The 61,509-nt window shown below is 33.7% G+C and overlaps 8 protein-coding genes and 2 pseudogenes across 8 annotated transcripts; 6 read left to right on the top strand and 4 right to left on the bottom strand.

Annotated features, from left to right (window-relative positions):
* Positions 1-15,647: 15,647 nt before the first annotated feature.
* Positions 15,648-19,217, top strand: RAB7A (RAB GTPase homolog 7A). The gene is made up of 7 exons (XM_007048082.3): positions 15,648-16,065; positions 16,222-16,248; positions 17,323-17,422; positions 17,521-17,667; positions 18,355-18,435; positions 18,513-18,658; positions 18,965-19,217. Exons 1-7 carry the CDS (start codon positions 16,007-16,009, stop codon positions 19,026-19,028), a joined length of 624 nt encoding a protein of 207 aa, XP_007048144.3. The 5' UTR covers positions 15,648-16,006; the 3' UTR covers positions 19,029-19,217.
* Positions 19,218-19,786: 569 nt separating this feature from the next.
* CPISCA (chloroplast-localized ISCA-like protein) lies at positions 19,787-24,319 on the top strand. Its single transcript, XM_007048083.3, has 2 exons — positions 19,787-20,655; positions 24,112-24,319. The coding sequence occupies exons 1-2, from the start codon at positions 20,274-20,276 to the stop codon at positions 24,252-24,254; spliced, it is 525 nt and encodes a 174-aa protein (XP_007048145.1). The 5' UTR covers positions 19,787-20,273; the 3' UTR covers positions 24,255-24,319.
* A 953-nt stretch (positions 24,320-25,272) lies between these two features.
* On the top strand, positions 25,273-27,568 carry LOC18611695 (large ribosomal subunit protein uL4-like). Its single transcript, XM_007048084.3, has 2 exons — positions 25,273-26,436; positions 27,229-27,568. Exons 1-2 carry the CDS (start codon positions 25,330-25,332, stop codon positions 27,340-27,342), a joined length of 1,221 nt encoding a protein of 406 aa, XP_007048146.3. The 5' UTR covers positions 25,273-25,329; the 3' UTR covers positions 27,343-27,568.
* A 388-nt stretch (positions 27,569-27,956) lies between these two features.
* LOC18611696 (UDP-glycosyltransferase 75C1-like) lies at positions 27,957-28,978 on the bottom strand (annotated as a pseudogene).
* Positions 28,979-29,298: 320 nt separating this feature from the next.
* On the top strand, positions 29,299-33,814 carry MGP1 (MALE GAMETOPHYTE DEFECTIVE 1). The gene is made up of 7 exons (XM_007048087.3): positions 29,299-29,478; positions 30,017-30,110; positions 30,495-30,639; positions 31,690-31,800; positions 32,321-32,467; positions 32,777-32,899; positions 33,395-33,814. The coding sequence occupies exons 1-7, from the start codon at positions 29,440-29,442 to the stop codon at positions 33,456-33,458; spliced, it is 723 nt and encodes a 240-aa protein (XP_007048149.2). The 5' UTR covers positions 29,299-29,439; the 3' UTR covers positions 33,459-33,814.
* Positions 33,815-34,262: 448 nt separating this feature from the next.
* LOC18611698 (GNAT acetyltransferase (DUF699)) lies at positions 34,263-43,322 on the bottom strand. Its single transcript, XM_007048088.3, has 26 exons — positions 43,093-43,322; positions 42,844-42,935; positions 42,433-42,604; positions 42,216-42,338; positions 41,386-41,559; positions 41,027-41,137; positions 40,791-40,924; positions 40,587-40,680; positions 39,827-39,925; positions 39,553-39,689; positions 39,328-39,422; positions 39,017-39,140; positions 38,831-38,918; positions 38,649-38,748; positions 38,515-38,567; positions 37,878-38,054; positions 37,751-37,788; positions 37,136-37,235; positions 36,418-36,597; positions 36,187-36,295; positions 36,026-36,095; positions 35,801-35,948; positions 35,457-35,585; positions 35,248-35,376; positions 35,042-35,107; positions 34,263-34,948 (listed from the first exon to the last, which is right to left on the bottom strand). Exons 1-26 carry the CDS (start codon positions 43,195-43,197, stop codon positions 34,694-34,696), a joined length of 3,102 nt encoding a protein of 1,033 aa, XP_007048150.3. The 5' UTR covers positions 43,198-43,322; the 3' UTR covers positions 34,263-34,693.
* An 877-nt stretch (positions 43,323-44,199) lies between these two features.
* Positions 44,200-47,595, top strand: LOC18611699 (Tetratricopeptide repeat (TPR)-like superfamily protein). The gene is made up of 4 exons (XM_007048092.3): positions 44,200-44,988; positions 46,226-46,372; positions 46,657-46,737; positions 46,984-47,595. The coding sequence occupies exons 1-4, from the start codon at positions 44,332-44,334 to the stop codon at positions 47,188-47,190; spliced, it is 1,092 nt and encodes a 363-aa protein (XP_007048154.3). The 5' UTR covers positions 44,200-44,331; the 3' UTR covers positions 47,191-47,595.
* A 300-nt stretch (positions 47,596-47,895) lies between these two features.
* Positions 47,896-50,526, top strand: LOC18611700 (violaxanthin de-epoxidase-like protein). The gene is made up of 2 exons (XM_007048095.3): positions 47,896-48,293; positions 48,965-50,526. The coding sequence occupies exons 1-2, from the start codon at positions 47,988-47,990 to the stop codon at positions 50,255-50,257; spliced, it is 1,599 nt and encodes a 532-aa protein (XP_007048157.2). The 5' UTR covers positions 47,896-47,987; the 3' UTR covers positions 50,258-50,526.
* Positions 50,527-51,675: 1,149 nt separating this feature from the next.
* On the bottom strand, positions 51,676-53,312 carry LOC18611701 (glucan endo-1,3-beta-glucosidase 8-like). Its single transcript, XM_007048096.3, has 2 exons — positions 52,975-53,312; positions 51,676-52,774 (listed from the first exon to the last, which is right to left on the bottom strand). Exons 1-2 carry the CDS (start codon positions 53,310-53,312, stop codon positions 51,676-51,678), a joined length of 1,437 nt encoding a protein of 478 aa, XP_007048158.3.
* Positions 53,313-54,671: 1,359 nt separating this feature from the next.
* Positions 54,672-60,447, bottom strand: LOC18611702 (glucan endo-1,3-beta-glucosidase 8-like; annotated as a pseudogene).
* Positions 60,448-61,509: the final 1,062 nt, after the last annotated feature.

Consider the following 61,509-nt stretch of genomic DNA (forward strand, 5'->3'; position numbering starts at 1 on the left):
CATTCGAATATGGGACCACCTGTAATAATACTCAATCTGTTGTTTTTGGTAGGCGGGAGCCATTGCCTGTTGGGGGAAAGTGTTGTGTATAACATACTTAGACCACAAAATTTGGTCCACCAATATGACTTGTTTACGTGGCGTTTCTTGATTGGATTATTCTCATCGAGATCACGCATCCATTTTATCCTGACATTTTGTCTTCGTCAGTATAACTAAGAGCTACACCAACATTTATGAGTTCCACGTTAATTTATATGAGCGCCCCCAAAATTGTAGAAATGTTATTAATAAAGTCCTAATTGTTTTATAACTTTTATTAATTTTCTCATTTTTTAAGAAAAAACTAGTTACGTTACCGCACATGAGTAGATGGGTTATTTGACCACTTGACCAAGTAGGTTGCGAATAAGTCTAAGTCTTGGATTAAAATATTGGCAATTTTTTTAGGTGTAAAAGTAATAAAATATTGTCAAGTGATGAAAAATAATTGTAAAATTGTAAGATATATACCATGTTATTATGACTTTTTCTTAAGAATTGAGTTCTAGAATATATGTTATATGTCAATAACTAAGTCACTGTTGACAAAAAAGGAAAAATAGAAACTGAGTCAAATAAATCTTATATTCAGTAAGCGTTTGCATTTGATGGAAAAACGTTTGTCTTAAAAGTATTAATTTAGTTTATGATTATATAATAATTCTAATTAAAATAATTTATATAATTATCATTATCTTAACAATTTTAATATATTCATTCCACCTTTACTAAAAATAAATTAAAGGGAAATTATCAAAAAATTTAGTTTTACAATAAATCATGGATTGGAAATAAATATGTTAGTGGAATTTTATGCTTTTAGAAGTATATATATATAAATTACTAAGTAGAAATTTATTTATGCATTAATTAAATTATTCACCTATTTTTCATGCATAAATTAAGGTTTTCTAAAACTTAATTTCCCCTAATCGAAACGTCATTTTGTGGACGTGAACATACGCTTCATTACACAAGATAATTACATAAGACAAGATTTGGCTCAGTTAATGGTAGTAAGAAGTTGATATATATTTTGAAATGATTTCCTTTGGTATTTGTTTTTGATCTTCTTTTATACCTTTTTGGTTCAGACCAAATGGAGCATCTGAAAACGAAAAAGAAGATGAAGACAAGATCTTTTCTTAACTGTACCATATCATGTGTTTATGTTCCTCTTTAAGCTAGACAAATTATTTGGGCAGAATTAACCTTTTTCTACCGTCTTACTTTTTTCGAATAGAAAAAGTTTAATTACCCTCCATTTATTCCTTTTAATTTTTAATGTCTCAAATTTACATTTTCTTTTACTGGCAAGGAAACAATCCTGAAACCTTTAGTTCTCGAATTAAAGTTTCACCGTATACGAGTTTTTATATTCGTTTTGTTCAGTTAATGTACTTGCTTGGTTTATTTATTAATTCTTTTTTTAGATATTCTATTTGATATTTACATAAAGTTAATTGATTATGAATGTAATTTCTACTTGTAATATATAATCTCATAAGAAAAAAAAAAAGCATGCTATCCATTTGGTGGCTTTATTTTTTGAAATGATCAATGTTTATAACAATTAATATTTCAATCATTTAATTAGAAGTTAATAATTGTCGAACATGACTTTTCACTTCAACTGATTTTACTTATGTAAACAATTTTAGATGGTAGATGAATTGACGTGCACATGCCATGTGACTAATATTAGCTAATGGGAAAAAATAATATTATATAGCTGTTAACTTTTAATAATTGAATAATCAAAATAATAATTTTTATAAATATTAATGATCAAAATGTGATTGTTCATAGCCAAGTAACCAAAAAAAAAATCTCAGAAATTAAATGACAAAATGAGTAATTTGCTTAAAAAAATCTTGACATTTTAATAGTTTACACTAATTTCTCATATTTTTATTACTTTTCAATATTAAAAATCATTAATATGATACTAAAAAAGTTTAAATATATATAAACTACATTTAAGTTAAATATTTATCTCGATGGTCGTGATGAATCAAATGTGAACAAAGGTAAATATATACAAACAGGAGAGTATTAAATACATGTTCATAGTTTTGGGTGCCTTTTGGAAACGACTTCTCATAGTGGTCTGACGAAAGTACCCAAGATAAAGACGGTAACAATGTCCAGGAGCAGCATTCAGCGTACTGCTTTTGAGAATGACTTGGATAATAAGTTATTTTTAAATTTCTCTGATTATCTCCCTTCTTTTTCCTCTTTGGATTTATTATTCATTTATTTTGTGTGGCTTTCCTTCCTTCAGGCCTACGTGGTGCATTTATGTTCTGTGGCCGCAGTCAATTGTGAACCCGACCACGAGAATATAAAAAAAAACGATTTCAAGAAATTATTAATAAAATAGGAAAGTAGGTTGGATTTCATGTATACTAATATGCACGTGCAAGCTTCAATTTATCTAATTACAAGAAATAGATGATGAGTTGTACAAAATGATTGAAAATTCAAATAGAGACAACGAATTTTACTTTTCAAATGAAACTTTAGAGACTAAAGAAGACTTATTTATATTTTAAAAAATGGAAATATTAATATATATAAAAAATTATACAAATATAATAACAAAATATTTATATTCAAATATTATTATATTATTTATCTTTAACTTGGTTTCTAGTTTGGATTGGTTTCAAAATTTTATGAAATCAAAGTAAAACCAAAATATTAATTCGACTTGATTTTGAAACCAAACTAAAAGTTTCACTCTTCAAACCAAATCAATCGGTTTGATTTGATTTTTTGATGCTTTACCCCAATATTTGATGTATTATCATGATATAAATTTCAAAAATTAACTCATGCTAGAAATTTGATAACTAAAAACCAAGATTAATGCTGATATTGGACATGTATACAGTTCCCATAAATGATAGTATATATCTAAAATTAATCTTTGTACTCTGAAATTTTTTAGGGGAAAAAAAAGTACAACGAAGATATAATCCTATTATTTCTCTCAACAATTGATGTAAATAATTATAACCACTTTCATTTAATTTTCACATAATTAATTATATGATAATTAATGTGGGGAATAATGGGCTTGAATTTGAAATCTCTCTTTTGAGAGGTTTCACTAGGCTATGAATTTGACAACCACAGTGACAAATTATATTATTATTTTTTGTATCCACAAGTGCAAGAGTTAAGAAACGAAACATTTTCTTCTTTTTAAATGGATTCAAAGAGAGTCTACCGTATCTATAAGCAAGTATACTCTCGGCTACTTTTATATATTTTGGCATGACATGGGGTAAAATATTGTTCCATTGCTTGAATTATTATTTTAACTTTTCCACCTAAGTTTAATTTGATTAAATTTCACCATAAATGTATGTATTTTATTATTGAAAACATTGAGATTTGATCCTACTTATTTTTTTTTAAAGAAAAGTTATACTATAAGTATATTTTTACTTTTATGGATTATCGTTTTATATATGGACTGTGAAGTTTTCAAAATTTACAAATTAAAAGCAGGGTTCGATGGTTACCATTAAAAGTCTTCACAAACTAAACTTGGATATAGGTATTTAAGCTTAAGTTTGGCCTGACTTGATTTATTTATTTAATTAATAAATGTTATAGTTATATTAAATTTTAATTTTAAAATAATAATATATTGATATAAAATAGTATTTTATTATATTAGTAATAAAAATAATAATTAAATGGACAAGTCCAATCTAACTCTAACTTAGTTTAAAAAAAGAAAGATCTGATAAGCCAGCCTGCTTGTCCAAAGACCCAGCCCTCTCATTGCTATATGTTAATAATTCATTTATTAATTAATTTTTATAAATATACTCTAGTAAAATAGATGTGAACCCTTTGAAATGATTTATGAAATTTAAAAACTTCAACGAATATATGGAATAATTTTCCTTACTTTCGTTGTTTAATATCAATTTGACACCACCTGGAGCACGTCAATTTATAGTCAAAAGCAGATTCAAAGGTCAATGGCACGAGTATCCAATGGGTCACCAACTAATGACATGAAGAGGCAGTAACATGGAAAGCCTTCGAAATTGGCCATTTTCAATATTTTTATTTATATTATTTGTTTATTGCTCTATATGCCTTCCATGTTTCTCTTTGAATGGTTTTTGGTAGTAATAGCGATGTAAGAAAGTGCAAGGAAATGTCTTAACGATAAGATATTGACTTAATCAGAAACTTTCTAATTGTGTCATAGATTCTTTCTTTAATAATTAATTTTTTTTTGGGTATTTGAATCGATGAGGAATTGGAATTGGCAACAAGTGAGGAAGCTTCATTTGACAGCACTACCCACTATTTGCTAGACCATTTTTCAAAAATTTTACCACTTTGTCGGTTCATGATATTTTGACCCACTACAACTTAGATTAATTGGCTATTCAGTTTGGTAAAGCCTTTCTCTTGTTCATATGTAGCTGCCAAGCAACTTCCCATTTACATTTTGGCGGGTCTTGTTTGATTTTGATTACTTGTTCCATAATTAAACTTTTATCTTTTATCTTCATCCATTTCATCTACATATAGATATATATACTTAATTATTATTACAGTCTCCATAGGGCGAATGAAGATTAGATCTCATTATTATTATATATATGATGATCAAGATAAATAGATATTCCTTGAACCTCAAAAGAATAAGTTGTACAATCACATTCTGCTTTCTTGATTATTCATGAATCACGCAACCACTTTATTGTTTCGTTTAGTTGGAAGGATAGGTTTATCGAAAGGAGTGTGAAAAGCACTGTTGCTGGTAATATATGGTCCTGGCTTCATAACCATCATGAACACTGCTAATACTATATATGTTTCCCTTATCCTCTCAATCTTATCACGGTCAATCCTTAATTAGACAAAACATATTACAGTAATCCACTCTGAGAGTGAAGTGGTACACTTTCTTCTAGAGATGCTAATTAAAAGTATGTTATATTGTATGACTGGCTAGGAAGACTTGCTTGGAACTTCACGAGAAAGGAACAAATCAGAGAAAAGTCGGTCAGTAAGTGATATTAAATCACCAATCAAGTAACATTTTCTGTTTAGTGGGTATCCAATGATTGTTGGACTCCCCCACACAACACTCTCCAAGAAAGCACTTTCCTGGAATTGGTGTTTGCTCACCCACCTCCACATATATACATATATCTACCTTTGGATTCAGGATTTTTATTAGCCACACTGCAAGTGTATAGTGCATGTATGTCTCTACTTGATTTAGTTCAGCATATTTTGATAGCACTATCAACATCATCCAGGGGTTCATGGTAGTTTCTTGATGTGGGCTATGGCGGCTAATAAAACAATGGGACATGAAATGAATATTGACTTGTCCCAAAAATTTCTAGTCTTGGTTAATTTGCCTTTTTGAAGTGAAGGAAAACTGGGAATAATTAAAGGTATAAAGTTCCAATTGGTGTCAATTTCAGCAGAAGAAAGCTAGAGGAAACTCAGCTGCAAAACCCAATAAAAAGTATAATTGTAAACCTGAAATCACTTAGAATGAAGCTCACAAAGGACACTAGCATGCTTAAAGTGGATAATAAAGTCTTCATGATAGTCAATGTTCCTGCAACATAGAAGGATTGAATGGAAAAAATATAAAAGAGTTGTAATCACATATTTGGCAATAAATTGGCAGTATTTCCTTTCTTGAGAAAGAAATGATCCTAAAAAAAGAAGAAGCATAATGCTTAAATAAACCCTTAAACTATTTAAGAATATTCAAATAAACTCTTATTCTTTTATTGCGTTCAACCAAGTATTTGTATTTTTATTTTGGGTCAAATAATATTTTATGATTACTGATTCACTCATTTCTAATCGTGAAAATGTCACTCATCATTTTATATTCATATGGCACTGACAAGATATTAATGTGAAAGGTGAAAAATGTCACATGATTAAATTATTATATCAAATTAGCATGATATGTCATCATCAATTATAATATGTCAATATGCCACATTATAATCAATTATAATATTTTAACAAATCACGTTTGCGTCACGAAATATAAAATAATAAATGACATTTCGATTAAATCAACTGTTAGTAATAAGGTTTATTTGACTTAAAATAGAAAGTACAAGAATTTTTTTAACTTAAAATAAAAGTATAAAGGCTTAATTGAACGTAATAAAAGTATAAGACTTATTTGAATTTTTTTTAAATAGTTTAGGGGCTTTTTTGTATATTATGCTTAAAAAAATTAAATATTAGTATGAATGAGTAAAAGTGTAAAAAATGAGTGAATTCTCCCATTGCATGGGATCCGATTCTAAGTTTGAATTTAGATATCAATATAGATTAGTAGAAAATACGAATAAGTCAATTTTTATTGTATTTCTTTGGTCAATATATAAATTAAAAATGAAAAGAGGAACCCTCATATATACTCGTAAAATCCCTTCATGATGATAAGTAGTTGCATGCTTAATGGTTTAATGACAAAGAAAAGTGCCTGGCTAACAACTCCATTAGTATTCTTTACTTCATTTTGGTCCTTCCATTTATTTGATGCTTAAAGTTATCATCTCTCCCTTCTGTTTTCCATTATGTAAAGTGCTTTTCCCTCTTTATACCTACTTTCCCTTTAATCCCCCCGATTTGCTTGATGCTGTGCTGATATAGTTAACACACCCAAGACTTGCCTTGTCAACCGCCAGAGAATGGTTTGCTTAATTTGCCTTTGTGCCTCCAGGCAGAATGATTGAATTGTTACTTGTTTAATTACATGTTCTCCAAGTTTGCGAACTTATATATATGATTATTTCAGTAAAGGCCACAAATCAAATTTCCCATGTAAATTGCAAAATATATAAGCCAGCTGTTGATCTGTACTTGACTTTGATACATTGTTGACACATTCAGCTCATCAGTGTGAACATTTGGAAAAGAAAGCGATATGATGCTACTAAAAAGGAGACATGTAGGAATTTGAAAGACACTTAATCACATTTTATTAGTTGATTCAAATACATGCTAAATCAGTCATGATCCAATACAAAAAAAAAAAAAAGGAAAAAAGCCAGAAAATTCAAAGCTAGGAAAATCACCAACAATTTCGAACGACAATTTATGGTTTTGATTCCCCTCTGTAAAGCTTCCCAGATACATGCACAGAGACTAGTTAAGTCACCAAGTTCATTGCCTTTTTCCTGTCTCTGTGTGGGAACAGCTTTTACCACACATGTCCTGCCAAATATCTGTGTTCCCACGGTACTGTCAGTAGATGAGAAGTGGGAATTGTACTCAAGACAGATGGGTATGAATAGGACCTTTGTCCTTGAAAAGTTCCCTGAAACAGTGTCGACGTTACCTGCCTGTTCCCCAAACCCTCTCTCATTGAACGTTCAAACTTTGTAATACACTGCACAGCCTTGTTTTCAGGGTTGTCCTTCATGGAAATGGTAAACTGAGCGATCGAGGTTTAATAATATAACAGCTAGTGGACAAGAGACTGATGGCTGAGACTTGAGAGACGTGTCCAAAAAGCAGCAATTGTGTTTTACCATGGAATCAAATAATCATGTGTGAAATGAATTCCTCTCTGGGTTGTAAGGATTAAGGAGTAAAGCCAAAGTTGAGAAACCAATAGGATCGTAAACCCAACGTTGGAACATGGAACATGCCGTTCCATTTAGCAAAAGAAGTGGCACTGATTTTTGACTGCGGATTGTTTATGGAAAGTGGCACCTAGACCAACCTCCTTTCTCGTTAGATGAAGAGGAGGTCCTCCAGCCCCAGATTTGAATATATACAGATTAGATATATAAGTGCGGAAGTTAAAGTAATGGAGCCTATGAAATAATTAGATAATAAAGTTGAATTTTTTTTATCATAATTAGATAATTTGATTACACTCACAAAGGATATAAAAGATAATAAATTTATAAGTATTTATTTTTTATGAATAATATGATAATTTAATTATCGAACATTTTACATTTATGATGTAAACAAAATAACATTTTTTTGGTTGCACTTTTCTCTTTTTTATTGAGTTAGTTGTTTCTTTTTTGCAATCTTATCTATTTATATATTTATACATTATACATTTTTTATATATAATAAAATTAGAGAAAATTGTGAAAAATAACCCTGACGATTTTACAAATAACTATCAAAATAAGTTTAATTGTTTTTAGCCAAAGTTAGTCATAAGATGACAAAAATGCTTTTAAAACTATTTCAAACAAATTAAATGCTCTCAATTTTTCTCACTCGCCATCCGTCTGCTATACTCCCCATTTTGTTGTTCTCTCTATTTTTCTATCTCGTTATCCAGCTCTTTTTAATTTTACTACAGTCACTATCTCTCTCTATCCTCATCATCTTGTTAATTCATCGTTAATTTACAAATAAAAGAGTATAACATGAAAGTAATAACATATTATTGGATTTTTAAATTTACATTCAAAAAACTCTCTATTGTCGATCTAAGATTAAAAAGTATCGCATGGTGAGTCACAACAAGTTCTTGGGCTTATTAGTGTTGAGTTTTTTAATGATTTAAGTCTGGTAGAACATACCTTAACATGTAACAAAGTGATTCATACCTTGACATGTAACATCAGTAGAAAAAAAGAAGCTTTGGCGTGTAACATTGAGTACTGAAGTTTTGACTTTGGCGTGTAACATTTTTTGCTTTGGCTTTGGTGCGTGTAACATTTGGTTTTGAAGTTTTGGTCTTGGCGTGTAACATCTAGTGCTGAAACTTTGACCTTAACATGTAACATTCGCTGCTGAAGTTTTTGTGTGTAACATTTCTGTTTTGACTTTGACGTGTAACAACTGGTGATGAAGCTTTGGCTTTTGTGTATAATATCTGGTGCTGAATCTTTGACTTTGACATGTAACATTTGCTGTTGAAGTTTTGGTATGTAACATTTTTTACTGAAGCGTGTAACATCTGCTTAAGTTTGCAGTGTCGTTTTGTTTTTTTTTTTCTGTTATTAAATATGGCGTGTAACTTACTCATTTATATTTCACTACAACATAAACTCTTGGAATTAAAACCTGTAACAATTTTTTTTCAATTGTAATAATATTTTTTTAAACATGTTATGTAATAACAATATTTTTTAAACATAGTGTGTAGCTTCTCTATCTTTGTATTTCACTGGTATAAACTCTTGAAGTTAAATACATTCATGGTAAAGATAAAAGTTTAAAGTCAAAAAGGAATTTGACATAAATATAAATATGTACTGAAAAATTATTCAATGTATGAAATGGATTTGGACAAAAAAAATTATCCAAAATCCTTTAATTTGGATAATTAGTTTTTTAGTTATTTTATTTATTTTTTTTAATAAAAAAATTTAAAATATACTGAGATTATAAAGAAATGAGAGAAAAATCAAATCCATTAAAGTAAAATTGAAAATCAACAAATTAGAACTTAATTTTGCATGTTAATACACTTTTCAAGCCTCTTTACGGACAAAGTACAACTTGCCATGATATGGAGAATGACAACAAAAGCAATGAAACTAATGCTCATGACAAGCATGACATTTGGGGAAATCTTGAGCCCTGATCCATCATTTGTATGAAATTGAAGTATAGTCCCGGCAACCCCTCTGAAGGCCGTACCACTTGTCTTTATTCTCCTCCTCATGTTTACAATTGCAACTGTACTTCCTCTTGGTTGCCAAAGCACACTTGTCATTCTTCTCGTCCTCTTGACAACCAATACCGTGTAATTTGAATATAAAGAGATTTTATTAAAAGTAATTTTATCAAAAAAAAAAATTTTTAACTAAAAATAGTTAAAATTAAAAAGATGATTATTTTTAAAAACAGCTTACTTTTAGGAGTAAAAAAAAATTATCCCATAAAACTATTAAAAAAAGTTGAATTTTTTTACGATAATTAGATAATTTGATTATACTCACAAAAGATATAGAAGATAATAAATTTATAGGTATTTATTTTTTGTGAATAATATGATTATCGTAAATTTTACATTTATGATGTAAACAAAATAAAATTTTTTTGGTTGTACTTTTCTCTTTCTTATTGAGTTAATTGTTTCTTTTTTACAATCTTATCTATTTTTATATCTATACATTATACATTTTTCGATATATAATAAGACTATTAAAAGAAATTATTGGGCTCAAGGTAACATAATTGACTGTAGGCCTTAAGGGTTTGGTGGGCCAACTTAATGGGCTGATCATTTTAGCCCCGAATGAAAGTTTCTCCAACTCCATTTGGAAGCTTTTCTCCTTACGTACGTTTCGCTCCTGAGTACTCAACTATTACAGAATAAGTCACCCTAATGAATTAAGACAATAAGTATATTGTTTAATGCGTAAGACTTACGTGGATTTTTTAGGTTAAGTTGACGAAGCTGTTCATTTAAATAATTAGACAGAAACTTTAATCCAAATTGATAGGAGTTGTCACATATATAATTTTTTAAATAATTTTAATAAGTTTTATTACTTTTCTTGAGTGTGAATTTTTTAACTTAAAAATAACAACAAATTTTATTTATTTAACAATTATGGATTACATTTTGCACATAAATGTTTTTAGTTTATTTGGTACATGTTATTTATTTTGTGGGTGTGTATGGTCAAGTTAATTTATACAAGAGTAGCAATTAAGTAAGGTATTTAGCTCTAATAATTTTTAAATTTTTAAGTTATACGAGAAGCTTATTTAGGTTTTTTAAGACAAACTTATAATTCAAAATTTCTTCAAAATGTGCCATTGTATAGTAATAAATATTTAATTTTTTTGTATTTTCATTTTATCTTTTAATAATTTATGAAATACTACTAATTATATTTTTTCACATTCATTTTTTTATTTGGTTCAATTTTTTTTCTTGATTTCATTTATTTTAATTTATAATTATTAAAAAGTTATTTTATTGTATGCATTTCTTTGACATTAAAACTTACGATTTGATTTAACAAAATTGAGTCTTTAATAATTTTATTTTTTAAAATATATTAAAATGTCATTAAATAACTTTTGAACTCAACAACATTTTTGCTTTAAGTTTACAAAAAACTATTATAAAAACCTGTTTGGCCTAATTTTTTTTTAACTTAAAAGTTAATATGAAGTTTTTACGAAAAATAATAACTTTTAAAATTAAATTAAATTTTTGGTAAATTTACTTTTATAAGTTTTTTTTATAGATAATTTGTTTGGTAAAACAATTTATATAAGTTCTAATTTTGGCTCAAATTACCATAAATGGTATTTAATAAATAACTTTTTATTAATAAAAAATTATTTTGTTCACAATGAAAAAAAGTTCACTTTTTTATTTAAAATAAATTTTTAGAAATATAAAAAGTATTTTTATATAACATAAATTTTATAATTAATAATAAATCATATGAAAATGGAAATGGATAATGTTGGAATTATTTTTAATAGATAAGGATATTTTTAAAACAAAAATAAAAATTATGCTGAAAAAGAGACGTGTTTTTAAAAAAATGAAAAGAGAAAGCTCATATTTGGAGTTTTTTCTAAAACTTTTTTTTAATTCTATTCTTAAAAAAAAATTATTTTTAAGAGCTTTTCAAAATTCTTGTTTGATTTGACTTTTGTTTTTAAGATGTAGATAACCCGAGAAAAAAAAAAAAGCTAAAGAGGCACTAATTAAGTTTTCTTTATAGCATTTTAAGAAAAGTTTCAACCGAAACAAACAGCCCTTAACTCATTCAATTTTATCCATATTAGACTTTAACTTTAGACAAATTGCACTAATATTTCTTGTAGTTTTAACTTTTTTTCACATGACACTTTATGAATTTTTTTCTCAATGCATATTTTTTCCAATTAGCATAATGTGGATTATAAAGGACAGCAAAAGGTCAGACAAGAAGTAACAGCACAACATTAACTCACTAGATTTTTCAACATCAATCCAAATCATAGAATCAATGTCTTCAAGTATGAAATCTACCAAAATCTATCGAACATAAAATTTACCCCATGAAATCTGCTTCTCAAATCTTTACCATAATTTTCTGCAACCTTTATATAAAAACTCATCGTCACAAATCTGTATAAATAGATATGTTTAACATTGTAAATAGGTATGCTTCATAATACAAAAATACCTTCGTTATATAGTATCAGAGCATATTACATCACTAACCTTTCGATCATTTTCAAAACTCTTTCATGGTAACTACTAACCCTTTTTCAAATAACACCACCAACTCTATTTCTATTAATGTAGTAGCACAAAAACCTCTCAAATTGACCTCAACAATTTTTCTTTTTGGCAAATACAATTTAAGTCCCTACTAGTAGAGTATGATTTAACTGACTTCATTACAGGACAAAAGGCTTGTCCTTCAGCCATGAATATTGATGGCTTACACACCATAAATCCAAAATACACTTTTTGGTTTGGCAAGACTAGTTTTTTTTGCATGCCGTTGTGGCATCAATTTCCAAAACAATATTACTATTATTGCAATAGCAAAAACCTCTCAAGAAGCATGAAATAAGCTATCAAAGATATTTGTCAACAAAACTCATACAAGAGTTATGTTTTTGAAAAAAAAGCTAACATTGTCAACATAAGAAGGCAGATTTGTTACAAAATGTTTGCAATTCATAAAAAGCACTACATATGAGCTTGTAATGGCTCAAGCTCTAGTAGGCGAGGAAGACTTAGTGATATTCATATTGAATGGCCTAGCACCTAAATTCAAAGAATTATTAATAGTTATCAGAGCAAAGGAGTCTGTCATATCATTTAAAGAACTTCGTGATAAACTCACAAACTTTGAGACAACATTGAAACAAGATGATTCTTATCCTATTACAGCAAACTATGTCATTAGAAGTAACCATACATCTAAAAGAGGTAATTTCAGGAATAACTTCATATCTAATGCCAACCTTAGTAACTCTCATTATTCAAGAAAGAAATTCATTAGAAATTATGCACATAATACTCCTAAACTAGTGTGTCAGCTTTGTGAGAAACTAGGTCACATTACAAAGATTTGTAAGTTCAACATATCAAGCATCAAGGAACTAGTTGCCAATATTGCAACAGCCTCTCAATGTCAAGAGTTATCCATAATGTTAATTGAAAAAAAGAGATACATATAAGATGTTAATTGAAAAAAAAAATCATATGATAACATATGAAAACTTAAAGATTAAATTATGCATTTAGTTTCCATATTTTTCTAAAGCGGTGAATTTAGTCCATGTACAATAATTTGTAAAATCCGAATCTCTATACTTTTGAAAATTGACAATGTTAGTTCAATCATTAACAATGTTAAAATTTTTCTGTTATTTATGATGATATGATATTTTCTTACTGATATGATATTGAATATGATAATGTGTCAAATGATATGATATCTTTTATCTATTTCAGAACTCTTTTTTCTCTGTTTTAAATTATAGAACACAAAAATTCAAGTCTTTTTTGTCTTGCAACCTTCTTTTCCTAAATGCTAGAAATCTATTTGTATTTTTGATCTATTTCTTTCAAATTTTGTTTAAAACCATTACACATTGGACAATTTCACATTAGCACTTATAAAAGTCAGGTCAATGTTGAATCACATCATGTTAGTATTACCATTGCATTATTCGTGAAATGCCACATAATCATTGTCATGTCATTAAATTTAATGTTCCATCAATAAGAAAATACCAAATCAACACAAAATATTATATCAACATAGATAACAAAAAATTTGTAACAAATTAAACTAATATTATCAATTTTAAAAAAATATAAAGGTTTAATTTTTATAAATTATTATACAATAATTAAATTCACCAATTTAAAATTCACCGCTTTAATAGAATATATGGATTAATTATATAATTTCACCAAACTTAAAAGACGTAGGTGAAGTTTATCTTTTTATCCTTCAAAACTTTGTTTCTGAAGACTGCTACTAATCTTGGGAATCTTGATCTTTGGCATTACAAATATTTAGTACGCACCTTCATATTCTTAAGTTATCAAGAATTCAAGGTATTGGTTCAAATGTTTCATTGTTTTTTTTTTGTCAGTAAAATATTATTGTTTAAAAGTATGGCACAAACCAAATAATCAAATCAAATATGATTATAATAAATCTTGATAGAAAAGAGAACTATACAAGATATTTAAATATCTACGGCCCATTTGTTAAATATATCCAGTAAATGGATATGCAAAGAAAATATATGGAATACATATGTCAATCCAAAGGGGTCTGACCTGATCGAATGTAAGTATGTATCAAATCCAAATTATTATCACAAAATATGTTATTAAGAGGAAGGAATTGTGGCATGTGATTAAGGCTGGAACCAACTCAATACGTACAACTCATTTTGAGTAATTGTGATAATGCAAATCTAGTAAGCTGGCACCTTATCCCTTGGGGTTGGACTGTGAAAACGATTTGCTATCTCTAAAGCAAAACCCCAAGATCCTTCTATCAAAACATTGTCATGTTAAAGTCCAGCAATACTGCAAAAACGACGAAATTTTATGTAGCCATCATGGGTCATGGAGATTCAGTGTTCTTGGGGGTTCCCTCTGTTTTAAAGTTGTCTTACTTTTTTATAAATACAGTTCACCTATTTTTATAGGTGAAGTCACAAGAAAAGGCAAGAAAAGGCAATGGGACTCAACTATAAAGGTTTTTAAGTAGTTTAGCCATGCCCTGGTTTTGAAAACAAGTGTATGGTAGAAATTACTGTGAAACAACAAAATGGCAACCAAAGGTTGGGTTCAATGATTTGAAATTTGGGAAAAGAGTGGGCCTCTCTCCTCAATTTTCTTATCATATTCACTGTAATTTAAATGGATGTTTCTACAATTTGGTGATGATCAAAAGCTAGACTACAAACTTTTCTTATAGATTCAAGGTTCATGAATAGTACTACAACAGCTAAAAATTTTTCGATTGTAATCATATTAGGAATAAATTAACAAAACTAGAAATGGTACAGTTTATATAAATAGAGTTATGTTATTATTTGGGTCGAAAATCACAGATAACGGGCCAACCCTTTCTTCTTGTTCTTTTTTGGATTCAAATTTTGAAATTCGATTTCCATAAAAAAGGTAACAAATGCTAATCTAATCTAATCTAATCTAATCTCCTTAATGACAAAGAGTGTACCATTTCGCATATAAATAAAGGGTCTTGAACATGTTGAAATTATACATGGTAAGGAAGGTAAGAATTTTTGTCATTAGTAAGAAAGAAAACTCGAATTTTATATATAAGAATGATTAAGATAAAAATTAATTTTTAATTTTATAACAAAGGAGTTACGTATGATAAAAGTAACTTCGACGGAAATAATCAAAATTTAATTAAATTTTCATAATAATTTTCTTTTATAAGAAGCAAGCTGTAATTGCAATAGTCAAATTCAACCTACAGAAACAGACTTTGTAAGATTCCAGGCAGAACTGAAGAGGGAAGCACGTTGCAAGAAGAGTCTCTAAAGACAAGTCAACGAGACAACTCAACATGCAATAAAACTGAAGACAGTTACATTTATAACATTTAAAATACAGTTTGATTTTTTACTATATTTTTTTTGAAAAATATATTCAGCTTCGCTGGCGCCTAATATTTGCTTTGGTTGGCCAGGGTTCACATGCTCTTGCACTAGTATCATTTGCTAAAGAAGGAAAAGAAAAAAAAAAAAAGCAAAGCCAACAACCAAAAAGGAAAGAGAATTACAGAAGCTTAAGAAGAATCAAGAACCTTGTTGAAAACAGGCTCTTGCTTTCCTTAATTATAACTGTTGTTGTATTGGTGGCCTTTCTTTTCCAAACTTTTCTCATCTTTCTAGTAGATTCCTGGACACAGAGAAGAATAGTTAAAGCTGTAAAGCAGGAGCCCTTTTTTTTTTTTTATATCTCTGTTGGAAGTTTTTGGTCATCATCATGGATGTTTCTATGAAGAGAAGAACTCTGCTTAAGGTCATAGTTCTAGGTGACAGTGGGTAAGATTTAATTTTCCTTCTTTTTTTGTTCCCTTCTCCTTTTTTTGCAGGAAGTTAGCTTCTGTTCAAATGTTCACGACTCAAAGTTATGCTTGACTGGGTGTTTATCTCTCCGAATTTTTTTCTCTTCAACTTTCTTTTTTCTTTTTATTTCAGGGTGGGAAAGACTTCTTTGATGAATCAGTATCCTCTATTAGTAATAATTAAGCGATCAATTAGTACTGTCTGAATTGTATAGTTACTAACGGGTTTTGGAGGAAAGATTCTTCTGGTATGGATGCTTTTCATTTTACTTTGTTGGCTAAACGAACTGCAAGTTTCATTTTCTGCATTGGTATTTCCTTTTCTCTCTCAGATTGTAGTTGCTATGTACTCCTCTCTTTGCCACATAGGGAAATGATTTGATGGTCTGAATCTTCTGGTGGCAACAACAGATATAGAGTGGGGGTGCTTTGGTATATATTGGGGTGGAAATGTTTGAAGCAATGGTAGCTTGGTGAAGGAAGAGTCAGTGGTGGTGAGGGCTCATCACCCAAACCAGATGCCACCCATCTTGACTTTAATAAGCGGGTAGACCGTGATTATTTTGATAGTTGCTTTGGTTGAGTCATAACGAAGAGGTTCTAACTTGACAAGTACTATTATTAGCTACATAATTTAAAAGTTTAGCTGAAGTTGCTTTATGAATATCAGTTAATGATAGAACATGTTCTCTTTCAGATAGAATTCACTTTGACGAGAACCTTCGAGAGTGCCAGGCTATCTACTAAAATTTTTTTGTGATGTAGGTTGAGGTAGGTAAATCCCACTGAGTTGGAATTTGGTAATGACATTATAGAAATACTAATGTGGTCAAGTGAACAAGGGGAGGAGGTAGGTATCCAGCAATGACAATTAAGGTGTAATTCTTATCTTGATTTCTTCTTCACTCTTTCATCTTCTTTCCTGGAAAGGGTGGACAGCTGAAAATAAAAACTCTTGTTTCATCATTGCCGGTTTCTTCTTGGATTTCTCATGCTTCCCCATTGGTTAACTTATCTGAGACTGAATATTAACAATGAATCTTCATTTCAGTTAAGCAGTTAAGGATAGTGAATTGGTGATGGCAAATTTTAGTCCTGGGGGTTTATGACTTAATTCACTTTCTTTCCGCCTTTTTAACTGCTCCATGTCTTAAATCCTAAGCACATGTTGGCTGCATTTATAGACTACCAGTACAACTGCATAGGCTGTCCGGATTCTTAACTTGTCATCCAGATATGTTTACAACAAGTTCAATCAACAGTACAAAGCTACAATTGGCGCTGACTTTGTCACCAAAGAATTACAGGTCGATGACAAATTGGTCACTTTGCAAGTAGGTGATGAAAAACAAGGGCATTCTTGCGTTTTTAACTAAATGACCACTTGCCAAGTTTTTTTCTTACTTGTTTGATAATTTTACTATTCTAACAGATATGGGATACAGCAGGGCAGGAAAGGTTCCAGAGTCTAGGTTCTGCATTTTATAGAGGAGCAGATTGCTGTGTTCTCGTGTACGATGTAAATGTACTCAGGTCATTTGAAACACTAAACAATTGGCGAGAAGAGTTTCTGAAACAGGTTCAAGAAGCACCTTTCTACTTAGATTCATACTTCTTTTCCTCTCGTTTCCTGACCACTGAACAGATCATAAAATTTTGGTTTAAGTGTCTTGGTAAGTCTATTCTCCTATCCTTGCTGTGAGGCGCTGAGAGTAGACTCATCAAACTACTATTTAACAATTCAATTGTTAAGATTATTATTGACAGCAAACAATTGCCAGCATGTAGCTTATCAGATGCTTGCTACATACGTAGCATGCTAAGATGGAATTAGATAAATTACAGCAGCAAGGGAGCCTGCCTTGTTCCAAGTTCTTGATGTTCCCTAGGCAAAATTGTTAAGTAATCTTCAAGGAAGTGTAATGATTCAAGCTACTATAGGAATTTGAATAATTTATAATTAAGTGAATGCTTTGACATTCTGCGATGCACAAGTCAAACAAATTACAGCATACTAAGTATGTTTTTCCTTTAGAGTTTCTTCAACGTTTATTTCATTAATCAACTTACTGAGTTATCTTGGAAACGTACGGAAAAACCATTTTATACTCAGAAGCAATTACACAGTCAGTCCAAACTTCTGTAACTCATGTTGCAATTCGTGTCTCTGCGTCTTGTTCATCTTTAATCTTCATTACCAGTAAAATTGAATCTTTTCTTTTTATCAATAATTTGGTTTTGACATATTTTGGGTATTCTAAACCAGGCAGATCCATCTGACCCTGAGACATTTCCTTTCATAGTAATTGGAAACAAGATTGACATAGATGGTGGAAATAGCCGAGAGGTACAGTATCCTTATTCACAATGTGTTGATGGCATGTATATATTATGGTCTATTGGTTAAAGCATACTTCTACACAGGTTTCTGTGAAGAAAGCTAGGGATTGGTGTGCCTCCAGGGGAAATATACCTTCTTTTGAGACTTCAGCAAAAGAGGATTACAATGTTGATGAAGCATTTTTATGTGTTGCAAAAACTGCACTAGCCAGTGAACATGAACATGACATGTAAGCAATAAGCATACCCCTGAAGCATTTATATCTTATAAGGTTACCGTTTTGATATTTGCCTATTTTACCTAGCAGAGTATACAGCTCAGAAGCTTCCATCTATAGCAAAGATCTTTGCTTTGCTATAGATGTACATCAGTGCATGGCTCATTTCCTGTTATGTTTTAAAGTCTTCTTTTGCTTTGCTTGTGATTTCTGAGAAGTTCTCTTGCTGTAGACACTACAACTGCTATATCTGTTGTCTTGTAAGCTGCTAGAATGACTTCCTTTTTCACCCTGGGGCTAACTGGTTCATTCATGCAGTTATTTCCAGGGTATTTCAGAAACTGCTTCAGAAGTTGAACAGAGAGGAGGCTGTGCTTGCTGAAGATGGCCAGTGATTGCATACACTTACTATTCACCTTATCCTGTTTCGTTGATTCTTTTAATTTTTTTTTTGTGATTATTCTTTAGAGGTTTGGAATTAGGGAGAGGTGTTATGTTGATCTCATGTATATTAGAATTCATTCTTTGGTTGGTAAGAAGTATATTTTACTGCTTCCAAAGCAGCAGTCAATCGTCTATGAGCTACCACCAGAGAATGCAAGTGCACATAAACATTAACTTTGCATTTGTTTGCAGAATATGAAGCACAGTACTAATAATTTGTGCATGTCTTCCCAGAACATAATTTGCCCTTGCTTCCTCAGCTGAGTTTTCCTGTCCTTGTACTATAAAAACCATGGAAAAAAGTTCTTCCACAAGATTGGAACAGACTTGATCAAGGGATATCAATTGTTTATTAACTTATCTGAACATCAAATCCATTGTTAGGTTATATAAACTCATTGTCTGATCAACTGCAAATTTCAGACACTTGCGGGTTGAATTGGTTGACCGTGCCTTTCAGGATAACCATTTATCAAATGGGAGTGCCTTTCCAAAGCAACATAGTTCAACAGTAATGGCGGATTCTTCAAAATGGTTCTAATGTTAATGGCTTTTGGGTGAACTGAGTTGAACTTGTACTTTCAAGGGTAGTCACTACTTAAAAGGGTGATACCAAGAGAATTTGTGGCATACTACATATTGCGTTATGTTTACAAAGCAGTTAAACACAAGCCTCAACTGCGTTATGTTTAAATTTTCTTCCATCTTCTAATTTACTTTGTGCTAAAGACGAGAGGATGGTGTTACACCCTTAACTATTGCAATAATCTTACAGAAAGAAATGGTTACAAGGTGTGAGTCATATAGACCAAAGTTTTTCTCCGGGACATCCTTAAACCCACGTTGAAGTATAAAAAGTATCTGATGCCGTGTAACGCCGACCCCAAAAAATAGAAGAAAGTGAAAGCCGGCAAATTTTGCAGACCTCGAATTTCAAAATGGAAATTACAAGTATCAAGAACACAAACAAATCTATCCCCATCGTTTGATCCATTTCCAGATTGATCCCCAACCGGTCAACGGAACGACTCTTATACTTCTCCAACGGCCGTGATCTTTCGATAATTTTCACACACACAAAAAATCTCCAGCTAGTTGCGTACCAAATGCAGTAACTTCAACTACAAAAGAACCCACAATAAACGCAGGAAAAGTTGGTTTTTTCCCAATTGGGTTCTCAGCAATGGCTATTTCTTCGATTACAACGAACTGCCCTTCTCTTCTTCGCTTCTCAAACAATTCAAAACAATCTTTTTCTTCACCCCAAATTTCAGTTTCTTTTCGGTTTTCACGATCCAGTCTCAGCTGTGGGAAACCCCTTTCCGTTCGAGCCACCACCGTTCCAGCGGCGCCAACATCGGAGGGGCTGGCGCCGGCTATTACGCTGACGGATGATGCGTTGAAGCACTTGAATAAGATGAGAGCAGAGCGTGACGAAGATTTGTGCTTGAGAATTGGGGTTAAACAAGGTGGGTGTTCGGGCATGTCTTATACAATGGATTTTGAGAAGAGAGCAAGCGCCAGACCCGATGATTCTATCATTGAATATAACGGATTCACAATCAGTAAGCTTTGGCATTTTTTTTTCTTTCTTGCTTCGTTGTATTCGATGTTCTTTACTGCATTCTAATTTGATTAGGAAAATTGGTCCGATTAGTATTTATGTTGATTGTAAGATTTTGTTAGAGAAAAATTCATTTTTTCAGAAAGAAATCTAAAGAACACCGAATATATCATCAGAAGAACAATAGGACAAGCAGATTAGTTATGTAGTATAGTATTGTTTCAGAGCTTTTGTCAAGCAACAAAAGAAAACAAAAAGGCTCCAACTTTGATTAAATTAAGACCCTAAGTCCGAAAAAAATGGAAATTCAAACCAGGGAAGAATTATAGCATGAATAACTCCAAAATAACTTGATATACTTGGAATATATACAAATAATAGCAGTAAACGATGTGTGTTACAACATGAATTTTCAGGCACAAAGGTAAGGCCTAAGAATGTGTTTCAATGGGGCATTTGGACAATTTAAGGGAGGGTAGATTTTGGGTTCTCAAACACCAGGCTAGAATTGCATGTGAATTTACCAAGTTCATTCTTTTGAGTTGCAAAACAAGTTGGAGCTTAGACTTTACAGTTCGTTTAGAATACAATCCTTTTTCCAAATACACCATCTAAACATCACCTAAGTGTTTGGAGCTATATTACTTAGACTTGGGGGTGAGTGTTGGATATGGGTGTCTTCAGGTTTTTTTAAAGTTTTTCCATATAGTTGGAGGGTTGGACCTCTGTACCCATATCTGTAGAGTAGGTTTCAGACACAGATACTTCAAAGCAAGTGAAGAGTCAGAAGCAACATAGTTCGTGAGTAGAGCAACTGACTCCATCATGTATTTCTAATGATATTACAAGAGTGTATTATGCTTCACCTATGCAAATTAACGAAGAATCAAGTGGAGAAAATAATGTGCAGAGAGTTATTTATATGGAGGAGAATATGTACGACAATTAAGCACAGAGAGTATTTATTATCAAAATTTGGTTCTAGCTTCCTTTTGTCTCTGATTGAAGTTGAGTCACCAGTATTATTGGATGAAGTAGTTTCTTAAGTAACTTGCAGAACATAGCAATAAAAGGCTGCTGGAAATTTAGGAAGAAAATAGAATAAAACATGAAGAGGAAGAGACCAAGGAGAAGGATATACAAAACCTTAACCATGGTGCTTTATTAAGGAGCAATATACAAATGTAAGAGAACAGCGCTTCACACTTTAATCTGAAATTAACTGAACACCCATTCTTGCTAAACTAAACACGTTTGTTTATAAGTATAACAATTCTTCTGTCCTTACTAGCCCTTGACCTTTGATTCCACTTAACAACACTAATCTAAGAAATGGAAACTAAAATTAATAGAAAAACAGTGGACTAAGAGTCTAGGATTATGGTTTCATTCAACATTTCATCTGGACTAATATTTCTCTAAATACTTAAATCAATGGGTGGTGATGCAAGTCTAGGGTCCACATTTATGTACAAGGCTCCGTTGAGATATTGCACAATTACCTATCCTAATTGGATCTCTATATGTCTATATGAATCAATTAATATAGGTTCTTTAGCATGTGTCCTAATTTGATTTCATGTGGCATTTAGGCGTATGTTTACCCTAATTGCTAATCAATTCACTCAATTTCTAAGTGAAATGAACATACACTACTCAAATCATGGTCTAATCTAAACTAACTTCGTCAAGTCTCATTTAGATACTCACATCCATTCAATTGTTGACTAGGCAATTGAAGGGTATAAGCATAGATTTGAATAAGCATTACAATATCCATTAATATTAAGTAAAAGAGAAACATAATATCCAAACTACATGTTGAAATCTACCACAATCCTAGAAAATAAATTTAGCTGATACTATTTTCAACAAACAGCAACATCCCAAGCAAATAATTCATTTTTACAGCAAAAGAAATAGAGAGAAAGTCAAATCCAGTGAGAGAAACAGCTCCAGCTTCTTTCAAAAGCTCCTTTTCCTTGATTTCTCATCCTTTCCTCTTTTGCAAAAAGCTTCTTTTTTTCTCTGAAAAGCTGCTCTGCTCCAGCCCCTTTTTCCAGCTCTAAAAGTCATATATATACCCCTCCTTAAAAGCCCTAAGTTAAAAAATTGGGCTTGCAGAAAAATCAGAAACCTGTGCTGGTGCTGTGGCGCCAAGCTCTGTGGTTTTATGCATAGTGCATTCCAGTGCCGCAGCCACAGCCACAGCCACTCAAGGCTGCGGTGCCAACTCCTCTGTGCTGTCCCTGCTGCAGTATAGCCACTCCTTATGCGATTTTGACCACGATCAGAACTGGGCGAAGTGACAGACATGAAAGTTGTGACCCTTCCTCTTAGCTTTCTAGTGGTTCAAGAATCACGTTGTTTGGACGTCTGTATCGCCAATTATGCTTGAGATACCACAGCATGTTCGTGAGAGTCTGCACTTAGCCATCCTTGCATGGTTTATCATTCATTCAGCTTTATGCATTTGAGAACCTTCAAAAACAAAAGCTAAATCAGTGATGGCACAAATTAGGACTTTCAATCATGAAATCGAACTACAATTACTTGAAACAAAAATGATTCAACACGTATTAAACTTAATTTTTTTTTGAAGAGCAACATGTATTAAACTTATTAATGAAAAACATGAAAACTACCTAAAATCAATTGAAAAACATAAAGACTTAGCTATATTTAGGCTAAAAAATATGCATGATAACTGTATATAATAGAGTTATCAAAGACATTAAAGAATAACAGGAGCCGTATGATATCACTTCATTGTGACTTTTGTTTGCAGGAATGTAGTATCTTTGCATAACATGAAGCATGCTTATATTCAGATATATTTGTGTTCTGTCTTCACGTAATATGAAGGATGCTTGTTTGTCAGATATTTTGGTAGTCTTCAATGAATATTCAGCTGCTTACCTTAGTTGGATTCTTGAAAAGTTAGTATTGTGTGTCCAATGCTTAGACCTTGGCTTAGCATGGACTGCCAACATGCTAATAAAATCGGTTGCTAATAACTGAAATTGCTGTTATTTTTGGTGCACTTAAGCCACTTTCGCATTATGAAGTGGATAATGTAAGGGCAGTGATCAACACCTTTCCCACTTTGCCCTCACTTTCTCAGTACATTTGTTGTGAGACTGATGATCAATACCTTTAGCATGACAATGTCTTATGGAAATATGAGTGCTGATATTATCCTGTTACTGTGGTGTCTATGGATAATTTAGGCAATTTACATAAGGCTTGTGAGTACAAAATTAAATTCCCTTGCCCTATTGAATTGTTAGATTGACTAAAAATGCCCAGGACATTGTAAGTGATAGAATCTGATGCTTTGAGAACATGTTTGTTTCACTTTTCTTTGGCTGTGGATGTAAAAGTTGCATGGTTGTAAATGCTTAATTGACTTAATAGGCAAATTGGTTGCTCATCCCAGCTCTGCTTGTTCTTGCAGTCTGTGATCCGAAAAGCCTCCTCTTCCTTTTTGGGATGCAGTTGGACTACAGTGATGCTCTTATTGGTGGAGGTTTCTCTTTCAAGAACCCAAATGCTACCCAGACATGTGGTTGTGGTAAATCCTTTGCGGCAGAAATGTGAAATTACATGTACAAAGACAGTTGAATAGATAATAATAGTCATTTATTACATGTATTACATACAAATTGTATCTGTAGTCTTTCAAGTTCCAATGACAGATATTCCTACTACCTTTCATACCTTCTTTTTTCCTCTTTTAGAAAAAAGTTCCTTTCTTATAGAACTTCTTGGTTCTAGCTCAAGGGAAGCATAGAAGTCTTCCTTGAGGGATATCAAGGCAAGGTGCCATGTTTTATGCATGTTGAGTTAGAGATCAAGCTCAAAATGCATCGCTATGGAGGCTGTTAGTAATTGCGAAACCTCTGCCCCCGGTGGGGTGGTGAAGGACAGGGAATGGGGTTGGGGATGGGTGAAAATGCAGATCGAGGTTGTGTTGAGGATTGTTAAGGATCCCCAAGCAGGGACGGGGATGGTTAAATCTCCTATCCACGTCCTGTAAGCATATGGAAAGAGTGGATCCTTTCAACTGTAGTATGAAAGTCTGAAAGGTTGACATCTACTTGTTTGATGCACTTGAGTCAATTTACCCAGCTCAAAATTTATTGTTCAAGGTTAGCTCGAGTAAGATAATCAGACTTTCAGGTTATGTCTAAGTTGTCGACTTGATATGCACTTCCAAATCAAAAGCTATATAAATGTTGAGGTTACGTGAATTATATACTTGTAATGTGTGCATTATTTGCAAGATTTCTAAGATATATACTTCAAAATTAAACAAAGAAATAAAATATAATTGTACAAAATGATAATCACCTCCTCCTTTTGTCATTTTTCCCTTTCTACTTACAACGGATTTTCATGTTTGTCTTGGACTAGACAATTTTTCACTACTATTTGGGATTTATTCATTTTATGCTATGTTATTGAAAAAATGGCGAAAATAGCCCGCATTCGGGCCATCTTATTTCGGGAAGGCCGAACCTTATTCCAGAACAAACCATAACAAAACCCATAACCAAACACTCTAAAACCCCAAAATTAACCCTAAACATTTCCACTATATATTTCTCACAAACCCTACTTCAGTTTCTCTACCCAAAAACCCCAGCCTCCCACACCCCCTCTTCCCCCAAAAATGGCAGCAGCGGCCGTTCGCCCACTCGTCAATGTCCAAACCTTAGAAGGAGACATGGCCACCGACGCCGCCCCGACAGCCCCTCTCCCCGACGTCATGAAGGCGGCCATCCGCCCCGACGTCGTCAGCCACGTCCACGACAACATCTCTAAAAACAAACGTCAACCTTACGCCGTCTCCAAACGCGCCGGCCATCAAACCTCCGCCGAATCCTGGGGTACCGGCCGTGCAGTCTCACGTATCCCACGTGTACCTGGTGGTGGAACCCACAGAGCAGGCCAAGGTGCTTTCGGTAACATGTGTCGTGGTGGCCGCATGTTTGCTCCAACCAAGATCTGGCGCCGTTGGCACCGGAAAATCAACGTTAACCTAAAACGGTACGCTGTCGTTTCGGCCATTTCTGCTTCGGCTATTCCTTCTCTTGTGATGGCGCGTGGACACCGTATCGAGTCGGTTCCGGAGCTTCCTCTTGTGATTTCGGATTCCGCCGAGGGCGTCGAGAAGACTTCGGCTGCTATTAAGGTCTTGAAACAGATCGGGGCTTATGCGGACGTCGAGAAGGCGAAAGATAGCCAGGCCATTCGTCCCGGAAAGGGCAAAATGAGGAATCGCCGGTATATTTCTAGAAAGGGCCCATTGATTGTGTACGGTACTGAGGGAGCTAAGCTGGTAAAGGCATTCCGGAACATTCCTGGTGTTGAAATTGCCAATGTGGAAAGGCTGAATTTGCTCAAGCTTGCTCCCGGTGGTCATCTGGGACGTTTCGTAATCTGGACTAAATCAGCTTTTGAGAAGCTTGATTCGATCTACGGGACTTTTGATAAGCCTTCTGAGAAGAAGAAGGGGTACGTGCTGCCCCGTCCCAAGATGGTTAATGCTGATTTGGCTAGGATTATTAACTCTGATGAGGTCCAATCGGTTGTGAAGCCAATTAAGAAGGACGTGAAGAGGGCGCCAATGAAGAAGAACCCTCTTAAGAATTTGAATGCTATGCTGAAGCTTAACCCATATGCTAAAACTGCTAGGAGAATGTCTCTATTGGCTGAGGCTCAACGAGTGAAGGCCAAGAAGGAGAAGCTCGACAAGAAAAGAAAACCCATCTCTAAGGTATTTGATTCTTTTCATTTTGTTGTCTCATTTATATTGCATTTAATACATTCATGTGCAAAAAGTTTTGTAGTTGTTTATGATTTGTGTTAAGTTTTTGTAGCCTAGCTCGCTTATCCAATTTGATTAATCATCTGCATCACTTGTGGATGTAACTGATCTGCTAGCTGCAATTGTAGTATTAAAATGTATGCTGTTCTTATTAATGAAGCATTCTTTTAATAATTTTTCCATTAAGAAACCAATGTTGTCTCAGACATCAACACGAGTTAGATATTAGTTCATTCCACTTGCACTTTATTTCTTCAATTTCTTGCAGTTCTTATTGGTTCCATAGCTGTTGTAGCATGTATTGTTTTTTTATTTATTCTATGAACCCACATGTTTGGTTTGATGAAAATTTTATTTCCTTTCCCTAATTGATGCCGTGTCTGTTATACATTGCACTAAGTATTTTGATTAGTCCTAAAACTGCAAATGGATTTTAGAGTAGTTTGATGTTATAATTTTTATAGTTATAATATTTTGGTGTAGCTTACAACTCTTTTGCCATCAAATAGCCATTTTTTTAAATGATGAAATGCTTTTGAACTTGTCTTTCTTTTGTGGAAAGATAGCCTTTGCTATGTATGCATTTTATTATCTGAATGTGATGGATTATTTAGAATGTTATAGGCCATTTAAACAAGATTGATCTTGCATTGGTTCCTGAATATTTTTAAACCTCTTATTGTTCCGAGTATTGGGTTGACCTTTTTCTTATTGTCTCCCTTGTTCCTTGGAACCTTTCAGGAGGAGGCAGTTGCAATCAAGTCAGCAGGAAAGGCATGGTACCAGACAATGATCTCTGATAGTGACTACACAGAGTTTGAGAACTTCTCTAAGTGGCTTGGTGTATCCCAGTAATTTAGTACTATTCCATTAGAAATTCTCTTGGACGAAATTTTGTTAATTGGTTTTGTTTTGGTGTTGAATTTTATATATTTGCTGTTTATGTTTTATGGATGAGTGGAGTGGAAGGCTTTACTTCCCTCTTTTTTGTCCATTTTTCTGGCTAGGTGGAACAATTTCTTTTACAAAGAGAACAAGTATTAAACATTTTAGAACTGCAGGTTCTTTTTTGTTACTGAAATGCTCTTTCTTGGTCTGCAGTGTGGACTTAATTACGCTACTACAAAGATTTGATTTATGGTTTCTTTGATTCAATTGTTATGACATTGGTGTTAGTAATCTTGTTTTTTACGTAAAGGCATTAGGAATCTTTGAGTTTCTGTTTAGGAATTTGGGATCTTGATTTCTATAACGCCTCATTAGTGATGATAGTTGAACATGCGACTTCCCTTAGTTCGTTCCGGTTATATCTTGTAATCCTTTGTAACAGCTGCTCACACGATGCGAGGGCTATCTCACTCTCAGTTTCACAAGCTTGCAAATCCATTTTTTCTCTTTTGAGTATTAATATATTGCATTTGTTTGAGAGCAATTGATGTATTGCATTTTTTGAAACAATTATTATCAGTAGCAATTACAAAATGGATCATGTAAGCGATTTGGAACTGACCCAATGAGGAAGAGTGCAGTAAAAATGCAAGCAAACCGTACGTGTGCCTTGATTAATACTTTGAGCGATGAACTCTCTCAAGGTATTGAAACCGCAACGCTTAATCTCGACTATGTAATGGTTGACATCATTGATGCTCTGGTTAATCCCTTGGTCGTAACCATCGGAGAGGAGAAGTCTTGCCGATACCGAAGGGCTTCCAAATGATACACAAATGACTGAACTTTCGGGTTTTGAGTCGAGTCCATTCCATTTTCCTCTACTCTTTCGTAGCTTCAAAATGATTTCAGCAGATTTTTCCCATCCAAAGGGCCGATTCCAGCTAAATTGTACTTGTCAAGAGCTTTTATAGCCTCAACTTCTAATACATCGAAGGTGTTAAACTAGTGCTCTTGGATTGGTCTCTTGTTCAAGAATTCCAATGTGCTCTTTGTATGCTTGGAACGGCATATCAAGTGAATTTGGAGATCTGAAAAAAGGAAGGTAAGTCACGACAGGAAAGCAGTGGCAACCCCGAGATGTTTCGTCAAAAATGAGGGATCATTCATATCATTGCTAATGATCTTGTCATAGCCTCTGAAGCAATGATAATAGATGTTCAAAATACTGGCAAGTTGGTTCCAAAGGAGCGAGGCTGGGATATGAAACACGCGCCACCACAGCCACCCAAGGAACAAGAGTGCAGTGAATAATGTAAGTGAACTTGGTGCCTTGATTAATACTTTCAGCAAGAAACTCTTTCAAGGTTTGAGAACCGCAACGCTTAATCTCCATGTAATGGTGGACATCATCGCTAAGTTGAAAGCAATGGTCGAAGCCATCTGAGAAAGAGGCGTAGGTTAAGCCTTGGAGAGGGAAAGTTTTGTTCATGCGTTGGGTGGTAGGGTGAGATGATTGCCATTGCTTATTAGTCTCTTAGAATTTAAGGGAAGGATTACTGTGGCCTTTAACAGGAAATGTTACTAATAGGATTTGGGGTTGATATTTTTTGGTGAAAACGAATCAAAAATTTGTTATTCGTAGATATATTTTGAAAAAAAAGATGATTTCAAACTACCATTGCTTATAGTAGGTGCTGTGTTGGGCCATGCCCTTAGCCTTCACGGGCCGTTAAATAACAGAGCTAAGCTCTCGAATAGCCCATACACGTCACCTGATAATTTTAGTAGGCTGGCTGTGCTGGAAAAGGCACGGCCCAGAAAAAAAAAAAACAACTGTAGGAAGAAACAAGGAAGAGACACATGGCAAGAAATGAATTGGATGGTGAATTAATCGACGGCGGAAACTTAAGGCAAACCAACTCACGGCTCACTGATGGATTGCAGCACCATCAGCACAACCTTGCACACCGAGTCGTGAGATAGAGCGAGTCCTTGTAGTCTGATACTCAAAAACCCTAATCCAGTAAAACACAAGCAGAAGTTTGATTGAGTTCTCCGATCATGGCCTTCTCTACTCGTCTCGTCTCCAAATATCGTCAGGTATTTTTCCTTTATTCCAGATCTCCATCTAGGATTTCCTTAATTTCTCCTCTCTTTTTATTGTTAACCTTCATTTTATTCTCGGCTTCTCATTTAGGTCCTATTCAGATTCAGATTGTTTATTTTATTTATTCAGTTTATTCGCTTTTAGCTTATGTCCTTGACAGATCTGTGGAAACTTCATTGATGTATAGATTAATATGATTTAATTAAATATTTGTAATTTTATTTTCATTTTTGTCAAATGCCTATTAAGTTCGGGTATTTTGTCTAATATTTACTGAGAAATGTTGAAATAAAAAATATTTTTTCTTCCAGAAAAAAAGGCTTAGGTATAATGAGAAATATTAAGCCTGATAACTGCCACAACAGCGAAAATATTACTTGTAGAATTCCCATCTACATTGTTTTTAAGTTTTTTTTTCACTGTTATTTAATTTATTTTATTAACCTTGAAAATGTGATGTTTTATTTGTAACTGATGTTTGGCTGACATGTTGCCTTTTTTTTCTTTTTAATCTCTGGGTAATTTGTACAGCTATTTGGTAGTCAAGCTATTATGCGACAGGAGCATGCCATTCCAGTCCGTTTTTATGCCAAAGAGGCTGCTCCCGCTGCACTTAAGGGAGATCGTAAGTGCATATTGAGATGCTTGCTTTGCTTTGACATTAATTTGGAGTTTTTTGGTTTTTTACTACGCCCTTCTACTTTAGCTTGTAGTATGTATATAGAGCACTATAATTATTGCTCGTGTTTCTGTGGACCATATGTTTGTATGCTTCTTGCATATTTATAGATGTGATTTGATTTTCTATAAGCTTAGAGGTTTTGATGTTTTGATGCATATGTGGAAATGAAATGGGGCCAAATGTCTTTGTCATGTTTTGATGTTTTTATCATCTGTTGGTAGTAGATAATTGTTGATTGCTTAATGCTAACATGTAGAGTTTGGTTCTCATTAGTTCTTGATATTTTGTGTGGTTTACTTACAAATTTCCTGTTCTTTAATTAAAAAGAGATGTTGAAAGACATCTTTTTGGAGGTTAAGAAGAAATTTGAGACAGCATTGGGAATACTTAAGAAGGAGAAGATCACTATTGACCCAGATGACCCAGCTGCTGTATCTCAGTATGCAAAGGTTATGAAGACAGTTAGAGAGAAGTAAGTTTTGTCACTGTTTCGTTATTGACTTGTTCTACCATTCCTATGCTTTGGACATTTGCACATCTGTTTTTAGTAGTATAGATCAAATTGTGCTTGCTAGAACCTTGGAAAGGCAATAAGGTAGAAAAGGGGATTACTAGTGCTTCTTTGCCCCTGGCCCTGAATTTTTAGGCTACACTAGTGTTTTATTCCTGGCCTACAAGGAGCGGTCAATATCTGCACATCCCACTCCTCCCCCCCCCCCCCCCCCCCCCCCAAAAAAAAAAAAAAAAAAAAAAAAACTCATTCTTCATTAAAAAAAAATGGAGATTAGGAAAACACAAGAATAAATTACTTAATCTACTTTGAGAGATTAAATGAACGCCATTATCAAGTTTGGCTATAAAAATTTGTTATAGAAATAACATCAAAATTAACCTCTCTGAAACTCAGTAATTATGCAGCTCCCATATGCCTGTTTGAGATCTGTTGGATAACCCCTATATCGAAAGGGGGATTTTATAAAATGCAACTGCCTTCCCTATATATTGTTTACCAATGTTGAATTATAGCTTCTCCAGTGATTTGTTCTTTTATAATTTAAGTCAATAGGAAAATAATACACTGAAACTATATTTAATTAATTGCTTTGAAAACTGGTTTTATAAGCCTTGTTGAGCCAATCTTAATTTGACTAAAATTTAGTTGTTATTAAACTACTATAGGATTGGTTTTGAGCTTGTTTTTTTATTAAGGTAGCTGATCCCCAGCTTGGTTCATTTGCAGTCTTAACTAAATTGGTTTTTGATATGAATTCAAGGTTGCACAACTTCACTTCATAATTTTTCTTTTGAGGAACCACTTCATAAGTTTTAACAATAATCATAAGAGATTATACTTAAATGTGTGGCCAGTAAGCATTCTCTTATTATGCTTGTTCTATTCCGTTTTCTGACCTTATGTTATCATGTCACATTAAACAAGATAAAAATAGTGCAACGAAAGTGATATTCACATCCATGTCATTGGTTCATAATTTGTTGCCTCTAATATTTGTCCTTCCTGCAGGGCTGACTTGTTCTCAGAATCTCAACGGATCCAACACACCATCCAAACACGAACTCAAGGGATTCGCGATGCTCGGACATATTTATTGACACTGCAGGAAATAAGGATCAAGTATGTTTTACCCTACTTTTCAGTTAGTTTAGTATCATACATAAACCATTTTTTTTCTTATTTGGGAATGGGGTAGTTGAACCCAGCTCGTTGAGCAAAGAGATACATGCACCTCCAATTGAGCCAGATGCCTGGATGCTCATTTATAAATCCTTAATGTTGTAATGAATACCATATTTCATAGTTTAATTTTATGTGCCTGCTTTTTCTGCTAAGATGTAGCAGGTTTATGTGATTCTTGTTCTCATCAGTGTTTCTTCCCTTCTTTAAAAGAAGAATCAAAGTATAGCTTTCACCTAAGGAAAATTCTTGGAGTCTTGTTTTGCTTGAGATTGGTCCTTTTAGAGTTGAATTGAGCATGCATGCAATATAAAGAGCTGCTGCTGGCTAATTTCATATTTTTTTATCATGAACTCCGAGTATCATTTCAATGACACTCATATGTCCACATTGCACGATTAATCTGTTTACTTTATTTTATTTTATTTATTTCATTTATTTCATTTTCTACGTTTTCTAGGAGAGGACTTGTTGATGAACTTGGTATTGAGCCTATGATGATGGAGGCTTTGGAGAAAGTTGAAAAACAAATCAAGAAGCCACTTATGAGGGATGATAAGGAATCAATGTCTCTTCTCATGGCAGAGTTTGACAAGATTAATAAGAAGTAAGCATTCATTACAATATCTAAATATCTCTTCTTATTCTATTGCCATCAACTAGGATTTTCTGAATCTATTTTTTGAAAATAGGAATGGTAAGTATTCTTCGACTAAGAATTAGCAAGATTCATTATGGAATTCCTACAATGGTCTCATTGTGGAAAATATTGAATTTTTAAGCCATTTTTGCAAAGCATGTCAGCACACTCTGATCCATTTTCATAAAATGGTTGCTGGAGGTGCATCTATACTTTGTCTCGGTCCCTAAAGGAAAGTGGAGAGTTATGTTTTTGTCTAACTGTTTCTTTTACTAGGCTTGGAATTTCGAGGGAAAATCTGCCTAAGTATGAGGAAGAGTTGGAGCTCAAAATCGCCAAGGCACAATTGGAGGAGCTGAAGAAGGATGCCCTTGAAGCAATGGAAACACAAAAGAAGCGGTATGTTAAAATTCTTATGGTTTGCCTATTATAAATCTTTTTCCTTTGTCACATTATGATCTTTTATGAAGTAGCCCTGGGACTTTTGTCAGTTTGGTGGTTGGATGAAATTGGGTTCATAGGAGCATATCATGGGTCATAAAAATGGCCTTCAGTCATACTCATGTAACTTTTAAGCTGTCTTTTATGTTGAGGTTAATTTGGGAGAAATATCTTTACATGCAACGAGGGGACATTTCCAATTTTACTGTTCAGTATCAGAGAAACATGGTAGTTTGTTTAAAAAACTATGAGAAAAACATGGCATTTTTTGTCAAATGTCATACATCAAAACAGTTTAGAAGACCAAATCATTTATCGGTCTGGTATTTGCAGCCATATGTTAGATAAAATGTTATATTTGGATCATAGCATAAATTATGAAAATGTTTTTAATCTTTGTTGTGATAGAAACTGATGCATTTATTTTTCCTGTTAACAATTTTCTGTCTTCAGGGAGGAATTCAAGGATGAGCCAATGCCCGATGTTAAGTCTTTGGACATCCGGAACTTTCTCTGAAATTCAAATTCACTGGTGGTGTTCCAATTTGGGGGTTATTAATCAATGAGGTGGACAAGAACAAGTGTTCCGGAGTTGGGGAATACCTTTCTCATTATGCTATAATAATAAAAGAAGCAACTGGTCATTTGAGAGTGCACAACCAATTGATCTGAACGAGTTAAATGTTGTTTCATGTTTATGATTGAACTACATTCTACAACCGGCTCAGTAGTGGTAATCTTTTGTTAATGCACATGCTATTGAGTTATTTTGTTTCTTTAAACTAATTGTACGGATGATTTTTCGGCCATGATCTGCTTTCGTGCATCGTCGAATCATTGTAAATGGATAAGATATTGAGCTTGAAGGCAGAACCGTTTTACCTTGCGCCGTGCTAACAAAACTGGTTTACCCAAGAAGGGCGGGCAGTTTTTTTTTTTTTTTTTTGAATAGTAAGAAGGGCAGGTAGTTAATCGTAGCCACGGGTGTCGCCTACGCAAAGGGTGAGTAGCGTTGCTCCCCATGGATGGCAATGTTGGCTTGACAAAATTGGCCGAGTGCCAGCAATGGACGGTAATCTTATTACCCAATAATAATTACAACAAAATCAGCAATCCAGAAGGCATTTGGGACATCAGAATGTGATTAGCCAAAGCATTTGGGACATTAGTTATTTCCTTTTTCATATTAGCATTTGGCTTCAGAAAACACCAATTACAGTCATTATTCGGATTGTAGGTGGCTCCAGAAATTCAAACATGCATCCTTTTGGGAAAATTCCTGCATATGTAAACTGTTGGCCATTTTCGTTTCTTTTTCGACTTTACACATAACAGAATCATTCTATTTTTCTGGTGGTATCTGATAATAATTCCGAAAAGAATACAACTGCTAGGAAGAACTAAAAACCACAGCACAAAACTTTTATAATTCCCGCATTTGTGTACCTAAAATTTTGACCTTTGAACTGGCGTCCAACGATGTGAAAACCAATGTTAAGAATTAATATTTCTTCCAAAATTTTATGATATAATTAAGAATTAAGATAACAATAACTGAAGGCTCGATCCCTATTATTGTACCCAAAATCTGCACATCTTGATATGCTGGCCTGGCAAATAGTGAGAAATGCCGATGCGGTGTAACACTGGCAATATCTAACTCCCCCTCTGAAGAAGATATTCGCTCCTGGACACCTTTAGACAAGCCATGATGACTACAGTCTCTATACGTGATTCTTTTGGTCCTGGTAACTATGATTTTCTCTTCTTGTTTGATTTGGCGCCGCGGTCGTCTTTACCTCTCTTTTTCCCAGTCTTATTAGATTCCTTCTGCTTCCCATGCTTCTCCACTCCACTTCTGCTGGATTTCACACTGATGAGACCACCTGAAAACATCTTTTCACCATTTTGCAACGCAATCTCGAGATCAGCTTCTCTGCCTTCAATGGCATATTGTTGGAGGAACTCGGGATTTAACAGACCATCTGTCTTGGCTTTCATTTCCGCCTGTAGAGGCATCAGGTTAGATCATAAAAGAGAAAGAACCCATAGGGAAGAAAGAAAAAAAAAGAACAGCACAACACAGTGCATGGACCATACCTCAACTTTCTTTGCAGCATCATTGAGGTCCTCATCCACAGAGATACTAAGAGGTTCCAGCACTCTCTGAAAGCCAAAAAGGACCAACATTTATAAATAAAATAGCGATGACAAACACCAGCTATCAATAAGAGACAAGCAGGATAGGGATTTGGAATAATTTTTCCAAATAGTGGCATAAATTACAAGTTAACATCAGGACTTACCTCTTTTAGTCGAGGTAAGGCAGAATCAATCTCCTTGGATGCAATTCTGTATAAATATTTGTAGAGCTTTATCATAACCTTCTTAAATTGTGATAATATCTGTTGCCTTTCTAGTTTTTTCATTTGTTCCTGCAAGATAACAGTTCATTAATTTGAAAATCTACCTGGCTGTGTACATAAGCATCAAGCAAACAAGTTAAGAATCAAACCTCAACATAAGAGACATCCTGATTCTGCAAGCCCATGCAAAACAAAATAGAGGCCTGAACATATGATAAAGTAACTGGGATCTTCTCTTGGAAATATAGATGTGCAAGGTTCGACACTAGGTCAGAAATCTGAAAAGGGAAACACAAATACTTTAAAATGCAAAACTCCCCTGAATAGATGGGAAATAAAGACAACATCTTGGTATGTATCCCTTGGAGTCTCAGCACAATATGCTACTAGCCAGCAGGATTACTGTCCCAAACAACTAAAGAAATAAAATAAATCCTAGGCATACGATTCAATATTAAGTGCAGACGCCAACATTTGCTATTGGAATCATTACCGCGAGGTAGTCAATCAGATTATTTGTATAATCTTTTAGCCGCCCCATATCATATGGTGATAAAAGAGTATTAATTAACTTTGAAAATCCATCTGAGGTGGAAGCCGTAGGCTCTATATCTGTAAAGTCAATCTTTGGGTCCAGGACACTGAAAGATTAAAGAGTAGAATCAGCATATTAAATGAGATAAATCTAATTTTCAGGGGATAATATTTGAACACTGACCTCAAAGCAAGTTTATATTCCATGTTATGGAAATGATGGCTTAAATTTCTACTGAACTTTAGCCTGAATTCTGAGACAGTTGAGGGAAATAAAATCAAGCTGGGAACTTCATATTAAAGCTTGGACAAGAAAACATTCTTATTAAAATAAAATGGACTTGCCCTGGTAAAATGGACTGAAGAAACCCCATTCATCAGATCCGCTGACCTCAAAATCATCATTGTTTAGTGGTTTAAGGACCATACATGTATGTTCACCAGTCACATTATTCTGTTCCAGTAAAGAGGGGAAATTATCAGATTTCCAATTGATCCTCCAATCAGAGGTAAGATATAATGCACATACGATTTAACATGGGTAAAAGAAACAAGTAGGGGAAAGATCATCTCAACTGGAATCTGGCATATGTAGAATGGAGCAAATTTGTGTTTCTTCCAGAAGCGAAAAAGGTCTAAGGTAAGCCCAAAGGAGACCCCAAGGTAATGGAGCTTCTCAGGTTGGCGTTCACGCAGATGTACAAGCAAAGGTGGAAGATCAGTCCTAGGTTTAATATTTTCTTCCAACAAAGAGACCTGTAAATACGAATTCATCAGTTATGCATCAAACCTTAAAACGTATAACTTTCATAAAAAAATCAAAAACCTGGAAAGTTATCAAGAACAGAAGACTCATGCAACCAGTAAAAAAGAAGGCTTTGAAATCTATGAAGCCACAATTTTCATTTGTATCCAGTTCTAAGAGAAATGTCCCTTAGATCACCCAAATCCCAAATCCCTAGTATTGTTTTGGGTGGAGTGCTTGAACTTAAAACCCAATAAATGAGAAGTGGCATATTAATGCCCAACATGATGAAATAATCATGTGAAAGAAACTTGGTTGTACGAATAATCCATTGTCGAACTGCTATATATTACTCAAAATGAACAGTCAGTACAAGTATGCTACTAAGGAGAAAAAAAAAACCTTGCAACATCAAAGATTGGAATATTTCCGTAAAATGATGTGAATATGTTTTGATTCACACAAGGTCTGCGGCAAAGTTTCTCCTAAGTACTAGGCAAAATAAAATCAATAAGAACTATGAGATAAAGCTTTCTTCAGACAACAAACCTTCTCTGCTGCCTCAGTGAGTCTGAGTTGTGGTCCTTGTGGAGTCTCAGCATCTTCAAAATCTAGCTCAGAAATAGAAGTCAATTGTCCTTCATAGTATCTGCAGACAGTGGAACTTATTTTTAAACATGTCATCTATTAAATGTCTTGACAGTTTAATTGTTAAAAAACAAACTGAAAGTAGAATACTCATAAATACAAAAAAAAAAAAAAAACTGTTTTAACATAGTATAATGCTTATCAAGTTCAATTGTTTATTTTTGCAGTTTCTCCTGTTCACTGCATGTGCCAGACTGGGTAGTATTATTTGTCAGCATAAGACACATCATTTCAATCAACTAATCCTCCCTACAATTTACTTCTTTCTATAAAGAGTAGGACACTCTCCCAAGTTTAGATATCGCACTTGGAACCCACACATACAAGGTCAAGTGACTAATATCTCTATTAGTTATGCAGGAAGGTTAGAGCACTGTACAGCACTCTTATACATGTTTTTATTAGCAATGACAATACATGATCTTAAAAGATGGAGAAGTGTGACATGCATTGCACAGCTGGCATAAAACAAAACTTGACTAGACTGAAAGAGGAATATGTTAAAGCTGTATGTACCTTGTTAAGAGTTCCACAGCAGCAGAACCATATCCAAGCTGCAACAAACCCAATAATAAAGATATAAATTGTTAATGAGAATCAAGACAACCAAACATGATAAGGTATGCAAAAATCAGAAAATTACCCTCATTGCACTGGGATGGGTGGCAATACGAACAATGCGAGCACCTGAAAGACTTGGGAAAACAGCATCTCGAAACTGCTCACAGAATTTCCATGGTATTTGATCTCCATGAGGTTGATAGCCATCACTTAAGCTTTTGATTGCAGATTTACGAGATATTTGACCTTCAAGAGAGACCTGTGATAAATGCAGATACACAAGGCTTTGACATAAGAATTCAAACATTGTCAATGTCTATACCCATTAATAAGGTCATTATATACACAGCTGATAACTGTACTGCTCATAACATTATATAAATAGTCATTTTTCTAATAAGTCTAAAACTTCCAATTCTCTAATATATTACTGCAGTAAATCTGTAGCAACAACAACATCATCAGACCAATTGCAACTAGAAAGATTTGCCAACTTATTCAAAAAATTATGGGCAAAAAATGGTCTCAAAGAATACACAGTAAATCAGTAATAGCAGCAGGTGGTTCATACTATCAAAATTCTAAAACATCAACATACTTAGCAAAACAACCAAGCAAGATGAAGAACTTGAATGGCACAAATTATCCTTGAATATTAAGATAGACAACACAACAATAGAAAGAAATTTGTTAGAGTTTCAGATAACAAAGATGCAGACCTGGATAACGCACAAAATATCAGGAAGCTGATTTTTTGATTCATCAACAGGGCCTGTATTAAAATAAGTTACAAGAAGTCTATTCCAAGCTTGTATAGAAAAGTAAAAAATACCTAAAAGCAGAGCAAACATACCTAGTAACACAAATAAATGGTGAGCTGGAGCATCAGCCATTAGTTGTAGATCATTCGGGGAATTTTTATAGTGAGAAGAAACATATAGGGCCATCATCCGCTGCAAGTATAAGACATATTAGCATCCTTTTCATTTCAAAGTAATGTTAAGTGCGTTTCAATTGTAAATTGCATCTGATCACCTGCAAAAATAATTCGCTATCTTTGTGATAAGAAAAAAGTGTATCCCGATTAACATAGTAGAGATCGCATTCACTGGGTGGAGGTAACCTAATTACAAATCGGTAAACATAAAGGAAATCAGTCCAGAAATTAATAAAAATGGAGGCAGTATTAACTCCATATGAGAATAATAAAACAATCCAAACCTGCTGATACTGGGTACAGAATTTGTAACATCAAGGCAAAGTAAAGCATTAAGCCAGGATTCTATAGGATCAGCAGAAGCATATCTGATTGACTCACTAAGTTCAATCTTTTTAAAAAGACGACCTGCATTAAAAAGGCAATTGAGAAGTCAGCCAGTTGCTAGAGAACACAAACTGCAATCACACACATCAACTACAACTGAATATTGACAAAAACTAGAAGCAAAACTGCCAGCCCTACATTCACATAGCACTCACATGCATAATATTTGTTCATACAACTAATTATGTCAAGTAAAGCTCAGAAATACCAGAAAGGGAGCCCTCAGCGCCCTTAGACATCTGGCTTTGCTCTTCCAATTGCTGCAGAAGTTTGAGGGATAAAGACCGACCAGTACCTTCATAGCTTTAAATGGGATAAAAAACAATTGGAATCAAGTCAAATTCATATAGCACTGAACTAAAGATTGCATTGAACATGCTTAAAAGAAAATTTTCAAGGATGCAAATTACTACATATTACAAACTAATCATACCCATTTACAGTTGATGAAAGGAAGACCAAGTAAGGACCAAGCAAGGACTTTACAACAGGTAATGGTATAGCTGCTGCTTCATCAACAACAAGAAGCTCAACTTGGGAGAGCTTTTCATGTTCATGTGGCTGTATATACTGCAACGCCAGGGCAGAAAAAACAAAAAACAGATTTATTAGAACTAAGCATGTGGAACTAGTCTCACATTCAACAATAAAATCTAGCAGTATATGCACATGGTAAAAATGATTAAATTCATCCATGTCTTTTCAACCTGAATTGTTTGTCTATGCTGCTTATAAATATTGATTCGCACAGTTGCTTTCTTAAACTCAGGATTCACACTCTTCACAACATCATAATCGATGTGTTCCTGAAAACGAAAGGTTAAAGCAGTAAGTTGAAAAGATATGAAAACAAACAATAAAATATACTTATACAATAACTAATAGATATAACCAGGGAAACCATTGAAAAAGATATGGAGTAATGCAAATTATTTATCAATAACTTCTCTTCTTTAAAAGCTTAAAAAAAAAGCAGGGTTGATACTTATATGGAGCTTAACATTTTCCAGACTTAGGTTGCAAAAAGAAAAAAAATGCAATGCAGATATCATAAAATAATTTGAACTTAATCACCCAAAAGCCAAGTGATAGCAAACTCAACCTACAAACTACAACTTCTTTGGACAGACCAGGGTTCAAGAGTGGGTGCCCAACAGATTGCAAAAACATGTTCTTCACAATAAACATTGTCAGAAAAACTAAAGCTGAATTATGATAATCGAGTAAAACTTCACATAAAACAATGTCAAATTTGGAAAAGAAAGAGTCTCCTACTGGTATGCTTAATTTTGGAGCAAAGAAACACACCATCTGTTCTAAGATTCTATGAATGTACTTGCAACAAACAAAGCTAAAAGCAGTTTAATTACAAATAGTCAGACAAGCATGAAAGAAATAAGAGTTGAGCACATATGCACACACACAAGCTTGTGAACATGAACACAGATGAGTGAAGAGAGACCGTACCTTATATTCAATAGCATCAAACCCCTTGCACACAAATTCAAACAAGGTTTTTAAGTTCTCAGGACTAGGTGCCGTTACAAAAATATTCGAATACCTATTGGAATAAGTTGTCTCATTAGATTAAACAAATATCAACAAAAAATAAGAAAAAGGAAAACATCAATTAAGAACAAAAAAAATACTAACGTAATTCAAAAATCTTACCCAGCAGCAACAGCACCAGCAATTGCTAACCCAAGTGCAGCTGATTTCCCACGGCCACGAGCAGCAAGCAAAGCAACTGTGCTGCGCAGATTCTTGTCCAAAATTGCATCAAGAAATGTAATGACAGCTTTTCCCTACCCAAACATAAAAATATAACAATCCACCAAATAATCCACAAAAAATTAGTCAAATTAGTGTGCCACATGCAAAAAATAATAAAGTAGGTACATTCCAACCTGATCCAGTGTACAACACTTCTTTATCAAAGGACCAACAGGAAAATCCTCATTCAATTCTTCTTTTAAATTCTTCAGCTCCCGTTCAGCTTCTGACAGCCCTTCTGAGTCCTTAATTGCCAATCAGAGACAGAAGCAGGTTATTAGCATAGAAATGCCTTCACATTCCCCCATGAATTTGCCAACTTATGATGAAATGTGGTGGGAAAACAAAAGTTTACATCAAAGATTTGCACTGTACTATGACAAATGTTTGCACTTTCTAGAATGATGCTGCATGGTAGAAAACACTTGAAAATATTTCCACACACAGAATTTACCCCACAACCTCTGAGAAGTTAGAGAAGCTGGAAAATTACCTCATTAACTGGAACTGGGTTTATTGATTTTATATGAGATGAAATTGGTAAAATATTTAGCTCATCATCCATGACCACACATGCTTTGCATGATGCAAGTGATAATAAAAAACGTTCATTAAAGCGCCCAGCAGCTTCAGAGTGGGACTCTGTACGGTACCGCTCATGAACATCCTGAATCAGCAAGCTTTCTATAAGAAATCACTATGATAGTTTGAGAACAAATACAATTGAATATAAGAACCAGCAGGTTAACAAGTGTAAGCAATGTAGAGGAAAAAAATGACAGTATTGTCAATACAATTATCAAATACTGCAGATTTCAATACACTATCCAAAGGTAAGAGAATGAGTCAAATGGGACAAATCTGAATCTAGAACTTCAAGATAACATGCAATTCAAATAACAAGGTAGTTGAAGAAGAATTCATTTCCAGATAAGAAGAACTTTAGATATTGAAATCATGATCATAAACTAAAATACTGATAAGCCAACCTAACTCATAGAAAGCTTTATCATTGAATGAAAGTAGAAGTCCTTTACATATATTTGGACCAGTAAGATGCTGACATCCTTCACCCCCCCCCCCCCCCCCCCCCCACCCCCCAAAACACCAAAAAAAAAAAGAAGGCAAAACACTGGTTCGTAGTCAAGTAATATCAATCCCAGATAAATAATTTAGCAAATTTAGGACTAGTAATCTCAAAGCACTGTAGAAATTAAAAATGACAGCAAATGAAACATGGTATTATAAGCCAATTCCTACATTTTTCTTTTGACAACCATAAAAAATCAAAGCAGTTTAGCAGTAGGCGAAAATAACTCATACCATAACCATGGTGCAAAGACTGGTCAGTGAAGAAAGAGAACGGAGAAGCAATACAATTAATCCACCACCCTGCACCGTCTCTATTGTTCTGGCCAGAAGATTTGGCGTCAGAGCCTCAAAATCCTAACATCAAAGCAAAAGCAAACAATTTTAAGGAAATGTAGGACAGAAAAAATGTATCCAATTGAATCAAAACAAAATACAATAAAAAGGCTACCTGTAATATACACAGTCCAAAAGTATTTCCAAGAATTCTCTCTGAATCCTTGTACAAGCAATATGTTAATCCTCCAGTTTCAACAAAAAGCGAAAAAGGATCAACTTTCTCAGGATCTAGCAGCCCTCTCTGCATTAACTTTTTGATCTGTTTTGCACGTTTTTTCTTGTGACTGCATCATCATAATCACCACAATCATCACTTACATGCTTCAAATCCTCAAGAAAGTTCATTAAAATAGCACAACCATCAAATTAACATTCGTTGCAAACTAAAATTTAAAAAAATTAGTCCATTTGATTGTTACTTTTATTACGTTTTTTTACTTCCATAAACAATAAGCAAAAATTAAGTAGCAAAAGTGTCTAACAAAAAGTAAGATACAAATATAAATTCAAATAAGAAAGGAACCTGCTGAGTTCAAGTTTGTCTTTGTAGCACCATAAAACAGTCGGCCTGGATTTAATTACAGCCTTACTTAACATGTAGTGAAGATTCACAATCTGCAAAAACAATTTAAAACTTTGAAATTAGCAACGAAATCACGCTCCGTTTGGTTCCTGAGGTACTTTACAAAGTCCTTTTTTTACAAAAAAAAAAAGAAGAAGCGAAAACACAAGAGAGAAAAAGAAAGAGAAAAGAGAAGGAAAATGGAGGTGCCTGGTCACGAGACTTGTCGCCGATGATGACGAACATGGAACGGTGGCGAGTTTTGACGCCATTTTCGATGAGAGTTCTGATGCGTTCATCTACCTTCTTCCTCATTCTCTTTCCTGGCCTGGTTTTTTTTTTTTTTTTTGCTTTTTGGTCTTTTCTGCTCTTAGGGTTTATGAAGAGCAAGATTTTGGGTGCTAGGCTTTGGCAGTTTATCAATTTTGTAAAAATAATTTTTGAGGGTAAAATAGAAAATATAACAGCATTCCTATTTTTTTAGATAAAATAGAAACTATAACATAATTAATCATCCAATCTCATGGGGTAAAATAATTAGTTTTATAGGATTGAATTATCATACATTAAGAGAATGATTAATCTTTTTTGCAATCCAATCCTCCTTGTTAAGTGCACAAAATAAGATACTAAAATCCATCTATTCTTTGTTCCATGTGGTACCTTCCCAACCTAATTGTTTTTTTATTATTTTTTCCTTTTTTGTTTTTCTTTTATTTTCCTTTTTCCCTTCCTTTTATTTCTTTGTTTTTATTTTATTTTATTTTACTTTCCTTTCCTTTATAAAAAGAAAGGCAAGAAAAAGGAAGATAAAAAAATTTTGTTTATTTTTTAAGAAAAGAGAAAAAAAAATCTACAATCTATTAAATTTGGTTTTGAGAATTTATCTTTCCAAAACTCAATTGATTCTTTTTATACACTTTTTTAGGGAGAAAAAGGGAAATTAGGAAAAAAAAGAGAGAAATGTAAAAAATAATTAGGATATGCAAAAAATAAATATAAGTATATAATTAGGAAAATATGATTTTTTCCCTTTTACTTTAATTTTTTCGCTCTTTCTTTTTCTTTTTCTTCCTTTCTTTTCCTTCTCTCATTTTTTCTAATATAAAATAAATTATGATCATAACAACCTATAATAATTGGGCTGAGAAGTTCCATGGAACTGGAAGTGCAGCAGCTTAAAACCTCAATTTCTTTTCTTTTCTTTTATTTTTAAAAATTATAAAATGGAAAATTTTAAAAATTATCAGAAAAGCAAATAAAATGAGGTTTTTTTTTTAAGTTTAATTTATAAAAACAAGGAAAGGACTTGAAAGTATGGAATGAAATAAGTTGAGCGTGCCGGACTGAACATAATTAAGAGGCCTCTGGTCTTTACTTGAGCGGACAAACGAGCAATCTTTTCTAGTGTTACAATCATTTCACTTCTTCCACTTCTGTCTCTCCAAAATGTGTTCAATCAAAGCTTACTCTTTCATCTCTCAAACAGAATTGCCTTATCCCACTCCCAAATTTCCCAACCATAGACCCTGCAAAACCCTGAACCCACTATTCACCAATCCACTCCCTTTCCATAAACCAAACTCCCTGCCTTTCCGAACAACCAAACTTTATATTTCCCTCAACCCCACTTCAATTTTCCGAACCAAAACCTCTTCTGTCTCTCCCAAGAATCAGTTTTTCAAATCTTTATCAGAAAAAATTGTTGTTTTCCTCGTTGGGTCTTTCATTTTTATGGGGTGCTTCAATGCTAGACCATGTTTGGCTCTACCTGCTCAAACAACTACCAGTTCTAGAGCGAATTTAGAGGGAGAGAAGGAAACCCAGAAAGGGAAAAGTGAGGAAGAGGAGAGGTACGAGAAGGTTTTGGAGAAAGAGCCTGGAAATGTTGAAGCCTTGAAGGTGGTTTTGTATGGGAAGATGAGGAAAGGGAAGACTAAAGAAGCTGTGGAATGTGTGGAGAAGTTGATTGATATCGAGCCAAATGAGGTTGAATGGAGGCTATTGCAGGCCCTTTGTTATGAGATGATGGGCCAGCTCAGCAAGGCTAAAAGACTGTTCAAAGAAATATTGGAGGAGAGGCCTCTTTTGCTCAGAGCTTTGCATGTAAAGTTCTCAACTTGGCACTTTGATTTCAGCTTATAGTTATTACATGGTTTCTATGTTAGTGCACTACCTGTGTTCCGTAGTTTTTAGAAGTCACCTAAATACAATACATGGACAAACATTTTACTTCAAGCCATTGATCTTATGGAGGCCTTGTGAAGTTCGAGTTATGTAGATGAGGTGAATTACTTTTCCAGACTATGTGATTGTCTGAGAAAGATGACCTGTGTCTAAAGTTATCTCAATTAGTTAAATATGTGCCAATACTATGCTTCTTAATAATATCCTTATCGTAGTTTTGGCTTAATGACAAGGAGCTTATATGTTTTGAGAATGAATTATTGAATTGAATATGTCATATGCCATCTGTGCACATTATGAAACTCGAGTTTCTCCAGCTTGAGCAGATATTTGATTTTTCTTGAATAATCCTAGTTCAAATCCACTATGCTAACCTCGGTGAACCATTTCAAGGATTATTAATAATCTTAGAATATATCCTGCTGATTGATGTTTGAAATTATGTATTTAAGAGTAAGTTGTTGGGAACTATCTATGGAAAAGGTGTCTGGTTTGACACCAGAACAAATTTATTGGTTACAGCAAAGGTAAGTTCTGAATATCTGTTGGTTCTGTCAGTAACTGCTAGTATTCAATATTATGCTGAAAGATCATAACTTCCAAGTATTCTGAAAGCTGGAAATTGTATAATTCTGCTTATGCTCTTACTACCTCGTTAATTGGTTTTGCATGGGTATTATAGTTTGAATCATCATCTGGGTAGGTATGATATGATCTGAGTACCTTCCTTGTTTCTTAAAAAATGTCATTTCTTTATCTTTGAAGCATACTTCATTTGAAACTGAATCTAGGTTACCAGTCGCTATTCAATGCCACCTTCAAATACTGTTGCCTGTATTAGCAGATTACCCTTTCTAGCTGTCTACATGTAAGTCTTGCAACATTATGGGAGCATAATTTTCTATTCATGGATGCAGGAACTTTTGTTTGCTTCCTAATATTGTCAATTGTATGCATGGATTTAATTTTTTGTGTAAGTACTAACTCTTGTTTGGGTAGTGCTTTTCCATTCATATGAAACAACAGCTATTGGGTTTTTGTTCCAATAGGAAGGATTTGTGCTATTTCTTTAGTTCAAATCTTACCAAGGAAAGTCAGAAAGGAAAAAAGAACAAGAATTCTACTACTATTACTTAAAAGTCTACTGTTTTTACAGGGTCTGGCTGTGGTGATGCACAAAAACCATGAAGGTCCAGCTGTCTTTGAGAGGCTTAATGAAGCTCTAGAAGTTGCCCTGCGTGAAAAGAGAGTCACCGAGGAAAGAAACATAAGAATTTTAATTGCACAAATGCATGTTGTGAAGGTGACTTGTTAGTCTATCCTAGCTGCTCAAATTTGAGAGAACTCCCAGACTTTTAGTGTTGAAAATATCTCTTTTTGTTTTTTTCCCAGGGTGGCGGAAAGGGAGGAACTAGATTAATATTTGTTTATATTTCTAAACAGGCAGGGAAAAAAAACCTTGGAAAGTAAAATTGAATTTTAGCAAGACTTGGGAACAAAAGAAATTGTATTGTTTTATACAATGGCTCATTGCTTTTATTAAATCTCTCATCATCATTAACTTGTGAATACTTGTATGCCTTGCAGGGGGAATTGGAGGAGGGGCTGAAGAAATTTCAAGATTTGATGAATGATAATCCTCGAGATTTTCGGCCATATCTTTGCCAGGTGAAGTTTTTTAGGTGTATCAAGTATTCTAGCTGCTGCTAACTAGTAGCAGGCCTAAGGCCTCGAAGACTCTCTTTTGTTGTCCTTTAGGAAAAGCTTTATGTAGGCATGACACTTTGTCTTGGACAAAAATCGTCATAAGCTGATTTTTTTTTAAATGGATCTTAAGCAGAGTCAAATGTAATATATACTACTTTTTTATAGAACCACTACTAGTAAATGGCTAATTGTGGGAATATGTGGCAGGGAATTATCTATAGTTTACTTGACAAGAAGAAGGAAGCAGCTGAACAGTTTGAGATATATCAGAGTCTAGTACCGGAAGAATTTCCACAAAGATGTTTCCTTGATGATGTTGTATTGGCAGCAAAAACCAAATCTCACGAATGGCTCCAGAAGGAGTTGGAAGCTGAATTCTCATACAAGAAGAGAAGAGCGGCAAATGTAACTTAGGTGGTAGGTTTTCCTCCTCATAATTCTGGTGAACAGTTCTACAAACAGAAAGGAAGCATGGAATTTGGATAGCAATGTTCAGAGTGGTTTGCATGCTGGTGTTCATCTGCATATGAATGCCAGGGGTTTGCAACTTTCAACCAATCGCATCTGGACTTTTGAACTAATCATGTGGGAATATGCAGTTAGATGTATTTACGGAATTTGATCTTCTTTTTCCATTTTTGTTGCTTACTTTTTAGTAGAAGGCCCATTGTTGTCCCCTCCAAATAATGTTAGCAGAGTTTTGATTTTTTTTTTCTTTAATAATTTTTTAATCATGTTTATAGTATGTTTAAAAGTTTATCCCTCGCTACCCTTTGTGGAGCAATAATAAAAATGTGGAAAGCAAAATTATCAAAGCAATTTGTTTAAGTTTTAGATTATAACTTTATATATCATGGACGAGAATTCTAAAATAATTTCATATACATGTATTTGACATGTTACACATGTTATAATTATAATAATTTTGTATTATTTTTCACAATTTAAATTTAATGAATATGTGAAAATTTTAGACGATATACAATGACATCATTATAGAATTAAAAATATAAAATATTTCTGGTAAATTTATTTTTAGATTATTTATTCAATCATCAGTGGAAACACGCCACGTAGCGAACTGCCATTCTACACGGTTAAAAAAGGCGGGGTTCTACACTCATCTAAACCGCGAATGAATCAAATTTTGTCGCGTCAATTACTACCATAGCAAGCAACTCTTAAGTCTCTGACTCTGAACTCTCCAAGTCATGAGCTTGTCTCTGGAGCCTCCGCCTCTACCCAAACTAAAAACCGGTGCTCTAATCAACCGGCGATTCACCTCCATTCGAACCGGTTTACCTCCATCAAACCACCAGAGGAGAGCCTCGCGTTTTTCAGTTTGTCCGACTTTAAGGTCAGGAGCTATTGTTAATGCGGTTTTAAAGACGAAGGAGGAGGAAAAAAGTGCGGTGACGGAGCACGCAGAGCCGCCGGTGAGAATAGTGGCTGTGGTTGGTGAAGGAAGCGTCAGCCCGTTGAAATCCGCCGCGTGGGAGGAGGTTATGCTTCACACTGTAAGTGCTACTTTTTTTGTTTCTTAATTTCGTATCTTCATAAAATTTCTATTTTTATTTAATTTTAAGTTCAGCTGGAAAGTCCATTTGGTAGGTTATGTAATTTTGGTTAGTACTTTTTCTGTTTGAGCATTTGGACATAAAAGCTGAAAGGAAAGTGAATGATTTACTTATATCAGTATATAACATAATTTTATTAACCTTAATGTCACATTTAGGTTTTTTTTTAAAAATTTTTATCCGTTATGATTCCTTTTTTTATCAATTTTTTAAGAAACCAAAAGTTAATAGGAAAAGAACAAGCAGCAAAAGTTACAATTAAGTGGAGGCAAAAAAAGTTATCAATTTTTGTTATACTTAATTTTTTTTTATGTAAAGCGATTATGCACCAACCAATGAATCAAATGTTCGAGTGCTTGTTATACTTAAATTAATTGTTAAGTATTGCATAATTTAATCCACTGTCAATGAACCACAGGTAATACCTCATCAAAAATTAACATCCATAAATAAAAATTTTAAAATTTGTTTATAAGATGGCCAGTTGTAAATTTGAACTAGATATTGATATTGGATCGTATATAAGCTCTTTTATTGAGCTAATGGGAAATTTTGATAGGACTATTTTTGGTCTTGTATATCTTTTCTTGATTTTTTGTGTTACTGAACAGGCCAAAAGACTGAAATGGGTTGATGAAGGATATGAAATGGTTGTTTTCACTGACAATTTCCATCAATCTAATGATCAAACAGCCCTGAATCTGCAAAAGGAATTGCTTTGTGCAGATATTTTGGTGGTTGTAGCTGTTACAAATCAAGATTCGGTGAAATGGATTCAGACCAATAGCCAAAACATCCCTAACATAATCTGCTTTGAATCCCATCTGAATTTTGTTAACAAATTAGGAGGCTCTTATGTCCACAGTGAAACAAAAGGGAGCATATTTGACAAAATAGTGGGAATCTCTCAGCTGAAGAAAACAAATGAGTCGGTGGAAGTTGTGCAAACTGTATCTGAGGCATGGTTACGACATAATTCTGATGATATAAGGTTCTGTTTGTTGGTTATTATCAATGCTTATATTCAGCCAGTCCCTATCTTGAAGAACTTGAGAGCAAAGGGCTTTTCTACCCTAAATTGCATGGTGAAGAATTGTGGACCTCAGGTATTGGATTGCCTTATGGATCCAAATTGTAGGAAAGCTCTCCAATGCTTGAATAAATGCAGCCCGGTAGATCAGGTCTGCAATTATCGATGTATTGCTTCATATGAAAGTCCAAAACTGGAAGCATTTTCTCTGTGTGTTCTTCAGAAAAATAATTGTCTTGATTTAGATGCAAAGATCCCTGAAAAGCCATATGTGCAACCTATACTTAAGTTTCGAGGGAAGAACTTGTGCCATGAAATTGCTGAAGATATATTTGTCGGCTGGTTGGGGAGTTTGGATTGGAGTTGGCGAGTTGTGGCAGGGCAGAACCCAGCTTATGATCAATTTCCATGCCAGTACCAGCTATTTTACAGGGGAAAGGCAAAGGGATCATTTTGGTATGAGCCAGTATTTCAGGTTCAAACTTTAGAGGGAGAAATGGTTTGGAGGAGGCGTAAATATAGGGTCAAGAGAGGAAAAGTTCCTGGGACATTTTACTTCAGTGTCTTGGATAATGGGGTTGTGTCAAATGAGTTTTGGACAATTGTGGATGTATCCGAAGATTTTAGTTGGGGTTTGTTTCATTACCATGGGGCAGCTCGAGTGGCAGGACAGTCATATACTGGTGCTGTGCTTGTTAGTCCAGATGGAGCATACCCAAAACAGACACAGAGCAGTAGATTATCTTCCGCTTTGGAGAAATGTGGAATTAAGGAGTGGGAATTATATACAGTTGATAATTGTTCATGCAACGATCCTCCATTAGGAATTCCAGAAGGTTCAAGTTTACATTCTATGGTTGATGTAGAAGACTAGGGTTGGGCTTCTGTTTAAGGATGGCCAAATGTGTGAACATTGATGCTCAATTCTAATGGCCAATTGGATAGCTTGCTAACTTGCAGATGCAGCATGAGGTGGATATATACAGGTAGTTTGCTGAATTTTCCCCTGGATTCGATCTTGCCCCGATCGGATAGGAGCGGATTTTTTGTTTGAAAATCGGGGTCAGATAGATTTAAAGTCGGCAATATTAACATTTACTATTGAGCGGCTTTGTCTATTAAAGTTGAGCATTTTATTTTTTATATTTATTAAAAATAATTTTAAAATAGTATCAAATGGTAGTTTTTCTAAAATCCTATAATAGTTTTATTTTCAATTTATCAAATAATAATTTATCTTATATTTATAACACTTTTAAAAGAGCTCTACTCCAATAGCACTTTTCATAAATGTTGAAGCTTATCAAACAAGTCATTAAGTATACTGATTAGAGCCTCTTAGATAAGTAAATATGAAAACATGATGCTAAACTCAGATGAAAAAATTAATGTAATTACAAAAAATATATGCATATCTTTTGATAAGTATAAAGTATAAAAATTTTAAGCTTTGTAGTCCTTATTGTATGTGAATAGAGAACCTAATAAAAATTAAATCTAACTAATAATTTCTTTTAAAAAAATAGAGTAGAAGTTATGATACGTTCAAAAAATTTAAAAGGGTGATGAAAAATGAAAGAAAATTTTCACTAATTAATGAAAAAAAATTAAAAATAAAGATAAATACACAATTGATTTTGTGTGTAAAGTATAGCAACTGAATATTTTCTTAATTGTATATCTTTTACTAATATAAAAATAAATTGCTTGACAAAGCAATCAGTGTCAAAATTCTTGTTTGAATATTAGCCGAAGAGGTAATTTTTTTCTTTTCAATTTAAGAAGTTAAAATCAAGGATCTTAAATAACCTTAATTAAATTTTCCTAGTTGTAAAATTTTGTACGGGGAAAAGTATAGATCCAACATTTATTTTGGCATGAGTCACGAGCGAGCTATTTATTTATTTTGAATTTTATATGTATCAAAAGCATTTAAATTTTAATTTAATGATAAATATATATATTTATTTAAAAAATTAAAGATTAATTTTTTTTCAAAAATTAAAAAATTAAAAATTGGTTCAATTTCTCATCTTTCAATAACTATCAAAAAGCTTCATTTGCTGACCTACCTCGGCAGCTTGGCTATTGTCCATTAGTCGTTTGCAAGCATCACTTGATTACTTGAAGGATACAGATGCCATAACTTCAAACTTTTTAAAGACAACTTCTGACATTTTAACATGAAAACCAGTCAACGAATTTAACTAAAAAAAAAAAGGGCAGATAGGAAACTGCTCTAACGTTCTACGTACCAAACTCTAAGCGAATGATTTATAGTTGATTCCCATCTTACACCATTGTGAACAAGCTCACCAAGAATACAAGGGCAGCAATGGCTCCATATGCCAAACTTAGCCTCTCTCCAGCACTCTTTATCCGAATTGGGAATTGGCAAGTCCCTTTTGATGGATCCTCATTTACAATCTTGCCCAATCCCTCGAAATTACAGGCTTCAACATCCTGGTCATTGGTTTGGTAGTAGCTGTTAAAGGCATACGAGATCTTAAAATTAGTGTTCCCAGTGAAACAAGATGACCCTTCCTGCAAGCATGTGCAATCGGCATGGCTGCATGCCCAACTCATCTGGCTAGGCAAAGCTTGCTGGTTCATAGCATCCTCATCGTAAACGCACCATTGCTTAGGCAGGTATTGTACCCCTTTCGCAGCCACCAACGGCTTGTCAGTTCCATTGCCAGAAAAGTCCATTGGAAATTTGGGTTTCCCATCAAAGGTAAAAATTCCCCAATGCCTTTCGAAATTTCCAGGTTGAACACTCTTCATGTCCTCATCAAACAAACTGAATACATAGACTTCCATTTTCCCAGGACGAAGTGGGGTTCCCTTATTGCTGGCTAATTTTTTGAAGAGACCATCATAAAACTTCTTAGCGTTATCTTTAGTTGCAAATTTGTTGCCATCTGTTGGCCATCCGACTTCCCCAACAATGATCTTCAAATCCGGGACCCCGGCTTTTTTCAATGCCCAGACAAGAGTGTCATGGTTTGCGTCAAAAACGTTGTCATACTGAACATTTTTGTCATTCAACGGGTGGCCTCCGTCAAAGAATGCAAAATCTCGAGGGAAGTTAGTGTTCTGGTAGAGACTAAGGAAAGGATATATGTTGATGACAAATGGGCATCCTTGTTCCTTGTAAAAATGCACAATTTGGGTCAAGGGATCCTTTATGTCACTGCGGAAGGCTCCTTCGGATGGTATGTTTGAACCCGATTCGTAAACATCAGCATTTAGAGGTACTGTTGCTTTGATTTTGTCTCCTATACCTGCATCATTTAGGGCCTTCTGAACGTTCCTCAATGCTGGGAAAGTGTATTCGGTAAATGAACCATTGTAGCTACTCAAGAATGGCTCATTCCCAACAGCCACATACCTGTGAAAAGCACACCATTATTGGATCAGTTTTTTCTTTGTCTTTTTCTTTTTGTAGATTTTCATCTTTATGTTTTTGCCTTTTGGGACATGAGAGGTTTACCTTTATATTAATCTTGCAACTTGATATAAAGAAATAGATCGACAAGATGAAAACAAATTGATCGGGAACTATGTATATATATATATATATTAACTTACTTGATATTGACACCCCCATCATGAAGATGTCTGGTGAGATTTTCTTTGACCCAATCCTCGGCAGCACCGTAGTCATTAGCCATTGTTTTTAGCTGATCATTAGGAATCCCAAGCATAACCTCAATGCCAGTTCCAGCCAAGTAGCCTACCGCCCAAGGATCCGCATCGAAAAGCTTGACCTTTTTCATGCCATTGTCTTTGAGCAGACGAACCACAATGCTAGGATGCAATGGGTGCGACGACATCACACCCCAATTCACACCAATGTTATCTGCAACAACACCAGTCGTGACCAGGATCGAGGTACAGGCCCATAGGAGGGCCATGGCTCGAGCCATGGTTCGAGCCAATTCTTGCAGGAGGACAGAATGGAAATTGAAAATTTTTGAGCTTTGGCACGAATCCAATTGCTAGAAATAAAATGTACGGGGCAGAAAACAAATTTGTTGTAATGGTTGATGTAGAAAGTATGGTAGTACGATAATTTAGACAGCGATAGGCGCTTTCTGGTAATGTTTTGTCGTAGGAAAAAGCTCCTGTTGTTGTCCGATGACACGGCCAGACAAGACATTCAAGGAGTTGGTTAGTAGCCTAACTGATTTTTTTTATTTTAGTTTGTCTCAACAAAATTTTGAACAATAAAAAAAATTTAAAAATTTGGAGTTTCTCTTAAAAGAAGCCAGAAATAAACTTTTACTGTTTCCAGATATATAAATTATGAAAAAATATTAAAAAAATGAATAATACTCTTACGTGTAATTTTTTTTCATATTATTTATAACCTAATATAAAAGGAAGTTCCACAAAAATTTTCAAATAATGAGAAGGTTCTTATGAAATTTGTTTTTGATGGATAGCATGAGCTAAATAAGTTATTATAGATGAGCTGTTATGGGATTTGGTTTTAAATGGGTTGCATCTCTGGTGATCTATATGGGTGGTGAGCCGCAATTAACAATAATATTTCTTACTTTTTAACAATAAAAGTATTGTCAATTAATATTATAAAAAATTTGAATTTATAACATAAGATAAGCAAAAGTCATATTTTTTTCTTAATATGTGTGAAAATAGGAAAAAAAATTAAAAACGAAAAAGTAATTACCTACATACACTCTTTCATTAATCATTATAATAATTTAAAATATTAAGAAATTAGGATAAGAGTTTTGGTTTTTAATTTGGAGGCCAAGGACCATAACCTAATATGCTTAAATATATACAAATTGCATCTTTATCTTATGCATTAGTGTAAGAAATTTAAAAACTCCAAAAACAAATTTAATTGATCATATTTATTCAATTAGTGATTATATATAAAAAAGTAAATATTAAAATAAATGGTGATCAGTAATTTTAGATCATTATATGGACATAAGTCATTAAAAATATATATATTTATTTATTTATTTAGAAGCAATTTGTATGATTTCATTACGCAGAAAAATAGATATACGAAACTACCCTTACAAGGTAGCGGGGCAGGTTGCACCAGGGGACATTCGCTTACTTTGGTGACTTTCGTACAAGAGAGAACCGAGATAAACAGAAGCCTACCAGGCTGTAGATGAGATCAACCTTAAAATCTACACAAATATGTACAGCTCCCTAGATGGGCAAAAACAATGGAGCAAATAAGGGTCATTCCACCACAACCAGGATGCATTTCCTATACTAACTCATGAGCTTAACCCTGTCTATATAACCAACAACTGATCAGAATCCATCCTTTGAGTTTTAGACACCCATGGCATCCCAAAGCAGCAGCCAAGCACACCAACTTTCCTCACTTCCTTGAACATGGATCCATTCCACCCTTCATTTCTATACAATTCCAGCTTTCATCAACCAATTCTTCTACAACTTACCTTTAGATGAAGGTATTAAGATTAGGTTTCAAAGTTCAAACCCAAAAAACGCGCTGTACCTATCAAGCAGAGGTGGCACATTCCTAAGCTTAACCAGTCCTTCGTTTGACAACAGCACACCAACACCGGCCAAGAAAACTTTTTTTGTCAGCACACATAACTCCATAGCAAACAGGTTCTTCTTGAGGTGCCAGCCAACCAGAAGACTCAGGGGCAGCTGGAACAAAGGCAATAAAGGCCGTTAACATGAGCCTAGACCGAGGGGGTCAAGGTCTTGTCAACAGTCCCCACACAAAAAAGAGCGAGGTTTCATCCAACAATAACTAGTCACGCTGGGAAAAGTGGGCTTGAGTGCATCCAAGCCCATGGCTTAAAATATTTCGGTTAATTTATTAATAATCAAATTAACCGAGTTAATTCAATAATCGATTCATTAAGTTAATATAAAAATTCGATCAGTTTGATTAAAATTTATAGTGAATTCAATTAAGTCAGTTAACAATATTTTTTTAACAAAGTTAACTTAATCAAACATTCACCCTATTTTATATATATATAAATTATACATTAGATATTACCTAAACCAATATCAATGATATAAAATACTAGCAAATAATCCCCAACCACAAACAAAACCACATGACAGCATCAAAAAACACAAACTGCACGCCAAGATAATATCCAAGATCGAAGCCTTCAGCCACCATACTCCCTAAATAAGGATAATCCATATGATTTGTTCATCCTTCTCAATATGTTTGCTTCAGCAAGGACAATACTATCTCCTTCCTCGGCTGTCCTTCCTCTAATCCCATGGCGTCTCAGGATTTGGTGATGCCAGCATTACTTCCTGCACAAAAATATCAGTATACATCTTTCATGTATCGACTGTAATGATCTTTATCATAAACGAGCACTCTCAAGCACTTTCCCCAAACAAGCTTAATCAACTCTTCTTTGACTTCTCTCAAGCACTTCCCATGAACTTAATCAATTCTTCTTTAGCTTCTTTTCTATACAGCATTGCATTGTTGAAATCGATACTTTCAAGCAAGGATGTCCTTGACAATCTTGTTGAGACTCTAGCCAAAATCTTGGTAAAAGAATGTCCCAAAGTTGAAGTGATGAACAGCAAAAAGGGGAATGGATTGGAGTGATCAGTAGCAAAAACGGAATGGATTGACATGTTGGTATCCTAAACTTCTACAGCAACAAAGATATTGCAGAACGAGCAAAAGTGAAAGCTGAAAGTAAAACAACAGCAACCATATTGGAGAACGAGCAAAAGAGAAAGCTGAAAGAAAAGAACAGCAGAGATATTGCGGAACGAGCGAAAGAGAAAGTCAGAAAAAAAAAAAAAAGGAATTTTGATGGACATGCAGTGGATATTATGCAGTATACCGTTGACCTTCAATCCTTGCCACCATCGAAGTCACCTTGAACTCATTTAATAAAATGCAGTGAAAAAACCGATTGACTTACGTCCATGATCTTGCTAGGACCCAAGGGTTGTGTTTTTAATGCATTTTTTTTTGTTTTGAAAATTTAGCTTCTTCAAATCAAAACAGAGGAAACCCTTGCACTTGCAAGACAAAGTAACCCGACTGAGGAGACTTCAGCCTGGGCACTTTCATCAGCAACCTGGCTTACAAAAATATTACCAGTATCTATACGAAATTCACAAACTATTACCGCATTGACATCTGTACAATAGTTTATATTCATCGAATAGAATATAACCAGTGGTGCAGAACAAGTAAGAATAAGAAACAAAACCATCTGGCCTGTTTCCTTCTCTTGCTACTTCTTGCACCCTAGAAACGCACACTTTGTCTGATAGCCATAACATACCAGCTCCTCACCCTTCTGCAAAACACAGCCCATCCGGAGGTGACTTTCAACCTCCATTCTCTTATAAACAGCAAGAGTGAACGCCACTCTCAGCCTACTCTTATCCAATAAATTTTACGCTACAAATCTAGGATAAGAACCCCAAATTTTTAAAATGGAAGTTTAAATTTTAGTAATAGTGTTTTATGAACTTCTTTGCAATCACTATATATTTCTTCTTTTTTTTTTCCCCTTAAATACAAAAACTCTCCTATGTATTGAACTTACATTTTCTCTCATTTCAGAATTAAAAAAAAAAAAACTTTTGCATTTTCTCTTTTGAACATCAAATCTATAGCTATTTATGCAAGCAGAACAATGCAAATGCCCACAACAATTAGAAAAAGAAATCGGGGAGAAGGAGAGGGAGAGGGATAGAAAGAGGATGAATCGCCAAATTAAGTCGGACCCTGGTGAATCTGAATCTGACCCTGATGGTCCCGAAGCAGACTTCGAATTCGGCGCCCCGGAGGGATGTGTAGCTTGGTATTTTTCAATCATAATTGGGAACTGGCAAGTCCCGTTGGATGGATCCCGCTTGACAAGCTTGGCTAAACCCTGGAAATCACATGCTCCTTCAGCCTGATGTTGCATTTGCTAGTACATGTTGAAAGCAACTGAGGCGTTCATATCAGTACCCATTCCGGAGCATGAAGCTCCAGCTGCTAAGCTTGTGCAATCCGTATTATTGGAAGCATATTCAACCTTTTTGGCCAAATCCTCCTGGTTGTTAGCTTCTTTGTTATGCACGCACCACTGCCTAGCCAAGTATGGGACACCTTTCGCGCCCACAAGCGACTTGTTCTCTCCTTTCCCTGAAAGATCCATTGGAAACTTGGGTTGTCCATCGAAGCTGAAAATTCCCCAATGCCTCTCGCACATACCTGGATCAATATCCTTAAAATCCGCATCCAACAAACAAAACATATACACATCAGAGTTCTTGTTTGGTCGACGTGGAGTTCCTTCGTTGCTAACCATTTTCTTTATCAGACCATTATAGAATCTCTGACCATTTTGTCGTGTGGAGTAAAAATCGCCATCCGTTGGCCATCCAACTTCCCCAACAATGACCGGTACAGCCGGGGCTTTGGCCTTTTGTAGTGCCGCAACAAGAGTGTCGATACTCTTATCAAAATCATTGTGGTATTCAAGACCATTTTCGTCAACCGTGATCTGGTTATTGAAGAATGCATATTCTCTGGGGAATCTGGGATCCTGGTAGAGATCAAAGAAAGGGTAGATGTTGATGATAAAAGGTGAATCATTTTCTTGGAGAAATTCACATATTTGGCCCATGACATCTGTTACATCGTCTCAAAATATACCATCTGATGGTTTGTACGAAGCCGTCACGTAAACATCACCATTAAGGGCTGTTGATACTTTGATTTGTTTTACAACACCAGCCTCGTTCAGTGCCTTGCGAATGTTTTTCATCGCTGGGAATGTAGAGCTGGTAAACGAACCATTGTAATTTGTCAAGAATGGTTCATTCCCTACAGCCACGTACCTGTAAATTAGTAGAAAACATTCAACATCTAGATTAACAAGATTAACCCTTAAATTTTTTTTTTTGGTTGCTTGATTTAAACCCTTACTTCTTATTTTTTGATACCATTTCAATATCATATACGTTTGATATAGTTATTTTTAGTTAAATTCTTTGTGACATCTTTTTCAATTATACTTTTAATCTTATATACATGAATATTCCTGCGTATCTTTTTTTTTTTATATATCTTCTCATATATCTTGCGTATTAAACACTCTTAATACTCAAAATGTTCCTTGAGGTGAACCTGGTTTTGAGAACTTATGAGTGGTGGGTTTTTGTGTTTTATAGGACTGGTTGATAGGTTAAGGACTTTGTTGATGTCAAGTCTACCAGGTTAAGGTTTCTATTTTTGTTGCTAGTTTGTTTTTGTATAAGGTACGAAAATGATTGCATGCTGCCAAGGGCTTATTATTGTGCAAAGATATCATTTGCAAGTGTTCAGTCCTTCTTGCCTACACCAGTCATTTCATGTCACTAATGGTACGTTTGGTTGGCGGAATAGACAGGAATGGAATAGAATAGTTATTATGTGGGAATAGAATGAGGTGGGAATAGAATAGAATAGTTATTACTTAGTTTGGTATGACAAAGGGAATAGAATAGGAATAATTATTATGACTTATTGTAATGTTTGGTTGGTAACAATAATTTTGGAATAAGAAAAGAATAGAAAATAAAAAGACAAAAACACCCTTTATTATTTATGTGACATTTTATTTTCATTAGATTTTTTAAATATTAATAATCTAGAATTTAATTAAAATATTAATAATTAATCATTTAAATATTAACATTTATTTAATTTAAATATTATTATGATTAATTTTTATTTTATTTTATTTTTAAAATATTAATAATTGATAATTTATTTAAAATATTAATAATTGATAATTTCAATATTAATATTTATTTATATTTTAAAATGTTAATATTTTATTTAATTTAAATATTATGATGATCAATTATTTTATTTTATTTTATTTTTGAAAATTAATAATTGATTATTTATTTAAAATATTAATAATAGATAATTTAAATATTAATATTTTATTTAATTTAAATTTTATTATGATTAATTTTTTATTTTATTTTTTAAATATTAATAATTGGTAATTTATTTACATATTAATAATTAATGATTTAATTATTAATACTGTTTATCTAATTTAAATGATATTATGTTTATTTATTTTTAATTTATTTTGTTTTTAAATAGGAATAATTTATAATTTATTTTATTAATAATTGATAATTTAAATATTAATATTTTATTTATAATTTAATATTAATATTTTATTAAAAGTTGGAATCAAGTGAGAGAAAGAGGAGAGAGAAAAAAATAATATTTTATACTAATAAAGTTGTAAATTTTCAAACTTGTAAGGGATATTTTTATCTTTATTAATTTTTGAATTTATTCCTCAACCATGGAATAGCTAATACCATGGAGAGGGTGGTATTAACTATTCTTTGGTTTTGAAGGATTTTGAAGAATAACCATTCCTATGGAATGGCTATTCCTTAGATCATTTTTCAACCAAATAAACGAATAAAAATTCATTGGAAATAAAAGGGGAATGGCTTAGTCGTTCCCCCAACCAAACATGCTATAAAAGTTTTTTGCCGAACAGGTTAAAGAATAAAGACTTATCATGGCCTAATTGGTAGTGGATGAATAAATAAATGCTTCTTTTTTTTAAAAAAAATGAATGCATCAAATAAAAATTATAATAAGAAGTTGAATGGGCTGGTAGATTAAGAAAAAGGAAAAAGAAAAAGTAGAACCGATCCTTAGAAACTATATGGTTATCAACTTACCTAATATTTACACTCCCTTTACCAAGATATGCGGTGACATTTTGTTGGACCCAAGCCTGGGCTGTACTGTATTGCTCTGACAAATTTTGTGAAAAACAATTCGGAATCCCTAGCATGACCTCGATGTCAGTTCCGGCCAGGGCATTCAGAGTATATGGATCAGCATCGAAAAGCTTAACCTTTCTTATACCATTGTCTTCGATCATATTAACAACAATTTTGGGTTCCAAAGGGTGCGAATGCAATCGTGCCCCAATTGACACCAAGGCCTTGTGCTACAACACTGGCAGGGAGCAATATCAATGTACAGGCCCATAGGAGGACCATGGCTGCAGCCATTGTTAGACTTTTGGAATCCAATTCAAGGGAATTTTGGCCGTTCTAGTCAGAAAAGAATAAGGAAATTTTGGGAACACCTCTTCTTCTTTTTCCTTTTTGTCCATACCAAGTCGAGGAAAAAGAAAATTGAGATTTGTAAAGGTTCTAAATTGCTATTTTGATGTAGAATTCATGGCTGCACGGGAAATCAGTGAAAGTGACAAGCATCACTTGGTGATCTTTTGCTGTAGGAACTTGTCATACAAAAAACTTCCTAGATTTCGTTTAGTAACCCTAACTTTTTTTTTTCTAATATTAGTTTGTATATAAATGTTAACCAATAAGGAAATCAGAGTACAAATCACGAAAAGTCTACAGTCTAGTAGATTATGATAGTAAATTTAAATCGATATTTACGTAATTTATTATTCAATTATATAAAAAATATGTCTTTAAAAAATAATATATTATTATGTCATATTAATTAATAGATTTATAGTTTTCATTAATTTGACAGAATTATTATAATAAACTTGAAATGCATGCATGAAATGTAATTAAATCTCGAAAAAATGAAAAAAAAAGAAAAGAAAAGAAGAAAAGGTTTGAAGACATTCATGGCCTGTTGCATATACAGTCCATAGAACCATTTGATGCGTGCATATTATTAGCTAATGAATTTGTGCTCAATGGAGCTAATTAACTATAATTGCCGGCAAGAATTTTTATATATAGTATTACAATAAGTAACTTAATTTCTACTTAATTAACAACTTAGAAAAAGACTTAATAATTATTAAATTTTCATATGAGAACATACTTGTGCCGTGTAACAGGACACAATTATTTAATCTTGACATGAGCAAGACATGTCTATTAGACAATTTACATAATATAATACAATTAACACGTGTAAATATAATTAACTTATTTAAACACAACAAAATTAATTTACATGAATATAATTAACCTATATAAACATGAAAAATAAGTTAATTTAAGTATTGTAATTATTAATAATTCAATAAATGAGTTTAAATGAATTAGATAAACTAATTCAAGTGAATTAATTTTTTTTGAAAA

This window comes from Theobroma cacao, chromosome 1 (genome assembly GCF_053813885.1).
Source record: "Theobroma cacao isolate CCN51 chromosome 1, ASM5381388v1, whole genome shotgun sequence".
NCBI classification, from domain to species: domain Eukaryota; kingdom Viridiplantae; phylum Streptophyta; class Magnoliopsida; order Malvales; family Malvaceae; genus Theobroma; species Theobroma cacao.

Coding starts and splice junctions, on each gene's coding strand:
- RAB7A (XM_007048082.3), top strand. CDS start 16,007: ATGGATGTTTCTATGAAGAGAAGAACTCTGCTTAAGGTCATAGTTCTA. Junction 16,066..16,221: donor ATAGTTCTAGGTGACAGTGG/GTAAGATTTAAT, acceptor TTTTTATTTCAG/GGTGGGAAAGACTTCTTTGA. Junction 18,659..18,964: donor AGTGAACATGAACATGACAT/GTAAGCAATAAG, acceptor TCATTCATGCAG/TTATTTCCAGGGTATTTCAG.
- CPISCA (XM_007048083.3), top strand. CDS start 20,274: ATGGCTATTTCTTCGATTACAACGAACTGCCCTTCTCTTCTTCGCTTC. Junction 20,656..24,111: donor ATATAACGGATTCACAATCA/GTAAGCTTTGGC, acceptor TTGTTCTTGCAG/TCTGTGATCCGAAAAGCCTC.
- LOC18611695 (XM_007048084.3), top strand. CDS start 25,330: ATGGCAGCAGCGGCCGTTCGCCCACTCGTCAATGTCCAAACCTTAGAA. Junction 26,437..27,228: donor AAAGAAAACCCATCTCTAAG/GTATTTGATTCT, acceptor GGAACCTTTCAG/GAGGAGGCAGTTGCAATCAA.
- MGP1 (XM_007048087.3), top strand. CDS start 29,440: ATGGCCTTCTCTACTCGTCTCGTCTCCAAATATCGTCAG. Junction 29,479..30,016: donor TCGTCTCCAAATATCGTCAG/GTATTTTTCCTT, acceptor TAATTTGTACAG/CTATTTGGTAGTCAAGCTAT. Junction 30,111..30,494: donor CGCTGCACTTAAGGGAGATC/GTAAGTGCATAT, acceptor TTAATTAAAAAG/AGATGTTGAAAGACATCTTT.
- LOC18611698 (XM_007048088.3), bottom strand. CDS start 43,197: ATGAGGAAGAAGGTAGATGAACGCATCAGAACTCTCATCGAAAATGGC. Junction 42,339..42,432: donor TTGGACTGTGTATATTACAG/GTAGCCTTTTTA, acceptor CTTTGATGTTAG/GATTTTGAGGCTCTGACGCC. Junction 38,749..38,830: donor ATAGCGAATTATTTTTGCAG/GTGATCAGATGC, acceptor TTATACTTGCAG/CGGATGATGGCCCTATATGT.
- LOC18611699 (XM_007048092.3), top strand. CDS start 44,332: ATGTGTTCAATCAAAGCTTACTCTTTCATCTCTCAAACAGAATTGCCT. Junction 46,373..46,656: donor CACAAATGCATGTTGTGAAG/GTGACTTGTTAG, acceptor TATGCCTTGCAG/GGGGAATTGGAGGAGGGGCT. Junction 46,738..46,983: donor TTCGGCCATATCTTTGCCAG/GTGAAGTTTTTT, acceptor AATATGTGGCAG/GGAATTATCTATAGTTTACT.
- LOC18611700 (XM_007048095.3), top strand. CDS start 47,988: ATGAGCTTGTCTCTGGAGCCTCCGCCTCTACCCAAACTAAAAACCGGT. Junction 48,294..48,964: donor AGGAGGTTATGCTTCACACT/GTAAGTGCTACT, acceptor GTTACTGAACAG/GCCAAAAGACTGAAATGGGT.
- LOC18611701 (XM_007048096.3), bottom strand. CDS start 53,312: ATGGCTCGAGCCATGGCCCTCCTATGGGCCTGTACCTCGATCCTGGTC. Junction 52,775..52,974: donor GATGGGGGTGTCAATATCAA/GTAAGTTAATAT, acceptor TGCTTTTCACAG/GTATGTGGCTGTTGGGAATG.